This window comes from Populus trichocarpa, chromosome 5, assembly GCF_000002775.5.
Source record: "Populus trichocarpa isolate Nisqually-1 chromosome 5, P.trichocarpa_v4.1, whole genome shotgun sequence".
In the NCBI taxonomy this organism is placed as follows: domain Eukaryota; kingdom Viridiplantae; phylum Streptophyta; class Magnoliopsida; order Malpighiales; family Salicaceae; genus Populus; species Populus trichocarpa.
In genome coordinates, this window is record NC_037289.2 from 4,892,516 (window position 1) to 4,960,720 (window position 68,205).

The window sequence follows — 68,205 nt, forward strand, 5'->3', positions numbered from 1 at the left end:
AGAAGACAGATAACGAATCGTGTGTGTGAAATGGTAGCTCTGTTGCATGGTGCCAAATACCATCTCACATCTATTTTCTTTCCACTGCAAATCACCGCACCTTTGGAGGGCAGGTGGGGCGTCTCATGCATGTGCGAGGCTGCTAGGCTCTAGCATGGATTAGCCCACATAACATGGAGAGTCTTGTCCCTGTTCCTCCAATTATGTCACTTTCTAGCCCATTTCCCCAGCCAAATCTTGCCACCTGCATGGCTTGGAGAATCCCTCGTCGTCGTCATCGTTTTAAATTAATAGTAATTGATTCTGAGAACTAATTAATCACAAGAAGTAGGAGGCTTCAACATTTTTTGAAGAAATTATTGATCACGAGTTGATATGCAGCACGTGAAACCTCTTTGACTGGCTCCAAAAATAATGAAGGACCATCTCTATGATTGTTGGGTTCTGTAATTCTTCTTTAGATTGATTTGACTAGGTAACAACTTTTACAAGGAGATGCTCTCTTGGGGGTGTATCATTCATCAATAAGGAGAACAAGTGTGCAAAACAAAACCTGCCAAGCTGTTTTGAGGAGTTTTTCTTTTGAAAGATACAACACAGCTACTATAAATTGCTGGAAAATGACTCAACTTTCCAGTGTTTGAGCGCATTAACACTTTATCTTGTTTTTTAAACTATTTATATAATTTATAACACTTTATATATCAAGTCAAAATGTATATAAACTTAGTAAATGCAAAAATATCAATATTATAAATTTACAACTTCTTCACGAGACATTTTATCAAAGTGCATCAACTTCTCTCTAGGCCTTTCTTCTATCCCTGGCCACTCAGCTTCTACAAGCAGTGGCTTACTGAGATCAACAGGCCCTTCCTAAATCTCTACCTCTTCATCAACAATCTCATACTGCTGCAATGGAGGCTACATCATGTGGTAAACAAGAGTGTAAACAAGAATAACATAAACCCATTGAGAAAAGCATACATAAGCAATACCATTCCCGTAAAAATCGGGACCAAAAGGAGCGTCGGAACTGTGACACACTGATGCAACCACTGCAAGTGGAATATTGCCAGTGTTGCCAAATGCAGTCGTTGTGATTGTGAACCGAACAAACTCCCCTGGTGGTCGGCATATAATCACCGCCAAGCATCCCAATATGCAACCACTTGTAGCACTAATGATTACATTTACAGGAATGAACCACCACTGAACAATGTTCTTGAGAGTTGAGAGTAAAGGATGGACCAAGCTGAGTGAAAATTAAGCAAGGCAAAAACAAGCTTGCTAAGAAGCTTGAAAGTAGTTTTAGGGACAAATTAAACTTTTGCGTGAGCAAGGATTAAACCAAAGAGAGTGAGGACTATAAGTTTCAATAGAGGTACAATTGCAGCTTTCACACCCTGCCAATACTTTCAAGGTCCTGAATAGCAGAATGGTAATATGATATTCCAACATCGCCATCCTTTTTTATGCGAGTACTCTGCGCTATGGGAAAAATCGAAGAATAAGAAAATAGCATTGCTGCTGCCTGATTCTTGAAAAAACGAGATTACATCTTGTGGCATGAGTTCAAACTTCAAAAGATAAGAATACTCATGAAATTCTTATAAACAAATAAGAAAATTGAATACAAAATACAACTTAGAAATTACACAGGTATGAGCACCAAGAAAGAACAGCTTGCGTCTAACTTGTATAAAGATTTATTAGTCCTTTTTTCATTTTCCTTCACACTGCCGAGGTAGCAGATCCAGATCAAGAAACCAGGGATCTTGTCCTAGGTGGCCAACAGTCTAGTTATCGTGACATTTGGAGGAGAGTACAGAACCTTGTGCAGTGAGAAAAACAGAAAAATCTAGTGGTGAGTATTTACTACTATTTTTTATGGTCTGTTATTGTTGCTTCTCTTGCTTGTAACTGAAGGTTGAGCTTCATGGGATTCCAATTGGTTCACCCCCTCTGTTAAATCAGATGTTTTAATCAATTCTTGTTCTTCGACACGTTCCCGCCTGTTATCCCATGACTTCCCACTCTTTCCAATAGCAAGAATTAGCTCCAGTTGCTTTTGTTGCTGCTCCTGCAAAGATGACAACAAATTAAAGTCGAATTTGTAGCATTTGAAAACCATATCACTCCATTCACCAGAAGCCATGGAACTAATCACGAGAGATATATTATGTTCTCCCAGCACAGAATCACTATGTCAGTTTTTATCAGCGCAAATAGTTATTCTCCAACACGTAGTGTAAGAAGTTCTTTATTAAATTCAAGCCAGTAGTGTTAGAAAACATCATATTATCTTTTCATTTACTTTTTGGGCAACTATGCACAGCCTATTTCTTCGATTATGTTCAAATGACACCTGAATTGGTTTCAGACACATTTCATAGAACACCACAGAACCAATTTTGCAATCCATACCAGTCACTTGATACATAATATATAATTACAGGGATGTGCCTATTTAAAAGAAACTTTGAAACAGAAACAGATCACAACAAGCAACATGGCATAATTGTCTATAGATACAACTTTATGATGTTTTTTTTATTTGTCTGTTGGTGTCCCTATTCATTCGAAAAGCTTCGTGATTGCTGGTATCGCTCATATTTATATAAACTCTTTGGCATAATCAATCTATGTGGCTGAAGATACCTGCATTGCCAACAAAATCTTCTGCGTTTCACCAAGCTCCTTTTCCAGAATATTTTCTTGCAATGCTAATGCTCGAGTGGCCTCAGAATTCTTTTGAGCCAAAGCTGCAGTCTTCGATGCAGATTGAAAGAAGTTAATAGGAGAGAAATTAACACGAGGTACTTATGAAAAACTTCCAAACTTCTCCAATTATCAGCAGATATTAATTACTAAGCAATCTATTCAAGGTCAGAGGTATTAAACCTGCTGCATAACTATAAAACAGTACCTTCTTAATTGAAGCTCCAAACTATATAGCATGTTTTTACGGAACCAAATGCCAAATCAAAATAGGTTTCAAGATTCTAAGGATGCCAAAGAAAAGAAAACGCAATAATTTCTTCCGCAATGGGGACAGTTTAATTCAGCATATAGCAAAAGCACCATAAATGATGCTGCCCATTCAGCACTGTAAACTACGGTCATTTATTATCATCCATTCTTTTGATGTCAGCACTCAGCACACATACCAGAATTCTAAGTAGTGGAATCAATAAGACTTTTGCAAAACTCTTTCAAACAACAAAACATTGCAAGCAGCAAAAGCCACCAACCATTTCAGACAATCATCAGGAAACCCATGCACAAAATCCATGCATGAGGACTCACAACCAGAAAATTTAGACTCCCTATCTGTAAACAACTTCTGTGATTCCTTTGCCACTGAAAGTGCATAAATCTATCATGTTGCAGTTTTAGCTGTTATTCTTAAAATCCAAAATAACCCTACAAAATTCCAAAATCTTGAAGCAGCAGTTAGCATCTTTATCAGGATTGCTTGAAGCTTGTTATCAAAGCATTGCTCCAAGCTCATCCAGCCTAAGAACGCTCAAGTTAAGCCAGAACCTATGAGTCAAATTGTCTAGTTATTATAGCGCTTCTCCTAGTTTTATCATGAAGTCTCCCGGCACTCTACAAATTTTCTCCTTAACTTCAGTTACACCGCATACAATTGTTTGAGGTACAAAGCAGGAAACAAACGATCTTATAAAACACCATAAACAATGACTGGTGATTAAGTTAGTAAACCTTTAATTTAACTATAAAGTTCAAAAAATTCAATCCCCGGAGATGCCAAAATGGGCGGCAGATAGCAAGAAATAAAAGCATATAACAGCAAAGTTCAATATCAAGACAAAGATACTTGGTTAAGAAAGCAAGTAACCCTAACAACCAACCAAAAAGTAAGATGTTCAGCTCAACAATGGGTACCTCAACAATGGGCTCTTTCAAAGCTTTCCTAGTAACCCGAAACCGAATCCCCAACTTCTCAAGCTGCCTAGACAAAACCCTAATAATGGTCGCAGAACTCCTCATATCCTGTTCCAGTTTCTCAATCCTCCCCACCAAATTCAAACTCCCTTCCCTACCTGTCTCCCTACAAATCCGCCACCACTGCCGCCTCCTTATCCACGCACCAATTACAACTCCACTCACCATCACCACCATTCCCCACGCAAATCCCGTGTTGCTGCCTATGACCCCCAACGCTCCCGTTTTCGAAAAGGTACAGTTCAATGCGTAACTGATTGTGATAATTGACGATGAAATGATGCAGAGTAGTTCGGCAATCGAGAGAAATTGATCGAGATTGAATTGATTGGAAACTTGGGTTCGGATAGTGGGGTCTGATTGGTATGCTTTGAGGGTGAAACTGAAAGAATTCCTGGGAGTTTGGGGTTTGAAGTGGAAATTACTGGAATGTAAGGATGTAGTGACGTGGCGAGAAAGACTGAGGTTTCTGAGTGAGAGGCTGCTGCTGCTGAAGAGAAGGGTGATGCGAGGCGGCGAGTTAGTGAAGAGGTGGTGGTGATAGGTGGCGAGAGACATTGTTGTGTCGTCTTTTGTATTTCTGGTTCTGGTTATATTGGGGTTTTGTTCAGGTTGAAGAGACTCAGAGAGAGGATTGTAACGGCCTGGCGAAGAGTTCAACGACTGGCGCGCTACAGGCTAATGCAGCATTTTTAGCAAGGGTGACAATTTCGTCCTCCTTCATATCACATCAGCCCGAACCGATCTGCACAGGTAGAAAATCTTGGGGATACGTTCAGGTTTGGGTATATTTGAAGGGACAAAATCGATTTTTGGACTGGATATGAATATTATTATATTTAATTTGGAAAGTGATTCAATTTAAAATTTAAAATATCCTTAAAATACATAAACACAGTTGGGACACACTATGTCAAGGATTGGGATATTGATTATAATTTAAAGTTTTTTTATTTTTAAAAATTATTTTTAAAATCAGCGCATCAAAACGATCTAAAAATATATATAAAAAATAATTTTAAACAAAAAAAATAAATTTAAATTTTTTTAAAGAAATTCGATTTACACCGTGTTCTCAAACACGATCTAAATGAATAGAATTTTTAGTAAAATTATAAATAATATTTTTTAAATTATTTTAAAAATATATATTTTTTATTTATATCTGACAAAGGGTTTTTAAACAATTTTTATTCTGTATTTATAGTCTATTGTTAAAAAAATTTCATTTATAAAGTATAATTAACATTTTATTTATTCTTGACATCTTTTTATGAATTAGGTGTCTTATATGATTGCGCAAATTGTTCATATATCCTTGCCGCTATGTATATACATAGTTTGAATTTTGGTTTACTGTTCCTCCGACATTAGGGTTAGAACTCAAGAGCAAAGTTGCAAATTCATGGGAATTAGAAGAGAGCGAAAAATGAAAGTTTCTTGAGGAAAGTAACTGCATGTTTAGTATTTTTTATTTTTTAATTGAAAACATGATGATTTTTTTTAGATATTCTTTCAAGTAAACACATTAAAATTATTAAAAAATAAAAAAATATTAATTTATTGTTTTTTTATTTGAAAAATAATTTAAAATTACTTTTAAAAACAGCTCAGACCATTAAAACAAACATTGTTAAATAATTAATTAATTTACCTACTTCCTTCTTTTTTCTACTTCAATATGTCATTTTAAGAATCATTATACATTTTAAATTTTCTGCTTGTTTTTTCATTTTCTAGACAACCTCTCAAACCATAAAAGAAACTGTAATAACCTAAAATATTAAATTTTAATTTTAAAAGTTTAAAGAAATTTGAGATCCATAAAAAAAACTTAGATTACACAAACATTAAAAACCTTAAAAAATAGAGAGAAAAAATTAAACTTTGAACATGCCAAAAAATTGAAATAACCCAATATATATATATATAATATAAAAGTATGAAATTAATGAAAGAAATTCAATGTCTTGCAAAACTCATGTTATTGACAGACATATTTGTTTAAGGACAGTTCAATTTTTTTCTTTGAAATAGTGAAAACTGAAAACTGCAGTGTGATCCGTAATGTGACTTCAAACGGTGTCGTGCAGTTTTTTCTATATATCCCGGTAAGCTGAATTTCCACTTGAACATTCGCAGTCCCTTTCCATTTTCCCCAAATTGCAAAATATCTCTGGAGCGAGGAAGTGAGTGAAGCATGGAAGAGCTGAAGAAACTAGAAGAAGCTCAGAGAATGATAACACTGATGGAATCGCATGCCTTACTTTCTTCTCCTTCTTCTAATAACCACCACTCTAATCGCTTCCTCGCCAATCTCTTACTCCTCCTGATACAACAGTGCGGCGATCTAGATTTCAAGGACAAACTCACTCTCATCAACCAACACCTTCCAAAAGTGATTACTCTCTTACTCGATTTCAATTGCGACATCAACGTAAACATTTTATATGATACTGATTTTTTTTAATCGTTTTTTTTTGTGTGCAAGATTTCGGGTTCTTTTCTCGAAGAAGTGTCGCTCTTGTTTAATCGGGAAGAAGCGGTGCTGCAAACGGAAAGCAAGCTTATTGCTAATAGTAATAGTGATTTGGAAGATATGGCATTGGTTGGCTTGGATGCCATGCAACGCGCAAATTCTACTCTCGAGGATTTTGTAAGCAGAGTTATTTGTTTTTTTTAATTATTGTTATTATTAGTTATTTGTAAACTTATGCATTGACTGGCGGTTTTATTTATTTATTTTATTTTTGGGAATTAATAGTGCAGATCGTACTTTATGTTTCATGAAATGGACATAAATAAGCCGCAATCGATATTCAAATATTTACCTCTGCTTTCATTTACTGAAAGTTACATTTATCAGGTTAGGAATTGGAATTGCAGCTGTGGATTTTTTTTGTATCGTGCGGCTAGGGGTTTTTTTCCTCGAATTTTTTTCCTTAATAACTGTATTTTTTTTTATGTAGATGGATAGTTTAAATGAAAAGATAGTCAATATGCAAACCAATATAGTTGGAGCTGTAGAAAGAAAACCTCACATGGTAAGAACTGTGAGCTTTGGAAGAGATATGATGAAAATGTTGTGATTGTTTTATTGTTGATTTTCATTTGCTTCAATGCCTTTCAATTTGACATTCAGGAAGTGAGTGAAAGCTGGATTGGTAAGTTTATTGATATGTTAAAAAACGATCCATTTGGTCCCCTTGTGGGTCAGCTTCAACATCATGGCCTTTTGACAGAGAGGTATTGTTTCATATTATTTTTCTTATCATTGTCTTTGGCGTTGGGGTAATGAGGTGAAGCTTGAAATCTGAATATAAGCTATATTGTTTGTTTTTGCGTATTCGGTTAAGGATCAATGAAGAACTCAGGTTTGGAGAAGAGTATTGGGATTTGGAAAGAAAGCTATGCTCTGCACTCGTGAACCAAACTGAGGTACACACATTCATCTGGTTCATTTTTTCTTAAATTAATTCTATTCTTGCTGGCTTGTATTTCATCTACGGGTGTCATTTCCTAAAATATCCTCACTGTAGCACTGTAAGTAGTCAGAGAAACATGAATTATCAGTCTGACCTCAGCTGGTCCACCTTGAAAAAAATTTCATAGGATGGATCTATGAGCATTTAGATGTTTAAATACTGTACTGCAGAATTTTTCTTTTTTAAACATCAAATTATGTTTTAGCACCTCATAGATAGAGAAGAAATCAAGTCGATCAGTGCATAAACATCAGTAATATTAACGTTTGATGAATGACTCCAGGGCCAATTGTGGATTCATAAGTAGGATCCATGTTAAATTTGAGCATGGCTGATTTATTAGTTTTATATCAGATATTGTATATCACTGGATCCCACTGCTCACAATCAAGGTTCTTTTGACACATTCTCAAGTTCCATGCCTTTTGAATTAAATAGGAGGAAACTAGTACAAAAGGGTCACTAGTTCATTTGAAATAGCTTACTAAGATTCTTCCAGAGAGTTTGAGGGGTTTAATTTATTAGCAGTGAATCATAGGCTGACTCAAGGTTCATTTGTTTATGTCTGATCATAACCTTGCTTTTCAGATTTTAGTTGAAGATGTAATGAGGGCAATTCATTTGAAATCCTTTGACTATCGAGTTCTGAATCTTCTACTGTACCAGTTAAGAGGGGAAAAGGTACATATCTGTTGGTGATTTCACTCATTTTATTCTTCTTCTTTTTTTACATGTCAAATAATTTCCTTCTCTTCTTTTTAAAATACATCTTAAAAGAGTTTAACCTTTTTTCTTCAGGCATTGTCAAAGATCATAAAACAAATTTCTGTCACATTTTCATTTAGAGAATTCTGTCAAACTCTGATTAATTTGGCCCAGTCCTTTCTTTTCCACCTCTCAATCCTGCTAGTTACTGAGTAATATGTAGCCTGTTGTTTGGTTAGATGTATGTAATTAGGCTAAATGTATTTTCTTGAAGTTTTGCTGAAGGTAAATGATGTGCATATGGAATTCTTATCCATCTCAGAATTTCTAGTGGAAGTGTCTGATGATCTGTAAGTGCTTATTTTCTTTCTTTTATCAATTTATCCTTATTCTGTATAAAGTATGCCAACTCATTCACTATTTGAAAACGACAATTGTAGCAAAATAATCAGATACAAAATTGTATGGCGTGGAATTGACACAAAATCATATTTTATGCTATAGAAATGTTTCAGCTTAGCTTTTGGATGCATGTGCATGGCTAAGTGTAAATGTGTATTTGCCATCCCTCTCATGGGCTTGCCTGAGTGGTGCAGAGTGATCACTGTTTCTTGCTTTTGTGCTATCTTTCATTTATTATGTTATTACAGAGATAATGGTTTTTTTTGGTTGTTGCTATAATTTATGTGCCAAGCATGATCAGTTACCCAAAATGAAGATTTCATATGGCAATGTTGCAGGTTTGACTATGAGGTAAGTTCATATCCCATGGTAGGAATTTTTATTGCGGTTCCTTTTGATTTGCCCAACTCTAATTTTAAAAGCATGCGTTTTTTATGTAGGATGATGTGCTAGAGAATAATTTCAATATCTTGCGCATGTTTGTCAGAATATATGGACCGGCAATGGCCCCAGCCATGCTGGTGAGTGATCTGAGCATTTTATTTGTTAAATTTAATAGAAAGGTATTGCCTGCATAAATTTTCTCTTTGATTGAGAAAGCTTGTACTCTTTTGGAGTGGGAGCTTGAGAGTTTTGTAGTGGTGAGGGGTAGGAGTGTGAATGTTGTCTGTATGAGTTTCAGCTAAGGTAACTGAATAGATTTAAAAATTTAAGCGGTTGTCCTTACTACTTCAGTGACATAATTTTCTTGGTGTTCTCATCAGCACACAAACTTGATATGATCATGCCAGTTGATACCAAAGTACCATTTTTTTTTATTTGTGGCAATAATGATGATATTAGAAGCATGGACTGGTGAAACAGACGATTTATATTACTTTAATCTTTGGAAAGCCCTTGATGTCAATTCATTCATCTGTTGAATTTGATTAAAATATCAATCTATAAATACTCTATTACCTGGTAATTTTTAAGGGGAAAATGTTTTTTATTGATCCTTTACAGGCTAAATACATTGCTGAAGCGGAAGAGAAGTATGGCAGTTTATTGAAAACTCTGGACCCTCAACTGTCCACAAATTACCAGAGGAGATGTGAAGAAGCTACCAAAGAAGGTACTTTGTGTGCTTTGAAGTGAAAACTCCTATGAAGTTATGACTCTTTTTTCTGCTGATGTGATTTGTTCTCCATTCAATTAGGTGGGAAGATGTCTGGGTATCCTCTTGGAAGTTGGAACATACCGCCTGCGATTGTAGATGAAGAATTATATCGATCAAACTGGTTAAATTCTGAATCAGTGGTACCTCTTGGTTGACTTCGTGGGTTTAAATGCAAAACACGTAACATGCTGTCGCTGCCTAACCTACACCGCAATAGCATTAGAAGCCTTTGGTCCCAAGATGTTTTTACATGACGTGCTTCATTTGAATTTAGTGCCTGTGTATGCCTTCATTAAGACAATGCAATTTCTCTAGTCTTCACTAATTGTGTGTACCGAACTTTATATATATATACACACACATCAAAAAACTTTGGTTGAGTTTTTGTATTTTGATTCAAACCCTCAGATAGCCAAGAATTAGAATTTACAGGTGTTTGTTTGGCGTGCGTGAAGGTGCCCAGGGGCTGTATGGCTGTGGAGCTATTGCTGGCAGCAGATGAGGCACAACCGGGCCTAGCTTTAGCTGCCATGAGTTTTTACTTGAAGTCATAGTTATTAAATCCGGTCTGGTCTGGTAGATTGATCCAGGATCTTGGTTAAATTAGGCAAAACTGAGATCACTTATTTTTTTTTGACCAAAACAAGTGAGAATAATGTGTAAATCAACGAGTTGAAAGTTTGAAAGTTTGGTTTTGAACCGAGAGGCTCAGGTTGATAAGTCTATTCAAGTTTTTTTTGTCAAATTATATTAGTTTTAATATATTTTTAAATAAAAAATATTTTAAAAAATAATAACCTGCTACAGCGATACAAAACTTGCTCTTACCGAGCTGGGAGGTAGGGCCTTGGTTTGGGTGCACTTACGATCTATATGAGAAGAGACTTGGTTCAGGTGCTGGGCAGGGACATTCTAAAAAAAACGAATTGAAAACCTAAAAAAACCTATTAATTTAGTTTTTCAATGCGCATCACAACATGTAGGAGCTCGTGTTTCTTGATTTTATTCAGAAAAATTGAAATTTTTTAGAACTCAACATTTCAACAACTATTTTCATATCAATATATCTTCTAACCATATAGTAGTTAGTGTTCTTTTAAAATTCATAGTAAATATCCAACCTGCTGTCCTCACACTAAACTCTTTGAATATAAAAATACCATGAGTGTATTTGTTTTTATGTTTAAAACGTATTTTAAAAAAATTAAATTAATTTTTTTATAATTTTTAATTATTTTGATGAGTTGATGTTAAAAATATATTTTTTAAAAAAATATATTTTTAATATTTTTAAATAAAGAAATATTTTAAAAAGCAATGTCGTTAGCTTCTAAATAAGTGAGAATGATGTGTAAAGACGATGAAAAGATTAATGGCCAAAACACTGCTATTGCTGATGATGGTTACTAGTTACTACTGATGAGGGTCCCCCTTTTTGCCACCATAATGCTATAATTTTCATCTTACATGTTCCTTTTTTGTTTGAAAGTGCAGTACCTTTTATTTATATATATTTTTAAAATATATATATGTTTTAAAAAATATTAAATTAATGTTTTTTTAGTATTTTTTTGATAATTTTAATTTATATATAAAATTAAAAAATATATTTTTTAATATATTTTTATGTAAAAAAATACTTTTAAAATTAATCAAGTAACATAATACTAATTAATTATTTTAAAATTCACTCACCACTAGCGGCTCGACACTTGCTGCTATGAATCTGTGAAATCAGAGCAACAAATCAGGAAAAACATGGAAAAAAGTGAAAGCAGACACAGAATACCCGTCTAATTAATTAAAGTGTACCTTCACGAATTCTTTTTCTGCGTTCTTCGTGATGCAGCTGGTATGATTCACTCACTCTCTTTTATTTTATTTTATTTTATAGTTTTCATTTATTGGCAAGAGAATTTTAGCAAAGGGCCCATCACTTCTGACGTGGATTCTCCAGATTTATTTTTTTAAATAGCATGTATTAAAAAAATATTTGATAAACTATCATAAATAAATAAAATATTTAAGAGAATATCTCGGCTAAAAGTTGCCCTGTTGAGAATATCGCAACTCAATTTTATTTTATTTTTAAAATAAAGGTTATGTTGTCCAAACACTGTAATCTATTTATTACGCTGTTACTAATAATGTAAACTTCGCATTTAAAACGTACTATAGTCTTTGGTTTGAGGTTTGGGTCTGAGGTTTGTTACGTAATTTGCATCATCTAGTTCATAAATTTAAACATATCCTCAGTAAATTTAAATATATATTTTCCAGTCAAGGGGCTGTAGTACTGTTGGAAAAGCACATTAATCCATTAAATTGCACTGTGCTGCATGTGATAGCTATAAATCTTTCCTTTCACTGTTTGCCACACCCTCATCGTTGTCACCTAGTAGGTCTTGCTTTGGCATCTGCAATCCAATCATATTTTTATTTTTAAATTAATCTTTTGATACTTTTTATTGTTTTAATATATTCATGCAAAAAATAAATTTTAAAAAATTAAAAATATATAATACACTGAAGTTCAGTCCGTACTCTCCCTTTCTCTCAGTCACCACCCACCACTCAACTTCTCCTTTTAATTGACGCACTCTTGTCCTCTTGCTTCTCTTCTCTCTATATACAGGTCCATGAACGAAAATTAACCAGATTCTGTCCCTTCCTTTGTTTGTTTCTTGAGTTGCTCACTGTGATAGGGAGAGTTACAAGAAGCAAACCGCAAAGTGCCAACCTGGGCTTCAAACTACTCTGACCCCTTTCGTTTAACTTCTTTGCTGGGGATATATATAGCTAGTTGCTATGGCTTCTTCTTGGTCACGATGCATGAAAGGCTTTGTTTGATGACCATATACAATGGGTTCTTGTCGCCTGTTACCTGCCTCTAGATCACTAGTGCTAACTACTGCAATTTCCATATATTTTCTGCTCTATCCGGTCTCTTGTTTTGATCAACACTTACAACCTCCAACTTCTCCTCGCAAGGTAAGCCTCAACTCAACTCACCTCCCTACCTCCTCCTGGTTTTTGTTTTGATGCTACAAGTTATGATCTTTTGAGTAGGGTATAGCTTTTGAGGAGAAGGCAAGGCTAGGTTCGACCCCACCAAGTTGCCACAACAAATGCAATGGTTGCCACCCATGCATAGCAGTTCAAGTACCAGCTCTACCGAGTCAAAACGAACCAGTTCAAATGGGTTCAGCTAAAACTAGCAGTATTGATGAGTTCTTCGACTCGTATCCTGCAGGTAATAGGTTCCCAGATTATAGGCCACTTGGTTGGAAATGTCGCTGTGCTGACCATTTCTACAATCCCTTAACTTAATATGTATTCTCAGTAATTAATAAGAGTTGAATCAAAATGGTGATCATTATCATCGTAATTATTCTTCCTAATCTGTTTTGAAATTGTGATTAAAAGTAGGTTCCTCAGATTCTCTAGACATGTGAAGGTGTCAGCATTGACTGTAGACTTACATTGAAACTTCGGCACAGTAATGTTGGTTTTTCAAAGTTTTTTTATATTAAAATAATATTTTTTTATTTTTTAAAAATTATTCTTGATATTAATATAACTGAAATCCAAAAACATAAAAAAAAAAACTTAAATTAAATACATGTTAAGCTTTTCATATGTTTTCTTCTGTTTTGCAAGCTTCCAATCTCGGTTACTGAGGTCCATCCGAAGTCCGAACTCGAACATCGATTTATGTTTTAGCTTTTAAGAGGTTGGATTCTGAGGACGAGTTATAGGGTCTCGTTTTGACTTGACTGGTTCACTTTCGAGTGGGGAATGAACAGTTCCGCAGCTTTTTTTTCTTGAGCATTTTCTCGCTAAACTGTTTGCTACTCATGACTGCCTATTGCCTGCTACCTTTTCTTTTTCTGGGTTAATTCTAGCTACTAGTTACCGACTCCATGATTCATAGAGAAAAGCACAGATTAATTTAAGGAAATTGGAGTTTACACTCTGCGAGCAAGAGACAGGAGGGGTCTTTCTTAATGTTTTAGCACTGTTTCGTGTATTATGGATGGAGGAGCTTTTAGGAGTAAAAGAGAAAGAAAGGACAGCGGTTAACACTCTTAACACAGGCAATGAAGACACCCAGAATAAATGATATTAGGTAGGGCTCTTTTGAGGTATGGAATTGTCGGTTCGGTTGAAAGAGAAGAGAGAGAGAGAGGACCGGGAAGCATGGTTACAGCATAGGGAGTACAAATATCAGCCCCTGCTCCCGTTGCAGATCTAACAGTATTTTTGAGTTAAACCTCTTTTTATTGAATTTGTTTAGGTTTGTCATACGTTCACAACTTTATGAAAAAGGTTTTTATATATATATATATATATATATATATATATATATATTCTATTCATGAATAATGAATAATAAATAAGAAATACAACGTGAAACTTGTGTATAATAAACTTATTTTCCAAACTACTATAGTTAGTTACTTGGAGAAAATAATTCTCACTCGTACATGTGTACGTGCATAATGTATAGGTAATGTCTACGCGCACAACTTGTTAAAATTTACAAGTGCACATGTAACACATGCACAACTAATAAATTCTCATTCTTGCATTTTTTGTTGGGATAATTAGCCCATGTAAAAGTCAACATATATTTTTATAAAAATCCAATGACTTGAAGAAAATAAATCTAATAGCTAGGAAAAAAAAATAACATGGGAAAAAAATACTGTGTCAGAAATACATCGAAACTTTGGTAATAAAACTCTTATTATCACAGGAAAAATATTAATAAAACAAATATCGAAACTTTGGTGATAAAACTTTTATTATTATTGAAAAGATATCGATAAAATAAATTAATAGATATTATAGGAATCCAATTTTAAAGTTATTAATGAGTTATACAACAGTTTAAAGATAGCAAAATGCTCACAGCATCTCATCACCTGCTTCAATGTTAATTTTTTCATTGTATCTTCCAATCTGTCTCGTCAAAATTTCATTCAAATTAATCACTTTAACTAACAGTTTTTACATATATATATATATATTATAAATAAAAAAACAGTCTTAATTAGCAGTTTCTTGAACTTGGAAAGACAAAGCTCTCTATGTCTGCTGAAGTCAGCTATTCATTTCTAGATATTTTGTGTCTGGTTTGATAGAACCAGGATCCTATACACGTGACCCATTACTAGAAAAGGAAGTGCAATAACTAAATGGTGGTATATAATTTCTTGCGGCCATAGACCTCAAATTAAGTCTAATCCTCCACGAAAAGTAAGAAACTCTGAATATTTTGCTACAGCCCAAGATTAATAGTTCAGGGGAAAAAAAGACTTAAAAATCTAAATTTGTTTTTTTAAGGAAACCAAACATTGAAAAGATGATGAAATACTTTGGATAAATAAAAAGAATGAAGGAAACCACTAACATAAACCTGAAACTGAACCCTTTTTTCAAGCATTGAAGTGGCTCACCTAGAATAAAACGATATCGTATCAATATTATTTGATGATATAATTGATTTTTCTACATTATTATCAATCAGTAAACGAAGACGAATCGTATTCAGAACCAAAAAACTTACCCTCGTTCACTGCAGACGAAAGCCACCACCGTCGACGTCGCAGAGCCTAGAATTTATCCTCGTTCACCTTACCCCTCTCCTCCTCTAGAAGAAAGCCCCAAATTCAAACCCTCACTTACCTCAGGTGGTAAAAGAAGCAAAAAAAAAAACTTATTGAAGAAGAAAGAGGTGCAGATTTAGCTTGCTAGCAAATTTAGAGAAGAAATAATGAATTAGCCAGCAAATTTAGTTTTTTTGAAATGTAATGTATGACTAACTTCTTTTCTCTTTTAATTAATTGGCAAGCTGAGTGAAAGAGAGAGTTAATCTGTTCATTTTATTTTTTTGTTCATCAAAGAAAGAGAGTCTCAATTAGAAAGGAAAAAATTAATGGGGGATGAGAATAAATATGAAAGTAATTATTTGCATTGCAGTCTGGGTGTTTTTTAAATTTTTATAGTTTTAAATTAATTTTTTTATATTATTTTAATATTCTGATATTAAAAATAATTTTTTTAAAAATAATTTTTTATTATATTTTTATTTAAAAACCACCTTAAAATATAATCGGAACCAGTTAGTAAACAGTGAACGAAAAAAAAAAAATGCTTGAGGTGTGCTATTAAAGCTAATTATACCACACATGTGTAATGCTAAAGTCACGTGGAGGAAATCTAAAACAACACAACCTTGCAAGTTGCAACACGTTTAAAAAGAAAAAGGACCATGAGCTGAGGTGTAAAAAAGGAGAGAAAAGAAGAAGAACATAAGACGTTACGTGGAAGAAGCTTAAAACAACACAACCACCTTGTGACGTGTAAAAAGAACAAGAACGTAAGACGTGTTAACAAAATAAAATAAAATAAAAGACTAAGAGTTTAAGAAAATCACACAAACACCATTGCTACAATAAATGCAACATTTATAAAATAAAATAAAAACCCTTCGTGTCAATGAAAGAAGAGATCGGTAGAGTGTTTGAGAGTGTGATAGTGATTAATTTTTTTAAAAAAAATTATTTAAAAATATATCAAAATAATATATTATTTTAAAAAATAATTTTTGATATTAACACATCAAAATGATCTAAAGATATTAAAAAAATTAATTTGAAGTAAAGAAAAAAAAATATTTTTAATTTTTTAAAAAAACATTTTTGAAATGCAAAAAAAAAAAAGGTCCAAAGAGTTTGAAAAATTACACAAACACCATTTTGTTCTAGTTTATTTTTTAATTAATTTAATTTTAGTTCAAATTTAATGACAACTAATGTTAATAATCTTATGAAATCTAACTAACTAACAAGGGTATTTGTAACAATGATATTAATAGTTTTTTTAAGTAATTTTTACTTGAAAATATATTAAAATAATTTTTTTATTTTTAAAAATTTATTTTTAATATCAGTATATCAAAAAAAAATTTTAAAAAATTAAAATTATATTTTAAAAAAAAATTTAAAATTTCATATAACTCTAATTCAACGTTGCTCCAACTGTCACAAGGCAACAATTTCTAATTTTCTATACAAAACATTATTTTCTGTTGTTGTTGGGCCAAATTGGTTGCGGGCTTTTTGGGCCAAATTCGTACTTCTGACAACTCAACCCTAAACCACCCCTCTCTGGCTGACACCGTTCTTGTCTCTGTCTCTCAAGGTAACCAATCCACAAAATCTTTCTGTTTTTTATTATAAAAAATTGATCTTTTCGAGTATGGTGATCTGGGTTTTATCCGTAGTGATTAAAGAAAAGATGACGAGTCCCATTTTATTATCCCTTCAACCCCATTCACCTCCTTTACAACAAAACCAGGATTTGTCAGAGCCGAAGAACCCCACTTTCGTTTTGGGCTTTCATATGAAGTGGAGAATTTTTATGCAGGATATTTTTTATATGAAACAAAGGGAGCAACAATGGAGTGTGTGGCACAAGGAATTATAGAGACTCAGGTGTGTGTTTTACAAGGACCCTTTTTAGTATTTCTTTTTCCTGTCATGTTTTCATTAAGCTGTTAAAAAATGCCGATGGGAGTTCTGAAAAATTGAAAATTACTTGTGTGTTTTTGTGGATACGATTATGGTGTGATATAACGGTGTTTACTTAGATTTTGTTTCATAAAGGAGTGATTGGTTTCTGTGTAGGCTTTATTTTTTGTTGTGATGACAGTTAAAAAACCATTTTAATTCAAAAACTTAAGTTATTAGGTGAAGTTTCATGATATAATTTATATTATTCTCTAATACCCTCCTCAAGTGAAAGTCATTTGGGCTTGAAACTTGCATAAGCTCACATTACCTTGTGCTTAATTTTTATCAAATAAATGGGGGATGATGAGATTCAAACTCGTGACCGCTTTGTCATCAAGACTCTGATATCATGTCAAAGAACCATCTCAATCCAAAAATTTAAAATATTAGGTGAGGTTTAAGGATATATTTTATATTATTTTCTAACAATGACTACTGTTAAACACTAAAAAATAATAACTTAATAATAAGAGAGATTATGTTGTGAAATTTGTTGATGTAAGTGATGTTTTTCTCCACAAATGATCGAAGCAGAATAAACTGAGTGATGTAGTCTATGAATGCTAGAGATGGAAGTGACGATTATTTCCCCAAATGAGCGAAGCTGAATAAACTGAGTGATCTTTCTCTTTTTAGAGAATCCAAGCCAGAAATCTGATCCATTTTTTTGCATCTATTTAAGTTTGTCAAGTGTATGTTTTGTTTTTTTTTTTTTTGTTTAATTTTATGCATAAGTGGTTCATTTCAGTATTTGCTATATGTTCGCTTTTAATATCCATGATTATTGATGTGGAGCATATTACAACTATATTTATGAACTAGATGGGTAAGACCAAGCATAAAAAGAAGTCTATGAAGAAACTCGGAAACATCTAATATAAGCTTGAAGTTGTTGTTTTAATTGTTAATTTTGGATTTTAATTATTTGTTTTTAATTAAAACATTAGAATTTAGGAATCCTAATGCTAAATAAATTCTATTAATTAGGTAAGTTTTAATTAGAAATCCTTTTCTATAAAGGATTTTAGTTTTAATTAGGAATCTTTTCAAACAAAGGATTTTAAGACTAATATAAATAGAGGTGTTTATTTTATTTTGAAAAGAAAATTATTATTAAAATTTAATAAAACACCATAGAGTTTTTTCTAAATTTCTCTACAGCTTCGGCCTTTAACCTTAGGGCTTGAGAACCTTGACTTTTAACCACGCTATGCGCTGCGTCAATTACTCATCCCCCCGCATCAATTACAAAATTTTAGTAAAATTGATCATTAACTTAAAACAAAATATCCAATGACCTACCGGATATGCGAGAGCATATAAATCAAAATATATTTCAACAAATCATATTTACAAAACCTGCAAGAATAAAATTTAAAAAATATAGTTTAGGGGTATGTAAGAATATGAAAATTTCAAAGACCTAAAAATAATAATGGAGTGAACTGTTTAAAGTGAAAGGATAAAAAATAAAGCAACAATAATCATTTTTTTTAATGTTAGTTTGTAGGCTACAAATATAGTTGATGGGATTTTCAATTTGCCCTTTCCTTCAATCCTATGGTTCTCATCGTCTGTGCAGATCAAAAGAAATGGAGTTGTTGCTTCAAAAAGTAGTTTTTGCCAGCTAGGTGATGAAGTCAAGGTGAAAAAACCTTACACAAAAATGGCTTGTCATTGGCTGTGTTCTAGGCCTATGGTGGGGTGGTCTCGATCGGTGGCTCCTGTAAACCGGTCCCTGTTGAAATTCCCATGCTCAAATCAATAAATATATATGTCGTTTTCATTCCCTGTGTTCTAGGCCTATCGAGCTTGAACTTTTCTTCATGAAAAAAAGAGGTATGATGCCAGCACAAATTGGAGAAGAAGCTGGTGTGTGATGGAGTTCATTTGTTTGACGTCACGTAATAAAAATATAGCTATTGATAATAGAAATTAATACTTATCTATAAAAAATTTTATGCAAATTACATGTGTTATATTAAAATTGTTAGTACAGGAAGATAAAATAAATATATAAATGTTGAAGAAAAAGGCAAAGATAAAAAGAAATCATAAAGAGAGGAAGAAAATTAGTCCAATCATAAAAAATAACTATTCTGTCGCACAAAAAGAGAGCGACTACTTGGTTACCCAAAAAATATACGTGGTCTGATCCTCTCATAAACTAGCCTACTAGGATAGATTTGTATTTTCACATAATTTATTTGTCGTTTTACAATTATTGAGTGGTATCTTTGTTCTCTCTACAGTAAATTTATTTCAGTACCTTTGAAAATAAAATTCCACTTAAAGGGTATTTTTTGTTTTTAATTTTTTTTAAGAACAGTGCAATGACTCTATCATTCTTGAAATAAAAAATTTTAAAGCATCTTTGTAGGGACGAATTCATCATTTCCAGATAGTTTTTAGTAATAACTATTCGGTCCTAAGAATTATATTGTCTTTTGATACATAATAAAAAAATAAAAAGTTGTTGAAGCTTCAAGCTCATATAACAGGGGTCAGCCACTCCGTCACCTTCGATTGACGTGTGGCTAACTCCAGCAGCGGAGAAATTTGTTCGCAATGTCATCCAATGCATTTCAATGTTCTCTCTCTTTTTTAACAGCATAGTGATTATATATGGTTTGGTGACGGTTTGATTTTTTTCAGCCATCTAAGTTTAGTTTTAAGTCAATGTCTGAAATGGTTGAAAATAACACCTGACTTCAGTCAAGCTATTTTTTTTTTTTAGTTTAACGTGGGTGTCCGGGCTAGCTTGCGCGCACCTCGACTAATCTCACAGGCCCTGAAGTTAATGACCATGTAAGCATCCAGTGGCCATCATATGAGCAACCACAGGGCTTGAACCTGAGACCACAGAGAGAGCAAATCTCTTGATTCCAAACTCTTACTACTGTACCACCACCTAGATAGTTCAGTCAAGCTATTTTAATACAAAGCAAGAGTTATATGTTTTGGACATGCCACTTTTTTTGAAAAGCTTCTCCAACGGCAAAAGCCATTGAGAAAAGGCAAATTGTTTATAAGGCTTTTGAACAGTATAAATATGATTTATTTTCTTCTGTACACTCCACAGGAAAAAAAATCATTTCAACGACCCATGTGATTGTTAAAAAAAATTAATTGATAAAAGTAAATAACATATTTTAATGTTTCGATTATTTTAATAAATATATAAGAATGGTATTTTTTTTTATAAAAAAAAGCTATTCATTTAAGTTTCCGTTAAAGATGCTCTATCGCATCAACCTCATCTAATCATTGTCCTCGTTTTCTGCTGGCCATGCTCCAGTTGCTATCAGCTGGCCAATAATATTCATTGAATGATTGATATCTTACATTATTTTCTACGTCATTACATCATCGAATTCGACATTATTAATCATCCTCAAATGATTTCTATGCATGTGGTTGCTAAAGCACTCGTGAGTGAATCTTCCCATTTTTTAAGAATAAAAAAAATATTCGGAAAAGCTTCAGCATACCCACTCCAGAAGCCCCTTGCAGCTTGCGACATGAAGATTAATGTTATCGTCCCATCTAATTGGAATTCAGTGCCGAATGACAATCACGTTGTGATACATCAACTAGAAATTATAGGGGACCCAGTCTGATAATTTCATCATCAAAAGATGCTCGTGGACTAGTACATGATCTCTTTTGTTATTAGGCCAAGAAAAACCAGGAAAGCATTTCATTTCAGAGCCTCAGAGACAATATGAGGTCGACTGGAGCCAGAAAACCACATGCAGTATGTGTTCCCTTTCCAGCACAGGGCCATGTTACCCCTATGATGCATCTAGCCAAGCTTTTGCACTCAAGAGGCTTTCACATAACCTTCGTTAACACTGAGTTCAACCACAGGCGATTAATCCGGTCCAGAGGACCAGACTCTGTTGAAGGCCTGCCTGATTTCCGGTTTGAGACCATACCGGATGGTTTGCCTTTGCCACCATCTGATTTTGATGCAACACAAGACGTTCCGTCCTTGTGTGATTCAACAAGGACAAATTGTTTGGCCCCATTTAAAGAGCTCCTTACAAAGTTGAATTCATCTTCTGAAGTGCCTCCTGTTACTTGCGTAATCTCAGATGGAGCCATGAGCTTTGGCATAAAAGCTGCAGAAGAGTTTAGCATTCCCCAGGTTCAGTTTTGGACAGCGTCAGCTTGTAGCTTCATGGGATATTTGCATTTCAGTGAACTCACCAGAAGAGGCTTCGTTCCATACAAAGGTGTGTATTTCCTGCCTTTTCTTCGTTTATCTGTTTTGTACTATCCAAGAGGGCATGCAGCATGCTTTCCTGGATATTTCTCTGTGGTTTGAGAAAATGTTTATCAAGGACATAAAACTTTATCCTTCCGTTGTTTCAGAAGAAAATTTACTTCGAGATGGCGATACACCTATTGATTGGATCCCTGGTTTGAGTAACATCCGACTAAAAGACATGCCAACCTTTATCAGAACCACAAACGATGAAATAATGTTTGATTTTATGGGATCAGAAGCAGAGAACTGCTTGAACTCTCCTGCAATTATCTTCAACACATTCAACGAATTCGAAAATGAGGTGTTGGAGTCTATAATTGCTACCAAGTTCCCTAACATTTATACAATAGGTCCTCTTCCCTTGCTTGCAAAGCATATCGCAGCTGAAAGCGAATCCAGGTCACTTGGTTCAAGTTTATGGAAAGAAGACTCAAACTGTCTTGATTGGCTTGATAAAAGAGGACTAAATTCTGTCGTGTACATTAATTATGGAAGTGTGACCGTAATGACAGACACACACTTGAGAGAATTTGCTTGGGGCCTGGCAAATAGTAAACTACCGTTTTTATGGATAATTAGGCCTGATGTAGTGATGGGTGATTCTGCAATCTTGCCGGAAGAGTTTCTTGAGCAAATTGATGGTAGAGGATTATTAGCAAGTTGGTGTCCACAGGATCAAGTTCTTGCACATCCATCAGTTGGGGTTTTCCTGACACATTGTGGGTGGAATTCTATGATGGAAACTATATCCTGTGGCGTTCCAGTAATCTGCTGGCCTTTTTTTGCTGATCAACAACCGAACTGCCGGTATGCATGCACCAAATGGGGGATTGGAGTGGAGGTCAATCATGATGTTAAGAGAAACGAGATTGAAAGTCTTGTTAAGGAAATGATAGAAGGGGACAGTGGGAAGCAAATGAGGCAGAAGGCTTTGGAGTGGAAAGATATAGCAGAAGCAGCTACCAATATTGGAGGATCATCTTACAATGACTTCGAAAAATTCATCAAGGAGGCTCTTTTCTGTGTGTAGAAGACTGTAAGAGAATAAACGGTATTGTAAGGGTGTGATATCTTAATTTCTGTTTGTTTCTGTCATTTCACTTCTTGTATGCCTCACCATGTATTTTTCCATTTTATATGTATTGAAGACTGCTTGGGACTGTCAGGACTAATGTGGTATTCAGTCTCAAATATTTTCCGGCATTGACAAGCATGGCATCCCTTTTGTCCAAAGAATTTTTCCAGTTTGCAAATTCCTTGAACTGTTGGTCTGTCACCACTGTCATGATGCCATAATTCACATACAGAACTGAGTTGGGGTCTTGTTTATCATGAATGGTAGATCTATTTTCTTACGATATAACCAGGGGGTTTGTGATTATCCTCTTAAGTAGATTAGTGGACCAGATTCATCCTGCCATTATTTCTACTGATCATTCCTGGGATTTTGAGAAGGTTCAGACTATTTATCCGACTTTAATTGTAAAAAAATAGTTGAACTCCTTCAACCGCCATATGACTAATTTTGAAAGGAACTGTCCGAGGATAATAACTTAATACAGCTTTCAGTTATATGGCTGACTACAAGTAGAAAAGCACCTACTGCTTGGGACCCATACCAGGTGAAAGAGCATGATGTTAACCTCCAGGGCCCTCAAGGGGCACCAAAGTGTGTCAAATTGTCCATTTAGAAAAAAACATTTCGAAAGGGGTGCTCGTATGACTGTTACAGTGTCGTCTATATGTTTGGAAGTGTAATAGTTGTTAAAAATATTTTTTTAATACGATACAAAATATACAATATAAATTCAAATCGTAAACTCAAATTGTAAAATTGTAAAAATACAAGTAAAATATTTGAATTAAATTACATGTTATGTCGCAGATCATTAAATCAGTAATTCATGTCAATAACTCAATTTGATCTTATAATTTTTATTGATGTCGATTCAAAGTTTGTGACGATATCAATTAAATTTTTATAGTTATCTTTAAAAATGATATTTATATATTGTATTTACTAAGCATAATATAAAAATATAATATTTTATCATAATATTATTATGTAAAAATCTTTTAATTAAGGTGATAATTTATTTATTTTAAAAAAAACCTCACATTTAGTTCCCTTGCCAAACCGTGTCATGCCATTTAGGCATCGATTATATAGGAGCTTTATAATGAAAAATTATCTAGAGAGGAAGTGAAGCATGTGGCTCAGGATGCAAGTGACTCTGTGAAGCATGTGGCTCAGATCTCAAACGTGTTTTTTTTTCCCTTTGATCTAGTTTTTCCTTCAATATTCCATCAAAAGTGCATATCAATGCAAATATAAGAGCTATTTTTTAATCCAAGCGCCTCTCTCGCAGCGACGTACATGAAAATAATTTATTGCTGGTGAATTCTTTTTTTTTCTTTAAATCTAAAATACTTTTTGTGCTATGAAAATCACATAAAGCAAAAAATAAAAGTAATTCTAATATCTTTGTTTAATAAAAATTTGTCATGCATGAAAACAATAAGCATAACAACAAATATAGGAGACTTTTAAGGGGATGGGTCAGTAAGTGGAGTGTCAGGCGGCGGGGCAGTAGGGACTTATGAGAAAAGAAAAGTGCTGACTCAGCAGTCAGTAATAAGCATTTTTTATAATTTTCACGATTAAATTGTAAAATTAGTTTATTTTTAATAATTTTAACGAGTTGAACTGATTTTATGTAAATTTGACTAGATTTGATTAATTTTATTAGATTTTAAGTTTTTAATCTAATTTTATATGTTTTGGCTCATAAAATCATATAATTTTACAAGTTAAAATATGTTTTTAATAACATTGACTGTAACTACTCGTGTAACCCATTTAACCGAAACCTTGCTTGTTAACCCAACTAAGTTGTTGACTTTTGCTGTTATATAACCTTGTTTACTTAAAATTTACTATTTTTTACCAAGTTGACAACGTTGACCAAGGCTAGCCTGATTTTGATTCTGTTTTACATTTGGGCTGGGTTTGAGTCCAAATGATACGAGGATCTGATTGATACAGGTAGGGCAGCATTTGTATAAGGCTTGGTCATGGTAGCTCTTTAATTTAATATATATATATATATATATATATATATTGGTGTCGCACCCGACATCACGGCGGCTTTAAAAATAAAATGTGTAAAGAAAAAGAATGAATTTCTGGCATCCTATTCTTTGATGGAGAAGGGTTTTGTTTAAGGAGTCGTCACCTAGTATTATGGTCACTAGGAACCCTGAATAGTCAACAGAGATTTTATGGTACGGGACTGGTTACGTAAAAGGAAAGATATTATCACCCCTTAAACGTCCTGTCTGAGGCAGGCTGCATTGCTGATTTTGTCATAAATTGCTAACATTTTGTTGGTTTATGCTATGATAGTTTGCGTGTAATATTTAACTACGGATACTTCCAACTCTGACGTTGATAAATATTACGTAGCTATAAAAACAAAATAAATTTAAATCAATATTTTTTTATTCCCGACTCTAACGTCAGTGAATAAAAAAATAAAAATAAATTTATTTTTACGTATACACATATTTTTTATTTTTATATAGCTAAATAAAATTTTTAAAAAAATTAAATCAGTATTTTTAAATAAAATTTTTTAAAAAATTAAATCAGTATTTTTATTCCTAACTCTGGCATCATTGAATAAACTGAAAAAATAATTTTTTTTATGCATACTCATATTTTTTATTTTCATATTTTTTTATCTTTTATTTTTTTTATTTTTTTGGGGCTGGGCTAGACCCAGCCAGCCTGGCCCGGCCACTGGCCCAAGCCAGTGACCCGGCTGGGCAACATGAAGCACACGTGAACTAAATCACGCGTGCATGAGCAGATAAAGGAAGTGAATTAAAATGAAAAGTGGGGAAAGAGAAGCTTACTTACCTGGTTCTGGAAATACCGAAGACAGTAGCAACAATGGTTCTGGTCTCGGTGGCTTTCCTCTGCTTTTGTTTTTCTTTCTTTTGCTCTGCTTTTTTTGTTTCCCAGTGTTCTTCCCTCCTGTTCCTTCGTCTCCGTTTTCTTTTTTCCCCTTTTGAGATTGTGTTGGGGAAGAAAGCTTTTGGTCTGTGCTTTCGAATTCCCCTGCTCTGGACGAAGACTATGATGGTAAGGGTCCTGGAGCTGGGGGCTGGCTGGACCCAAGCTTTCTCTGGTTCTGTTTCTTCCCCGTCCTTTTTCGTCTGTATTTTTTTTTACTGATTTCGGGTTCTTCTTTTTCTGCAGGGACGAAGACAATACCAAGGCTAATTCTTGTCTCTGTGTTGCTCCTCCCTTTTCTCTCCTTCTCTCTGTGAATTTATGCTTTTTTTGCTCTATCTTTGCTCTGTTTTTCCTCTCCCCTTTTCCCCGGTTCAGCTCTCCTTTTTATAGAGCTCGAGAGCTTCAATAACAGTCCTGTCTTTGCAGGACTGTTATTCAAATCACGAACGGGATCGTGGGCAGGAGACGTGGTCCAAGATTTGCTGCAGATTTCCTGTTGAATCGGCTTTCTCCGTGCGGAACAAAAGGGATGATGAACAGTGCTTCCAAACGGCGCCGTTTGTGTCCTTGGGAATGGCTATTTTTCACTTTGGTCCCTAAACGTTTTAAACTCAACAATTTGGATCTTAATCAGTAATAATTAATATTTAATTGTGCCCTTACATTAAATTCAATTTGAATCCCTGAGTTATAGCGCCATTTACACAACAGTCATGGGTTTCTGGACTATTCAATTTGGTCTTTGGACTTTAATTTTCTAGCAATTTTTCCTTGAATCAACTTCAAAGTTTGGTATTTCTTCAATTAAACCCCTGAATCTTTTAATTAATTAAATCAAAGTTTAATTAAGTCTTCAAACTCATTAATTCTTCAATTAAACTCTTGATTTCATTAATTAAAATAATCTAAATTTTAATTAAATTCTCAAACTTATTAATTCTTTAATTTCTGACCAATTGACTCTCAAATTTGATAATTTCAACCCTAAATTTTGAAGTTGTGTTATCTTAACTGCATTCTCAACTATATTCATTTTTATTATTTATTTAAAAATTAAGTTATGACAATTGGTAATTGTGAGTATCCAAACTAGTTTACGAGGTGTTCGACTAATCCCTCAAGATCCTAAAGTTAATGACCATGAAAGTCTCCAGTGACCTTGAGGTTTGTGGGACTTGAACTGATGACCTTTGTAAAGTAAATATAAGACCTGACCAATTAAGTTACACCCCTTAAGATTAGTAGTTCTTTTGCTATAATGTGGCTTTCTAATTTGTTTCATTATAATTTTCATGATTTTAACACTATCTCATATTCATATTGCAGGTTTTGTAGAATAATCATTATTGGTCCGAGTTAATCCAGTGTGTTGTGTCTCATTATTTTTTCTTAAAAAATATATTGTGCAATGTGTTACCGTTTAAGTAAAAATATTTTGGCAAATATAAATCAAATTATTAGTTTTCTAATATTTTTTATATTTTTTTGTAGTTTGAAAAAAACAAAATTCAATCTGTGATATACATGAGTCAAAAAAAAAAAAAAAATGTGATCTAAGATATAGTTGTCAGACCATATAGTCTAACCTGGTGTAGAACTTATAATAAACTAAAATGATTCATTTTAGATAAATTAAAAAAAAAAAAAAACCCTTCAAATTAACTTGATTAGATATTACCTGATTTGACCGAGCAATCAAGTGATGATTTAACCTGCAAGCCACCTAAGTTTAGTTTGTCAATGTCTGAAACTGTTAAAAGTAAAATCTGTTAAAGATGCTCTAACGCATCTACCTCAACTAATCATTGTCTTCGTTTTTGGCTGGTCATGCTTCAGTTGCTAGCAGCTGGCCAATAGAAAAGCTCCAGCAGCCCCACCTCACACAAGCATACAAAAACGGACAAGGAATCAATTCCACAGCATCACACCTCTGCTCCTAGGAATTCATTGAATGATTGATATCTTACATTATTTTCTACGTCATTACATCATCGAATTCGACATTATTAATCATCCTCAAATGATTTCTATGCATGTGGTTGCTAAAGCACTCGTGAGTGAATCTTCCCATTTTTTAAGAATAAAAAAAATATTCGGAAAAGCTTCAGCATACCCACTCCAGAAGCCCCTTGCAGCTTGCGACATGAAGATTAATGTTATCGTCCCATCTAATTGGAATTCAGTGCCGAATGACAATCACGTTGTGATACATCAACTAGAAATTATAGGGGACCCAGTCTGATAATTTCATCATCAAAAGATGCTCGTGGACTAGTACATGATCTCTTTTGTTATTAGGCCAAGAAAAACCAGGAAAGCATTTCATTTCAGAGCCTCAGAGACAATATGAGGTCGACTGGAGCCAGAAAACCACATGCAGTATGTGTTCCCTTTCCAGCACAGGGCCATGTTACCCCTATGATGCATCTAGCCAAGCTTTTGCACTCAAGAGGCTTTCACATAACCTTCGTTAACACTGAGTTCAACCACAGGCGATTAATCCGGTCCAGAGGACCAGACTCTGTTGAAGGCCTGCCTGATTTCCGGTTTGAGACCATACCGGATGGTTTGCCTTTGCCACCATCTGATTTTGATGCAACACAAGACGTTCCGTCCTTGTGTGATTCAACAAGGACAAATTGTTTGGCCCCATTTAAAGAGCTCCTTACAAAGTTGAATTCATCTTCTGAAGTGCCTCCTGTTACTTGCGTAATCTCAGATGGAGCCATGAGCTTTGGCATAAAAGCTGCAGAAGAGTTTAGCATTCCCCAGGTTCAGTTTTGGACAGCGTCAGCTTGTAGCTTCATGGGATATTTGCATTTCAGTGAACTCACCAGAAGAGGCTTCGTTCCATACAAAGGTGTGTATTTCCTGCCTTTTCTTCGTTTATCTGTTTTGTACTATCCAAGAGGGCATGCAGCATGCTTTCCTGGATATTTCTCTGTGGTTTGAGAAAATGTTTATCAAGGACATAAAACTTTATCCTTCCGTTGTTTCAGAAGAAAATTTACTTCGAGATGGCGATACACCTATTGATTGGATCCCTGGTTTGAGTAACATCCGACTAAAAGACATGCCAACCTTTATCAGAACCACAAACGATGAAATAATGTTTGATTTTATGGGATCAGAAGCAGAGAACTGCTTGAACTCTCCTGCAATTATCTTCAACACATTCAACGAATTCGAAAATGAGGTGTTGGAGTCTATAATTGCTACCAAGTTCCCTAACATTTATACAATAGGTCCTCTTCCCTTGCTTGCAAAGCATATCGCAGCTGAAAGCGAATCCAGGTCACTTGGTTCAAGTTTATGGAAAGAAGACTCAAACTGTCTTGATTGGCTTGATAAAAGAGGACTAAATTCTGTCGTGTACATTAATTATGGAAGTGTGACCGTAATGACAGACACACACTTGAGAGAATTTGCTTGGGGCCTGGCAAATAGTAAACTACCGTTTTTATGGATAATTAGGCCTGATGTAGTGATGGGTGATTCTGCAATCTTGCCGGAAGAGTTTCTTGAGCAAATTGATGGTAGAGGATTATTAGCAAGTTGGTGTCCACAGGATCAAGTTCTTGCACATCCATCAGTTGGGGTTTTCCTGACACATTGTGGGTGGAATTCTATGATGGAAACTATATCCTGTGGCGTTCCAGTAATCTGCTGGCCTTTTTTTGCTGATCAACAACCGAACTGCCGGTATGCATGCACCAAATGGGGGATTGGAGTGGAGGTCAATCATGATGTTAAGAGAAACGAGATTGAAAGTCTTGTTAAGGAAATGATAGAAGGGGACAGTGGGAAACAAATGAGGCAGAAGGCTTTGGAGTGGAAAGATATAGCAGAAGCAGCTACCAATATTGGAGGATCATCTTACAATGACTTCGAAAAATTCATCAAGGAGGCTCTTTTCTGTGTGTAGAAGACTGTAAGAGAATAAACGGTATTGTAAGGGTGTGATATCTTAATTTCTGTTTGTTTCTGTCATTTCACTTCTTGTATGCCTCACCATGTATTTTTCCATTTTATATGTATTGAAGACTGCTTGGGACTGTCAGGACTAATGTGGTATTCAGTCTCAATTTTCCGGCATTGACAAGCATGGCATCCCTTTTGTCCAAAGAATTTTTCCAGTTTGCAAATTCCTTGAACTGTTGGTCTGTCACCACTGTCATGGTGCCATAATTCACATACAGAACTGAGTTGGGGTCTTGTTTATCATGCATGGTAGATCTATTTTCTTACGATAGAACCAGGGGGTTTGTGATTATCCTCTTAAGTAGATTGGTGGATCAGATTGATCCTGCCATTATTTCTACTGATCATTCCTGGGATTTTGAGAAGGTTCAGACTATTTATCCGACTTTATTTGCTGATTTGATTAGAGATATTCCCCTTGTTAAATGGGCCGCAGTTCATGATTGATTAAAACTGGAAGGTTCCATGTTTTGTTTCATTAGCTCCTTTATTTTTATTTTTGAAAGGAACGAAGTAATTATGGAGTCGTCTTTCCGTGCACAAGGAAACCTGTATGTATTGTGACATTGCCAACAACATACAGAAACGACTCTGTACATTGTGTAGAAAAACAGCCCTGAAAATTGAGCCTGAGCTTCTGACACAAGTTTGGATCTTCGTTTTGTACTTTTGGAGTTTAGAACTGTTTAGCAGGTAGGAATCAAGAAAGGGGTGGTGGCGCAGTTGGCTAGCGCGTAGGTCTCATAGCTTCTGAGTTATCCTGAGGTCGAGAGTTCGAGCCTCTCTCACCCCAATATTTTGTTTTTCTTTTTTAACAATAACCAAGCACTATAATAACACGTGTGAGTCCATCTGTGGCAAATTAAGCTCTTGAAATGGTTCGAGAACCATGAGATTGATACGCATAGTTATGGAAGAATTTCTGCAAAATTTATGGGAACATCATTTTACAGCCTGTGAATATGCAATACAGAGATACAAACAATTTCATCTCACAAGGAAAAGATCTTCGGTCTCCTAACTCAGTGTTTGAGTTCAAGCCCTACCAGACCACCACAAGTAAGGTGGATGCAGCAACACGAACACCTACTCAATGCTGACGTATCAAATCTTTCTTCTATACCAACCCCCCCCATCCCTGTCTCTCTTCCTTTCTTTTGTTTCTGTTTGTTTTGGTTTTTTCAAGATTTCTTGGCCTTTCTTTGAAATCCCACAGAACTTTCATTCGTTTTCTATGTCACCTATTATTCCTATGATTAACTATGATGTTAGCGAATACTAAAAGATATTTCTAACTCTGGTATTAGTGTATATATAAATATTTTTTATTTTGATTTTAATGAATAAATCAGTAAAATTTAAATTGAAAACAAAACATATATTTTTATTATTATTTTAAATAGAAAAAAAATATAGATATATATTGCATATTAAATTCACATTTCACAATATAAATTTACATCTCAGTACTAAGTCATAAAAAATACATGTGAGCAACCAATAAATAAATCCAAAAAAGTCTTTAAATTTTTTCTGAACTTTTTAATATTTTAAAAGGCCTGATTGATTTAGATATTAAACAAAAAAAAAAAGACCATGATGGGACACATGCGATGTCGATGGCAACTCCATATTTATATTACCATATCAGCGGAGACATCCCAAAATACAAATGAGTGGATATGCCGATTTGCCTGGAGGTTATGAAAACAAATGTAACTTGCCAAGAAAGCTTACATGCCTTCATTTCATGCAAGAAAACAAAGGCGCAAGGGGATTAAACAGACAGTAATCCGTGCATTGACTGACCATATGCACCATCTATCAAATGCTAAACGAGTTACAGTAACAAAACTAATGGAAAAAAGAAGAGTGAATTCTTTTCTTGTTTGAAAGGCTTATCATGAGGTTGTTCAAACCTCACAGCTCAAAATATAAGCACAAAAGGTATGGTTGTTGCACATATTTTAGCTATTATCCCAAAGAATAATTAATAAGCAAGTGAACTACCTGTTCAACAAAAAAAAAAAGACATTAATAGGTAAAAAATCGAATAACAGGAAGTCTACATGTTTCATCTCCTATTTTATCCGCTCCTTCTTTTGAAGCTATAATTTATACGAGACAAGATTATCACAATGACTTTACCTACCACTACCAACACCTGTTTACTCCTTTCACAGTTCAAATGATGGAGAACTGCTCCCCCCTCCCCAAACATCTAGCATTGTTATCAAAATTTTGCACCAGCAAAAAGGCAACATGTTTTGAAACAGAGAACAATGTCTAGGCAACTATCTTCTGCTGGTTGCTGTTTTGCCCTTGCTTAGGTCTGCAAGCTCCTCGATAAGCTTTTTTTCTTCACTGCTCAATCTTTTTGGAATTTCAACTTGTACCCGGACCAACTGATCACCCCTCATGTTGCTTTTGCTTAGCACAGGGACTCCCTTCTTGGCCATTACAAGAGTTGTGTTCGGCTGAGTTCCAGCTGGGATCTTCAAATCAACCATGCCATCCACTGTTGGAACCTTAATCGCGGTACCCAAAATTGCATCTATGTATGATACCTTGCACGTGTATAAGATGTTGGTGTCATCACGTTTTAGCACACGGTCGGGCATGACTTCAATAGAGACAAAGAGGTCGCCAGGTGATCCACCTCTCCTTCCAGCATTACCTTCAGATCGGACCCTCAAACGGCTACCAGAGTCCACACCAGCCGGAACTTTCAAACTGATACGCTTTGTCCGCCTTACCCGTCCATCCCCAGAACAGGTGTTGCAAGGGCTAAATGTTTCCCCGGTCCCACCACATGAAGAGCAGGTCATAACCTGCTGGAAAACACCTAAAGGAGTCCTTGTTGATGAAACAACTTGGCCTTGTCCGCCACATGTACTACATTTAGATGGCTTTGTGCCAGGTTTGGCACCTGAACCATCACAAGTCCCACAGCTCTCTAGTCGGGTTATCTCAATTTCTTTTTCAACCCCAAAAACTGCTTCCTTAAAAGTTAAGACAAGATTGTAATATTCATCCTGGCCATCAACTGCTCTATTTCGGGAAGCTCTGCCTCCCATGCCACCCATGCCTCCCATGCCCCCCATGCCCTCAAATAGTGACTCAAACAAATCGAAAGGATTGCTGAAGTCCTGTTATGAGAAAATAGTGGGTGAGGCAAAAAATATGGACGGGATAATACCTTTAAGTCCTTTAAAACAAGTGACTTTTTCATAATTTTCATTAGAAACTTACTCCCATGTCCATGCCAGCACCTTTAAGTCCAGCCTCTCCGTACCTGTCATATAAAGATCGCTTTTCGTCGTCTGATAATACCTGCAAGACAAGTTTATGATCAAATCAACTACTTAAGAACATGGAATACAAAATCACCACAACTCAAATCATAGACAACAAAACTGCGCTTTTACCTCATACGCATTGCTAATTTCCTTAAACTTCTGCTCTGCATCAGGTTTTCTGCAGCACAGAAATTCAATATTATCAAACAGGTCTGGAAATTAAATTTGTTCACGTGAAGATGAAACTTAATATAAATAATTACTAGACCCCAAAATTGGTTGCTTCCGTATTAAATTAGGATGGAACACAGCACTATCTTCCTATTCTTTGATAGCAACATTGATCATTGATGGTGAAGATCCTCTATTTAGAATTTATAGAATGTTAGAGTTTGAAATTAACCTCCATCTTTGATATTTAAATCCTCTAAGCAGGAAATTGGTCTTTGGAGCCAGCTCCTACCACTCACCAAATCAAAATCCTTGAGTTCTCAAGCATAATTGATATGAAACGCCAATAACCAAATTTCATCCAAAGTCATACAAATTCTCGATCAAAACACATTGATAACTGTCCATATTGACCTCATCATATCAGGAGAGAACTTAAAAGGCAACATGAAATAGGAAATAAGAGAAAACGCTGCTGCCTTAAGATGGCATTCAAGTTTCAAATGGGTGAAGGCTTTCTATATTAGTAGCTACAAAATGATGGAAGGAGCATAACAAATGATTGCCGGTGTTCTAAGTTGACAAAAAATTCATTTGCTGCCCTCATTTCTCAGTATTAAATGGAACTGAAAGATGGAAGCTATAGCTTTCTTCATGCAGGTGGGGGTGCTTGACTTTACACTGAAGAGCACAATTGATTTCTCCAATTTTCAAGTGCGTTTGTGCTAATTCTAAAACATGGCTTGACCAATAGAACACTTGGAACATTAAATTACCGTTTACCCAATTTCTTAAAATCAATGGATTTTACAGCCTTTATTAGTCCAATACAAAGTGCTTCTCCTGATCATGTAGCGGGCATGACCTAACAATTAAGCACATGTTAACTCACACATTCCAAGAAGTCTGTTCATGCCTCCACTGAAGGCTTCCCCATATCACCATACATTACCATACAAATTACAAACATATGGGGCAGTCTCTAAAAGAAGGAAAAGGAAACCACCTAGAACTAGTCCAAAAGCTTAACAAGCAGAACATATGATACATAGTTCCCATAAATCAAAGTCGTAAATAAAAAAGCAACTTACTTGTTCACATCTGGATGGTAACTCCTAGCAAGCTTCCGATAAGCTGAAACGCATTAGGAATAAAAAAGGTCAGAACTTATTTTATAAAAGAAGAATGGTAGCTATGCTAAAAGCATTAATAAACTGAATAAATTTGATCTGTGGCAAGTATACAAGTGCATTCCTGAAATAACTCGAAGAATTGCCCTATCAAGACAAGTGACCTTATCAATTAATGTAGATAAACCCAGCCTTTGCAGAAATTCCAGAAGTAGATATTCCTACTCAACAAGATCTCTTATTTATTTATTTATTCTGTAGATAAAAAATCAGTCCATTACAGTGCTTGATTTCATGACTTCATCCAGATCAAGACTTTTTTCAAGATAAACCAAAGTCTAAGTTTCAACCTATTCGGTTATGCATGATGGATATAGCAGTTCCACTAATCATGACAGAAAAACAGTACAACATACCAACCCCAATCAAGATACCAATAAATCCACCACAAAAAATTCAGTGAGCACAAAAACACATATGCAAACTTATTTCATAGGCAACATGGACAGGAACGGGCAATAATGGTTCTCTGCGTAAAGGCTTTGAGAATGGAAATGAAACACATAAGGTTGCAAGAGCAGTTTTTGTTCCTCCAGTGCACAGACAGGTAATTAAGGTTATCAAGTTCTCCAAAAAGCACCAAAATGTATCTAAACAAGAAGGAAAGCTGAAACATCAGACTTGAAGAACGAATAAGTGTATGATTGGATCATCATAACATAAATTTGAAACTGGGTGTTTGTGGCATAATCTTTTCTAGTTAATGTTGAGCTTTCTTTTTATCATTGTTCAGATTAACATATCTATTCCAAAGATGAGAGTACTTTGGCAGTTCAATTTTTTTAGGTCATAGATTGTAGTACTGATGCATATGTTATTCAAGGATTGTGCCACCACCTTATATGTGATTGCTCGTATTTTCAGGCTTATATCCCTAAAATTTGTCTTTGTTTCTCAACTATTTCCAGCCAATTTCATCATTTTTTAAAAAAATAATTCTTGCCACCTTGCAATTGGCTGGCAGTACATAGAAACAATTATTTACCACCTTTTGAGGCATGCTTTAAACCTAAAAACATATTACCCATGAAAAACCAAAATCCTTATTAAAAGCCTGGCTACTGATCTCAAGTACTTGTCCCACTTATTGCTGCCCTTATTTAGACAAATTAGCAACAGTCAACATGCACAGATGACAAGCTCAGTGCATGGTGCAGTGTTTCTTGCCTAATCACAACCTCCCACTACACTATTTTCTAAGAAATTAACCACCTAATAACCCCAATTGGAACAACCCCAATTCCTCTAGCTCCAGCCACAGTTCAAAAATTCATGAACCCAAGTTCTCAATTTGTAACAATGAATCAGCCACAAGAGCTGGATTTTTTACACCAATTTGAAGACCCCAGATTCCTCCATTCACCTAAAAGATCCTTAAAATCAGAATCTAGCACTAGCATTAGCCCTCCACTTGACAATTTGAAGCAGCAACAGCAAACCTTGTTCTAGTTATTGGAAGTCAGACATGAATTTTATCTTAATAGCACCTAATACTCTCTTTTAACAGCTTTCATTGAAATACACAAATACTTCCTCCAGTAATGTAAGGCTTCATGAAGAAGCCCACAGCAGTATTAAGATTGGTACTTTTCAGTGTACATTATGTGATCCAAAAAAGGCAATATTTTATGAAATTCTACAAAATTTCCTGGGCTACTGTATCCTCAGCCTTAGATTGTCATAGCAGATTAACACTTGTACACTTAAGATATACCATACCAACATTAATCAAAGAATAGTAATTCTGCCAATTGCCAGATAGACAGGATGAATTTTATCCTCTATTGGACACCAACAGGCATGAGTATTAGGATGTGGTACAACCATTCAAGCATATTGCTCAAGAACATAAATTGAGATAAGTAGAATGGCAGAGGCAATATTAATAAAGTTCTGAAGATGGGGCAAGCAAAACATTACTTTTCAGTGCCATTAGGCCTCCTACACAAAAAAGTCATTGCTAAAATGAGATTAGGCTTCAATAAATGAAGGATAGTGGTGCACCATGTACATACCGCTTTTAATTTCAGATTTACTTGCATTTTTTGACACTCCAAGAACAGAATAGTAATCCTGCAAATGAGAAAATGTTATAGTTCTAAGTCAAGCAAACATTTAAGGACCGAATAAGCAAAAAAAGAGACAGTCAATACTGCCACCAATGTCATCATTGAGAAAAAAATAAAACTATAGTTTAGACTCACACTATCCGCTCTCACTACAAACCGTGTTCCCCTACGCTGATTTGAAGTTTGAGAAGTCCCTGTATAAGATAACACAGGGAAGGAATCCCGTGAGAATAAGCTTGAGCTTGGTGCCGCCAAGTAGCTCATCATGGTGTCAATGCTGCAAGATGGTTTTAAATAGAGTCAATTATCCGTCTATCTATACAAAATAATTATGAGAACTCTTTATAGCACATGATCAGATGAAAATGTCATGCTACAAAATGCTAATAAATCATGTGGCAACACATGACACAAAAATTATGATACCAATAATAATAAACCGTTGTTATACAATGCTAATGCCCAAAAAAATAATTGAACTCCTTCAACCGCTATATAACTAATTTTGAAAGGAACTGTCCTAGGATAATAACTTAATACAGCTTTCAGTTATATGGCTGACTACAAGTAGAAAAGCACCTAATGCTTGGACCCATACCAGGTGAAAGAGCATCAAATTTCATCTTTAGATAAAAGAAATGTTAACCTCCAAGGCCCTCAAGGAGCACCAAAGTGTGTCAAATTGTCCATTTAAAAAAACACATCAGGGTTGATCTCATAAGCAAACAGAAGAAGGATATTCATTTGATTCCAGCTTCAGAAGAGGGACAAACAAAACCACGCGAGGGGACCCATTCTTCATAGTAAACATGTGCTTTCCTCCTCGACTTGTAAAAGGACCTTCATGTCCTACCCTTCTTTTCGTCTTGGTAAATACTAGTATTTTCTACACAATCATTTTCAAAGCAGCATTCTAAAAAAAATCACTGATAAATTCACTTTATTTGGACACGAATTCTGTTTGCATTTGTAGAAGACTTACGGACTTGAAGAACCATTCATGATCTTAGACTATCAGGACCCTCGAGTGCCCTCAAGTGAAGAAGAGATCATGATCTTTGTCAGTCCAAAAAGGTAAAAATCTCACTACAGAGCATGTCAACAGAATTTGCTTTCTGCAATCAAGGACCTGCTACAGTGCTTACTATTATGGCCTGACCACTGGCAAATTCAATACTATTACTTTTAGTTATCTGCATGTGTCTATGTAAAACAAAGTGGGCTCTTGCTGATCCAAGAGTAAGCATGAGCTGGCATGGCTAGTTCGAAGCAGTTAGGAACAAGTTGTGGTGGCCCAAAGGGACCGACAGATGTATATGTATAATCTAGTGTATGTGTTTTTTTTTTGTGTGTGTGTGTGTGTGCGTGTGCGCGCGTGTGTGTGTGTGTGTGTGAGAGAGAGAGAGAGAGGTTAAATAGATATGCTCACCCATGTCGAGCTTTCATTGTCCTTTTTGGCATATAGGATCTTATCATAAACTGAGGGCGAATACCCCATTGAGCAATTGATGTGCTTCCACAAGGCATAATTGCCATCTAAATAGATTTCAGCAATAGAAAAGACCTTATCAGCTAGTTTACGCCCGATGCCCTTCTTCAAGCTGAAAAAAGTATAAAGCTTTGAGGTTTAGTTTACCATGTATAATAAAATCCAGAGTGAATTGAACAAATTACTGCATACAATGTACACAATGGACAGGGTTTTGCTCATATTTTCCCAAAAAACAAATGACCAACTGATATATATAAGGCAAGAGATGCCATGTGTAGATTTAATAGGAACAAAAACATAATCAGAAACCCATTGCTAGCAGTGAAACCAATCCCTGGTCATAGGTTTCTACGTCATCAGCATAGAACCTTGCTGGGAACCTAATGACAAATGCTTGAATCAAAACCACTGAGACATAACAGAAAACCACCAGAAGTTTCAATCAACAACAGGAAGGGTTTCACACGACTTGTGGTCGACACTCCTGCCAAAACTTTAATGATTAACACTTCCATCAAGGGTAACAATGCAGGACATCAAGACAACAGGCAATTAGCAAAAGAAAATTAACTTTTTTTTAACACATCTGTTTATGGGATCTATTCCATACCTTATAAGTAACTCCTTTTGTGTTTGGCAACATTTTAGAAGAACTTCTCTTTGTTTCTCAGAACCAAGAATGGAACTTTTAGCTTTCAAATTCAGTAAAAACATTCAAAATGCCAACCAAACAACACAAAATTACATGTACAGCTAGGGTTCCAATCCCAACAACAACAGTAAAAACACCTCAAAATAGGAGACCAAAAGAGAAGCAATTTGCAATTTGGTATTCATGTGAAATAACAAAGTTTCCAGTGACCCAATACAAAAGAAAAGGACCCTATATTCAATAACAGCATCACCTAAATGATAAAACGTAACCATTAATAAAAAAAACAAAAAAAATGTATCTTTCTAGCTATATATAAGAAGTCCTACAAAAGTAGGGCAGTCAAAGAGAAAGCAAAGCACCCTATATAAAAGGAACCTGCTCTGTGTGTTCTTTTTCTTCTTTTCTCTTTTAAAGTCTCAGTAGCTTGCCTGCTTAGCTGCTTCTCTCTCACGCTCATACAGCGGGAGGGAGAGGGAAAGGTGTTGGTGGCAGGCAGGAGTAGAAGGAAGCAAGTGAAAGGAGGATGAGGCTAGAGGTTTCTCATTGGAGAAAAGGAAAATCTAATTTAAATCGGCTTATTATTAGGTGATTTGGCCTCACTAATGTCTATTTGTACCCTACTTCTCTGCCGTTCAATATTATTCGTTTCATCTTATGCCTTAGATTCCTTTTCTTTGATACTGTCTAAAACCCAAGTTTCTTCGGTCATGTGCTACACTGTACTCTTCCTATTATAAAAATAAATAAATGGAGTTTTTACTTTTTATTTCTTTTATTCCAAACTTTTTGGAGTTTGCACTTGCGAAGTTGTTGCATATCGGGAAACATTTTTATTTAAATTAATTCTAACTTAAATCTTAATTTTTCCATGGTTTAATTAAGATTTAAGTTAGAATTAATTTAATCTCTGGTATAAGGATACCTAATCAATAATCATGTTATGATTAATTAGCATTTCACAACTCAAGAAATAAATATAAAAAATACATATTTAGTTAAAAAATATAAATATATAACAGCTTTAAAATAATTTTTATGCTTTTACAAGAAAAAAATATAGAAATGCACGTAGGTCCATTTATAAAATCATTTTAAGAGATTTGGAATTGAATTAGTTGTAGTTATAACATGAGAATTTTTTTAAAAAAATATTATCAATTTTTAATCTAGATAATGTTTTCAATATGTCTAAGATATGGGACCAGTTTTAGGCAATAAAAGGAGAGTGTGACTATGAGGTTTGTTATGTTTCATCGATGTATGTTATGGTGTTTCTCCTATCTAATAATATTAATTGCTTTATAAACATAGATAAATTGTTAAACCATGCTAAAATGTTGTGCTTAGTGTTTAGGCAAAGATCAATGATCTTATATGATCCCAGCAAGTGGGATTAGAGTTATGGTTGTAGAAAAACCATAGGTGTTTGATTTTTGTAGAAAATAAAAGTTATCTAAATTGTTTTTTAGACATACCACTTTGAAAAAGAGAGAAGCGCAATGATGAAAATTTTGTGCAAATTGGAGCTAAAACGAAGCTATACATGCTAATGAAAGTTTGCTTAGAAAAGTCAACCTAAATGTAATGTCACGTCATCATTTCATGTAAGCAACTAGTCATCGCCATATCAACATGGTCATGTCATTGAGTTGTAAATCATCAAGTTGCATATGAGTCGAGCCTCAAGCAAGGGTAGGGATTGAGTTTAGTCAATCCTATGTACAACCGGATATGTAGATCAATATGGGTCATTCATTAGCAAGAACTTTGTTGATCAAATTCGAGCCGTTTAAAATGTGATTTGGTTGATTTCATACTTGTTTCTCAATAATTTAATTGTTCTGGATGCATCAGTATGATCTATTTGTTGATATTTGGATTGAAAGTGATGGTGATAATATAATGAGATGAATTGCCTAGGAAATATGGCATCTGGTGATCATCTTGGTAGGTGATGGTGATGAAGAAGAAGAAGTTGCACATGTTGGCCCAATACATATGTTGAATTGCTAAGTGATAAGCCAACCTTATTAAAAGGAGTTTGGCACGACTTGAAGCCTTGAGAAAGAGGCAAAATTAGGATACTCTATACACCCAGTTATATGGAATATGGAAGATCAGGGTGTAAAGTGAAAAATTATTAAAGACCAATCCTAATGAATTGGTAGTGCTAGTAGTCTCGTCAGGTGTAAAGAAATCATACTAGAGATAACCCAGGATGTTCAAATTATTTGTGATAGAGTAAAAAATGAGACTTCATGACCAAGTATGCAATGGAAGAATTATCGAGAATAGTCGTAGCACATCTAGCAAATTAAATTTATTTTTGAACAATGATATTGTTCATATAAATGGTATTGGTTACATGTTAATGTTTGGAAAGACAATATGATGAATGAATATGGTATATGAAACTCTGTTTGAGGAGATTAGATTTTAAATGGGACCATTTATGACCCCTCCAATCTTTTATACTAGCTTACTTAGTGAAAGTATTATTCACATGATATTATTATTGTATATGCTATAGTTTGTGGTGAAACGGTGGTAGTTTATAAAGTTGATGACAAATGGATGATCAAGTTCTTCATGTTCAATGATCTGATAGAAATGTGATTTCTCTAGAGATGTTAGATTAATTACAGCGAAATACAGTAAAGAAAAAGAAGATCGACACCCTATTTTGACTCAAAGATATGTGATAAATAGAGCTACTGTAAAAAATAGATGAGCAATAGGGGAAAATGACCAGTAGAGCAGCCATCATAAAGAGCTTAGAAGATGATGAAATAGATGATTTCATACTTTAGCACATGCGTTTAGGCCATGTTGGTAAAGAGGCTTTGCAAGGGTTAATCAAACAAGGTCTAATAAAAAGCGTTAAAACTAGAAAGCATGGGTTCTGTAGGTATTGCGTTCTTAGAAATTAGACAAGGATCAAGTTTGGCACCGCTGTACACAGCACAAAATGGATTCTAGACTATGTTCACACAAATGTATATAGGACCTTCAAATAATGAATCTCTTAGAGGTAATTAGTGGTTTGTTACTTTTATTAATGATTTCTCATGACGAGTATGGGTGTACATGATGAAATATAAAGAGGGGTCCTTGGTATCTTTTTGAAATGGAAGAAAATGGTGGAGACTCAAACTGGAAGGAAGGTTTTTCGAACAGACAATGGTGGTGAGTGCACTTCAGATCTTTTCTTTAAAGTTTTCAAGAATAAAGGGATCAAACGATATTTAATTGTTCACAAAACACCTTAACAAAATGAAGTAGCAGAACGCATAAATTGCATATTGATGGAGAAAGTTTGACGTATACTATCACATTTAGGACTAAGAAAAGCATTTTAAGGCGAGGCATTAAGCTATGCTTGTCATATTTCCAATCAATTACCTTCAACGACATTAAATGGAAGAACTCCCTTGGAGGTATGGTCAAACTCTTTTGTTACTAATTATGAATCAATACGTGTATTTAGATGCTCCATATATTATCATGTTACTGAGTTTAAGCTAGATTCTAGAGCCAAGAAAGCTATATTCTTGGGTTTTATTGGACGATAAAAGGTTATAGATTTTAGTGTTTTGAATAAAAAAAAAATAATGATGAGTAGAGATGTCACTTTTGACGAGTCTAGCATGCTGCAACAAGAGAAATCATAGGAGAATGAGAAACAACCAAGTGACGCATAACATGTGGAGTTTGAGATTTTACTCATTCCTATAAAGATTATTCAAACAGTCAATTTCCCTATAGAAGGAAATCCAGATAAAAGTTTACATGAAAAGGATGTTATAACTCTAGTAACCACATAACAACAAGAATTCATTACAACAAGTAAACTAAAAAGGGTTGTAGAGAAACTTGCCTAGTATTGTAATATGGTAGCCTATGCATTTTTGATGATTGATGATGAAATCCTCTATACCTACAAAAAAGTAGTACAAAGTACAGAAAATACAAAATGAAAAAAAGGCAATGGATAAAGAGATGAAATATCTTAACAAGAATCAGACTTGGAATTTAATATAACTTCCTTAAGGAAAGAAGGTAGTTGGTTACAGATAGGTCTATTCCAAGAAGAAAGGTAATCTTTGAAAAAACAACATCTGATTCAAGGTAAGATTTGTTGTAAAATGCTATCATAAAAAAGAGAGGATAAATTATAACAAGGTATTCTCCCCGATTGTTAATCGTTCATCAATCTATATTATATTAACTTTGGTTGCACAATTTGATCTTAAGTTTAGCCCAACTTGATCTGAAAATCGCCTTCTTACATAGAGATTTGGAAGAAGAAATTTTTATGTCCCAGCCATATGGTTTCAAAGTCACCAAGAAAAAGAATCGGCCTTGTAAACTGAAAAGGTCATTGTATGGATTTAAACAATCTTTGTGCTAGTGGCACAAATGTTTGACAAGTTTATGGCAGAATACGGATACATATAAAGTTAGTTTGACCATTGTGTATATTTTTGTAAGCCCCTTATTTTTTCATCTATTTGCTCTTATATATGAATGATATGTTGATTGTATCTAAGAGAAAGGTGAAGATTAATAAACTAAAAGCTCAATTAAATAATGGGTTTGTGAAGTACCTTGAAGAAGCTAAGAAGATTCTTGGCATGAAGATTCAAAGAGATAGAAGGAAAGGCATCATTTGCACGGACCCAATACTTGAAGAAAATTCTACAGAGATTTGGTGTAAATGGCAAGACCAAACCTGCAAGCACACATTTAGCCCCTCATTTTAAGCTCATTCCTTCATTATCTCTACACGCGAAGGATGAGCATAAACATATTGCTCAAATTTTATATACAAATGCAGTTGGTGCATTAATGTATGCAATGGTTTGTCTAAGACCAAAATTTCACATGCTTTCAATATGGTGAGTAGGTATATACATGATCTGAGAAAGGGTTACTGACAGGCAATAAATTCATAGCACAATTGATTGAGTGAAATTAGAGGTCAACGTTAAAGTTTAAAAGACAGAATCATACATATTTAGTTAGTTTTATGGACTCAGACTATACTAGTGGTTTGGACAAGGGTTGTTCCACTATAGGCTATGTATTTACACTTGCTAGAGGACATGTGAGTTAGAGGTCAACGTTACAATCAACAATATCTTTGTCAACTACTAAGACGTAGTACATGGTAGTGACAGAAGCCTTTAAGAAAGCTATCTGGTTACATGGGTTGATTAAAAGACTTGAGAATTGTTCAAAAGCACGAGGATGTTCATTGTGATAGGCAAAGTACGATTTATCTTGCAAAGAACCAGGTTCATCATTCATGCACCAAGCACATCAATTTTCAATTTCATTTTGCTCAAGAAATTATGGATGAAAGGGATATTTTACCACAAAAGATTGGTGCTACAAATAATATGGCTGACATGCTCACAAAAGTTGTCTTAGGAATCAAGTTTCAACACTGCTTGAACTAGTCAATATATATCACTCAGTGTTAAGTACCTTCGAGGTGCATGGCATCATTGAGTGATCACTAGGATTGGATGGAAAAATCTCACAAGGTTAGAGATTTATGGCAGTTTGTCTAGATTTCCCCCCTCCTCTGTCTCCATAACTATGCCGACCTCTAACCAACAACTTCCACTCTCCAACTATCTCTTTAACTCTCCAGCTCCAAACCTCCAACTTCACACGTAATGACACCATTTAGTCCCTATAAATAGGAGGCTCCCTCCATTGTTGAAAAAATCAAGTGAGAGTGAGATTAATTGAGTGTGTGAGAAGTGAGCAACTTACAAGAGAAAAAAGAGATAGAGAGCTTAGTCTTGATTTTGTATTGAGGTTTTGGCGAGTGATTGTATCATTCCTCCAATATAGTGAAATTTACTGCTCCATGGATATACCACGTTAACAAACAGACGGGCTTGTTTGTTTTTGCTTCAAATTAATATTTTTTGGTGTTTTCAGATTATTTTGATGTGTTGATATCAAAAATGATTTTTTAAAAAAAAACATTATTTTAATATATTTCCGAATAAAAAATACTTTGAAAAATAATCTCAACCACACTCTCAAACACGACATGATTCCTCAATCAGGTTGGTCCACGGAGCAGCAGATTTTGCCATTTTTTACCGTTGAAATCTGGGAGAAAATGTACCCGAAGTGTTTGCCAATGTGATGCTTGTGAAGAAAGCAAATGGGAAGTGGAGAAAACGTGTAGACTTTACCACCCTAAATAAAGCTTGTCTGAATGATAGTTACCCCTCATGAGAATTAATCAACTTGTGGATTCAACGCTCGACCATCATATGTTGAGTTTTTTAGATTCGTTTTCCAGGTATCACCAAATTAAGATGAAAGATGAAGTTAAAGAGAGAACGTATTTCATCACATATTGTTATAAAGTGATGCCTTTTGGATTAAAAAAATGCTAAAACAACTTGTAAAAAATTGGTTGCTAAAGTCTTTTGGATTAAAAATTGGTCACTGGTCGGAAGGTAGAGGCCAACATTGATGATACGGTGGTTAGAAGTGTGAGATCAGTTGAATGATACATGGGATAGCGAACTCAGTCGCATCATACCCTTGCAAACTCAAAGCATCATGGCGAACTTCATTTTTTGGTGAACTGGCCCAAATTTTTAATCAGATAATTAAGTAAATGCCGATAAGGGTTTTTTTTTTTTTAATCGAATTCACAATAAGTAATTGCGAATAAAAGATGCAGAAAATAGCAAAAACGCTATAGTAATGAAGTGTCAAACCTTTCTCATAAATAGCACCTAGTAGTGGATTCCTATAATAGCAAGAAAACATCTTTCATGAGATTAAAGCATGATTGTCATTGACTTGGAGAAACCAACAGAGTGCATGCACAATATATTCTGACAAATTAGACCATCTAATTATATCATGACTAAAGAAAAGCTTACGTTATTTATTACACAACACTAACTCCAGATGGCGAATGAACATACTGAATGGTAACTCTCACAGGCTAGCACAAGATGCCTTCCCTCCACAATACCATGCTACTGTCACCATCGCTCTCCTTCAAGTACCACTGCAATATCAATTACAAATTGAAAATCATATCAAGCGTAAAATTTGCACGTGGAGAAAGAAGAATTAAGGCATAGAGCTGCAAGACTAGTTGAAAACCTGTCAGTGACAACATCTTCCAGAAGATAGCAGCACATACTCCAGGACTAGAACGTAAAAGATGGCACCTATTCCAAAGCAATCTGACAAAGCCTCCTCACAGAAACCTCTAGGATTTAAAATCCATGGATTTCTGAATGTTGATAGAGTTCGTAAGTTTCAACATTATCAAACTGGCTCCTCGAAGCTTCAAATATATTCTTATTGTCACTTATTGCAGCCCCAGTTTTGTTTTTCAGAAACCTCAGGCAGTGTTTGAACTAGTCAAACTGACAATTATTGCCCCAATAAGTGTTCAATAGGTTTTTATGATGATGAGTCTGCTTAAGTACGTCGTATTGACAACACCCAAACACCATGGAAAATGATACAAGGCTGCAACCCACTGTGATGAACAAGATTACCTGGAAGATGCGTTCTTGCAATTCTAGTTATGACCATCAATTCTTGGCCCTAACAAGCTGTATACAGAGCTCTTTTCAGGTCAGAAAATGTCACATTTAAGGTAGCCTGCAAAACTCCTCGTATACTTAAATGAGTTTAAGGTTCAATGGAGATATGCCAACAATAACAAATGACATTCCCTCTAAGCTACACTGCACTCCAACCAGCTCTCTTCCCTATTCCCCTTTCCTTCATCAGTTCCCTTGCTCTTTCAGCCTCATCCCATTTTCCCATAGAACCATACATGTTGGAAAGCATTATATAGTACCCATCATTTTCTGGGTCAGATTCAATAGCACATTTTGCCACCCTTATTCCTATCTCAATTTCATTATGAATTTTACAAGCACTTAACAAAGTTCCCCAAACACCTCCATCAGGACAAATTGGCATTGACTGAACCAGATCTTCAGCTTCTTGTAGGTTACCTGATCTTCCAAGAAGATCTGCCATACAAGCAAAATGCTTTAGATTGGGTTTTATAGAATAATATTGCATTCTATCGAACAGTTGCTTCCCTTCATCAACATATCCTGCATGAGTGCAAGCTGAGAGAAGTGATAGAAAGGTAATTGCATTCGGTTTAACATTTGATTGCTCCATTTGTTGGAAAACCTCCATTGCAGAATTTGCATCTCCATGCAGTCCATAACCTGAGATCATTACATTCCAAGAAATGACATCTTTCTCCTTCATTGAGTTGAACAATTCTCTTGATTGTTCAAGTTGACCACATTTTGCATACATATCAACCAATGCAGTACCAAGAGAAACATTGAGCTCAAATCCTCCTTCCTTAATATATTGGTGAACCATTTTTCCTTTCTCTAAGGATGGGAGATGACAGCAAGCTGAAAGAACTATAACCAATGTTGCTGAATTAGGGTTTAATTTTTCTGAAATCATTTCATCGAATAATGTGATAGCCTCTGCGTAGTGCCCACTGTGAGTATATGATGAGATCAAGGTGTTCCATGTGACAACATCTCTCTGCGTCCTACAAAACATTTTCCATGCAATGGACAAATTACCACCTTTTCCGTACATGTCTATAAGTGAATTGGCGATTGAGACATCTTCATCCACTGAATTCTTAATTATGTAACAATGAACTGATCGACATAGATTAATCAGTCCCAATTTAGAGCACGAAGAAATTACAGAGACCAGGCTGTTTGAATCAGCTTCAATGCCTAGATCTCTCATCTCCCTAAATAATTCTATACACTTCCCTTCTATTCCCATCTTACCATATCCAAAAACCATAGTGTTCCATGACTCTTTACTCCATTCATGTACACCATCAAAAAGCTTCTCTGCGGGGTTTAAAGTTCCAAACTTGCAATACATGGATAACAAAGCATTGTTAACCGTATCGTCCAAAACATAGTTTCTCCTTACAATCAGTCCATGAAAGGCTTTTCCCTCTCTCACCATCATGGAATTACCAAAACCCAAAAGGATGCAACTTACAACAATCCCATCTGGATACACATCATCAACCTGCATATCCCAAAACAGGTTTAAGCACTCATTCATAAACCCAAATCTTGCACAAACACCAATTACTGATGTCCATGAGAAAACATCTTTATCCACAACTTGACAAAAAGAATTATGAGCCTCTTCAACATTCCCACACTTGGAATACATTGACAAAAGAGAAGATTGAACAACTTGAGAGCACCCAAGTCCAGTTTTCACAGCTAAACCATGCAGACACCTTCCTGCAATCATAGCACCCAAATTCCCACAAGCTTGAAACCCACCTTCTAGTGTCCTAGAATTAACCTTCTCACCATCCCCGCCAATCCTACGCATCTCACAAAGACACTCCAAACCCTTCTCACTGTCATCATTATGCACATACCCGATTACAAGTGCAGTCCAAGACACCACATCTCTAACAACAATTTCATCAAACATAAGAGATGCATCCTCCATAACCCCACATTTAGCGTACATGTAAACAAAAGATGACCCAACCGCAGAATTTTCCGCAAAAAGGCCAGATTTTGAGACCAGCCCATGAATGTATTTCCCCTCTTCAAGCCACAAGAGCTCGGCACAAGTGGCTACAATCATGGGAATTGTAAATTGGTTTGGTGGGGTATTATCATACCGCATTTGGATGTAAAAGTCAAAAGCTTTGAAGTAATTCCCATTGGAAAAGTGAGATTTGATGATTGAATTCCAAAGAAAGGTGTCTTTTTGATTTGTTGAGTCAAAAACATAGGTGGATGAATGGGGTTTTCTGAAAGATGCATAGAGAGAGATAAGTTTTGATGATATAAAAACATTGTTTGCATTGCCAGTAGTGATTATGAGAGCATGGGATTTGTGTAGAGATTGGAGAGTTTGGGTCTGGTTAGAGAGAAAAGAGTCTATGTGACAGTTAAGGTAGTTAGAAGATGAATGGTAAGAAATTTGAAAAGGAGAGGGAAAAAGGCGTCTAAAGAGATGGTGGGCGGGTTTAAGGATTACCATGTCTCTGTCTCGGATCGCAGATAGAGGGGATGACCGTATAAATTATTGTGCTGTAGTTGTAGTATTAGTCCTTTTTCTAAATTTTAATTGCAGGAGAGACACTAATGTCTCCCTTGGTCTTCGGATTTTCTAATAAATTAGTTTAAGTTATCCCAATTTATACATAGAATTCTTTGAGAAATAACACAATTGGTTTTGAGAAAGATTCAAGTACCATTTCGGAAAGAGAGCAAATCCCATTAACTTAGTGGCGCTGTTTTTCCTCCTTGTTTTTACATTTATAAACACAAACATATAGACTTAACTATGGATTTACATATTCATATAGTTGTTCCTCTTATTTAGCCTCTTCAAAAAACATTTTTACTTGACCCTGCCGGGAGGTGGCCTTTTGTGGGGGAGTCTTGTTGTGAGCTTCCACTCACCTGCCTTTGTGAGCTTCCACACCTGTCTCTGTGAAGGTCCATGAGGTTTAATATGGTTACTTCCTCATGGACAGAGGAGGAACCTGACCTTGGTTGAGTGGTAACTGCTAAACACAGCTCTTTCCTCTTGCGGTGACAAAAATAAACTCTTAATGTCAACTATGCAGTGCTATGGATAGCAAAAGGATTTTAGAGATTGACCCCAAAAGTCTTTATACGAGCTGCTGCCTTGAAGAGCACTAGGACATCCAACTGGGTTTGGAATATTGGATGGGCTTCAGGACACAAAAGTAACCATGGCAAGGACCACTCTTTACATCACATGCAAGGATACAGCCCAGGTGTTTACTGTTTAGCTCAAGAACAAAGCATACAAAATAAAAATCCTCGAAAGCATACAACGATCGCTTAATTTCCTCCTTCCTCTTTACTCTGCCCTTTTCCTTCGCCAACCGACACATCAAACTCTCCATGGAAAATATTCTATCGTTCAACATCATCGTCCTTTTGTTTGTGCAGTCAAAAAATCAATACCACTACGGAGTGCGCTACCTACAGCCTGCAGAATTTATTACCTGCAGCCTGCAGAATCTATTTAATATGAGAGGGAGTAATGATATTATTATATTTATGTGAATATATATTTATTATTAATAAATATTTAATTTATTTTTAATATTTATATAATATTAGATTAATAAATATTTATGGATTTAAAGGAAAGACAAAGTTTATGGAATAAAAATGTTTTGTAAAGATAATTATAAAGTTGTTATAATTATGAGATTTTTATTGTATCAAAGCATTGTTCCTAAAATATTTATGATGGATGCTCTCTTGCATACTGAACATTTATTAAAATTGTAAAGACTGGTACATGTTATGTTTTTTTATTTATGAAAGGAAGCAATTGTTCTCGTAAATTGAGATATAAGAGATTTCTAGAACTAATATGTAGGTATTTGTCATGAGACATATATACTGAACTGATCCGCTTGAAAATTTTATATAAAGAAATCATATACATCTATGGAAAGGCTCATGTGACAGTTGCGTAAATGATCTTTAGACTTGAGATCATTAAGTTATTTTATATAAAAAATATTATATTTTGATTTTATTACTTGTTATCTTAATCAAGATAAAAAAGAGGTAAACATTAGATATAGCATAAACTATATAAAAATACTTAAGTGATCAAGAGAGAGTTCATCACTCTAAGTAAATTAAAAAATATATATTTTATTTATTCTTAAATAGTATTTATAGAGAAATCCTTGATCAAGAAGGAATAAAATTTAAAAAAAGTTCTAAATCTTATTTAATATTATGTAAAGAAAAAAATGATTTAATATAATAAATATATTTTATGTTTTAATATTAAATCAAAACGCTATTAATAAAAATATATTAATTATATTGAAAAATTAATCACTCAAATTAAATTAAGTCAATAAAAACTTTTCTAATATATATCTATATCACCATCGACCAACTATACAAGGAATAAAGTAGTTAAGCCTGGAATATAATTCATTCATGAGGACAACACTCTCCCTCCATATGCATTAGACTGATGGAAAGAACACAAAAAAGACCTGAACTTAAGTGATCATAGCGATGAATGTGGTTTCCAAATACTTCTTCAAGTAGTTCCATTTACCATGTTTTCTTCTAATAAAAACTGTTTAATCACTCTTCAGCTTTGACTCCCTTTTCAACTCCCTCAAATTCCTAGTTAGTAGTTACATAATTCCTCACCATTCAAACAACTTCCAAAAGGCTTTGATTTGAGGTAGAGCAAAGGACTGTGAGTTCTACATCCATGCCTATGATGGTGTAGAAAAAGGGCAGTTCAGCTTTCATTCAGTAACATACGAATAAGCAATTTTTGGATAAGCCCATAATTAATATAGAATATAATAAATAAATTAAAACTAAATGTGCATATACATACAGAGATACAGAGGAGCATCCAAAACTCTGTCAGCAACAAAAGGAATGCAACAATCACAGAAAAATTTCTCCAGTTTTTGCAGTGCAAACTTTTCAAAATAGGAGATTGCAAGTGTTACCTAACCAGTTTCCTCAGAGATGAGGGGATTGAATTGATCTACTTTCTCGTCTCTCAATAATTAAATGAGTACATTTATAAGCTTCGAATTGTCTTCAGTGCACGCAAGTTGCAATCTAAATAGAGAAATCAGAAACTCCTGAGTTCTCCTCATCATTCTAGGTAGGTATTTCAATCTGACTTAGTACCGTTTCCGTGGCTTGCTTGCTTTGATAAAGGATGACTGTCAATGAAGAAAGACTTTAAGTGCTTATACAGCTCCTTAGGCCTCTCTGCATTGAGTGCATGACCGACATTCTTTATTATCACTAATTCTGCATTATCTCCGATATGCCTGCACAGGTCAATGAAGAAAAATCATTAACTTATTATTGCATCAACTAGCACAGTTACTAACCACAAAAGTCCCAGTTGATTGCTGAATAGATGACCGTATCAGGAAGGGGAGTAGGTAGAGCAGGTTCCAAGATTGTTCAAAAGTGGATGCTTTTATGTTCTTTCCTATTAGATAGATATGAAAGCTTGAAAAGTACACTGAGCTGAACAGGTACTCAAGAATTGATTACCTTTCTAATCTGTGTGCCAATTCCAGGGGGAAAACCTGGTCATGTTCTCCCCAGATTATTAGTGTAGGCTGCATAGAGGAAAAATACTCCTTTTAGAAGGTGCTCAAGAAGATCAACAGCAGCTAAATTTGAACCAGAAAATATTCACACATATATGTATTGGAATTGAAAGAGGTGTTAATATTACAGTACCTGAGTTATCTTAGGAAGATCTGACATCTTTCTATCTTTGTGTAATGCCTGGATTAATTCTTCCTTCTCTTGACGGAAATCAGTGCACATTACCTGTTCACAAAACAAAAATGATGACAAAACTTCCAAACACGACTCATTCTACTTCAGAACAACTTACATGCAACATAAACGAATAGTGTGCAAATTTGAGACGAAAAAAAAGATGAAAATGAAATAGCACTAGATGTGACAGAATTCCACTTTCTGCAGCAACGAGATGTTTTTTGAGTCACATGCACTCGGTCAATGAACTACAGTCAACACACATCAAGGGCCTCTTTGAAGGCCTTTGACATGATGCCGAAGATGAGAATGGCGAGGCCAGGTGAAAAATCGAAAAACAAAAATGTAGCAACCTCTAGAAAAGACTAGCTACATTAATGAGAAATGTGCCAAGACATATGCAATTCATATTAACTTCTCAATCTTCAGGCCAAGTAGCATGGAATTTCAAAGCCCTCGCTATTCTTTCTAATTAACTTGAAATTCTCTTGCAGGAATGTCTTAGTACTACTCTTCAAGACCATTACCTCTTCAGGTGTAAACTAATTAAGTGCACATTTTAGCTTTTCTCACATTAAAGAAAAAAGATGCAAACTTTTTTTCTTCTTTTTTCTTAGTTTTAAAGCAAGAGATGTCATCTATCCAACTTTGAAGTGTGCACCGAAGTCATGAAAGCTTGAAACTAACCTCGATAAAATCTTGAAGAAAACAAGAGGGCATACTTGATGGTGGTTTATAAAAAGACAACCTCACCAACTGTCTAGCTTTTTCAGGTGTTTGTGGAATCAAGACCTCAGCAGCTTCCTCAATACTTGTCACCACCTTAAACACTCCTCCACCACCCACATCCTTCTCTTCAAAACATACCCCGGCACATCCTAGAGCCACGCGCCCCACGCGCTCTTTAAACTGTGCCGCCATGCTATACGCCACGAACCCGCCATAGCTCAGCCCAAACACGTCCATCTTGGTTACTTTTTGGGCTTCCATTAGGCTCATAACGCATTGCGCTTGGAACGACTCGGACCTTTCTGCTCTTGTTGTGTAGGATTCTCCGAAGAATAGGAGGTCCGGTACATAAACGTTGAATCTGGGCATGAACTGCGGGATTAGACCGTTGAATTGCCACATTGCGTTGGCACCGAAGCCGTGGATTAATAGTAACGTAGGTTTTGATGGTTTGTGTCTCTTTGGGATCCAACAGTGCATGATCGTGCCGTCGCCGAGGTCGGTTGTGGATGATTTTAGGCCTGCTCGAGTGAAGGAGTAACGGTAGCATGAGTCCTGTGTTGCAGCAAAACTAAAGCACTTTGCCATCGGGGTAAGTTTCTTTAGGGGAGGAGATTAGCGAGGGATAGGGGGTTCTTGTGCGGTTTTAGTTTCAGAAATATTTTGTGATCAGCTTGGTGAAAAATAAAAGATTGTGAAAGAATTATACGGATTCTATTATGATGAGAATATATGAAAAAACGTGACCGAAAGAGAAAGATGATCGATGGTGGTGGTGGTGGTGGTGGTGGTGGTGGGGATGGGGGGATAAAACATTTTAAGTTACTCCAGAGGTGGTTCTCTAATTTCTTGTTTTGTAGATTTTTCTTCTTCTTTTTTTCTCTTGTAGAGGTGTTTTTATTTTTAGGCTTCTTAATAAGATAAGTAAAACTCTCTTCTTTTTAGTTTTTACAATTACAGAACCTGGTTTTGCGGATCTGGTCCTTGTCTGGAACCATTTTTTAAAAACAAATCAACACAAAGTTAACTAAATTTAACCCAATTAATTGAACCGGTCAATTTACAATATAGTTAAAATTTAGTTTAATTTTTTATAAAAAATAAATGAATTAACTGGGATTAATTTGTTCAACCTGAATCTTAAACCCGAACATGATTCTTTTTGGATTTTATAACTTTGTATTTTTTAGTAATATTATCTTGAATGTTAAAGGATTTTTTTATTTCATGCTTGTTAAAAAAATATCATTTTTCAGTTTTTTCATCTAAATTGTACCTTTTTGTGTTATATTAATTAATTTGGGTTAATATGTTTTTTTTCTTCTATTCAAGTTGAAAGCAATTTTTCTTGTCAACTTGTAAAAAAAAGGTATTTATTGCTTTTTTACCTGAATTAGGAAAGTCTTTCGATTTGATTTTTTTTTTTTTTTTTTTGAGTTGAATGAAGATATATAGAATGAATTTTGGTTTCAATCATAAAGGGATTGTCTTATTCTTTTTTCTCTCATTTGTTAATTTCAATTTAGCATATGTAATAATATAATAGTTTTAGGTCCAAGAGTTGATTGGTCGTGCAAAATTAAAATAACAATTTAAAAAAATTATAATTTTTTTTATATCATTATATTTTTTTAAAATTTTTATATGAACTTCTAGAGGTTATTTTCAAAAAAAAATATCTTTAGATTTTAAAATTTTTATCACGGGACCTTAATTTTGAAAATCTTGATAATTTTATGATTTTTTTTATGAAATAATAGAACAATTAATCTTAAATTTAAATAAATATTACAATTAAAAACCGTGATATCAATGAAAAAAATTTCACGATTCTCAATGCATTCACGAATATACTATCTTGCCAAAACTTTTGACTTAAATGTTATTTCACTATTTATTTATTTGCATTTTACATGCGAATTGCACAATTTATCCATTTATTTTATGAACCAATGAATGTGACCGGTGGAATTGTTCATGTTTTTGGCTTTTCTTGTTGTTTTTTCCAATGCTGACAGGGATTCATTGGATGATATTAACTTGTTGACGAGGAGAGGGCAATAAAGACCAGACGTGGAGGGAGCTTTACAAGATGACATTTGATCTAACTCTATACATGTCCTAATATCATTGCCAAACCAAGGAAAATTAGGGACGAATGTTTGAAACACCTTGCTCCATAGTTGAATATTCGAAACATTTGACTTGAAAGCTAGATCTCGTGTTTCAAGCATTCAATCTATTATTCTCCCTCTTGATTCTTTTGGGGGAAAAAAACAGTCTGCGATGAAACTAGTCACATGTTCATCAGAAAAAATTAATTTTCCTATTATTAAGCGTATCAGCAGCAATGTAAGGAATAATTTATAATCAAGCACTGTATTCTCTGGAATCAATATCGATGGATAAGATGTTATGTTATAGAACACACGATCGATGACTAACCTCAATGAAGTCCCAGAGAAAACAAGAAGGCATGCTAGGTGGTGGTTTATAAAATGACAACCTCACCATCTCCCTGGCTTTCTCTGGTGTTTGCGGCAGCAAAATACTGACAGCCTCCTCCGCCGTTGTCACCTTAAACACCTCCATGCTCCCCGCGTCCTTCTCTTCAAAACAAACCCCGGCACATCCTAGAGCCACGCGCCCCACGCGCTCTTTAAACTGTGCCGCCATGCTATACGCCACGAACCCGCCGTAGCTCAGCCCAAACACGTCCATCTTGGCTACGTTTTGGGCCTCCATGAGGCTCATAACGCATTGTGCTTGGAACGACTCGGACCTTTCTGCCCGTGTTGTGTAGGATTCTCCGAAGAATAGGAGGTCCGGCACATAAACGTTGAATGTGGACATGAAATGAGGGATTAGACCGTTGAATTGCCACATGGCGTTGGCACCAAAACCGTGGATTAATAGTAGCGTAGGTATTGATGGGTTGTGCATCTTTGGAATCCAGCAGTGCATGATCGTGCCGTCGCCGAGATTGGTTGTGGATGATTTCAGGCCGGCTCGTTTAAAGCAGTACCTATAGTATGAGTCTTGTGCTGCAACGAAACTGAAACACCTTGTCATCGTGGGTTGCAGTTTGTGCCTGTTTTTGGATTTTGGCTTCACATATACTTAGATAATTCAGGGGAAAAAACGTTTTGTCATGATTGGTTAGTGAAAAGAGTGAGAGTGAGAGACAGAGTGATAAAGGAATTTTATTTTTATTTTTATTTTTATTTTTCGGTGCTTAAAGAAGCAACGAGATTGCTTTTAGTGGATGAAATTTGGGGTGATGCAGTTGGACCTCTAATTTGTTCTCACAGAGGTTTCTTCTTCTTCTTCTTAGGTTCTTAGAACACAAATGAAACAAGTATTTTCTCTCCAATGTGGCATGAACTTCATTGTGCCAATATTTCATTTTACATACAACCTGAATTATAATATCAAGATAAATAGATAAAAAAACAAGTAAAAAAATCACTTCAAATAGACTTAAAATTAAATATTGAAATTAAGAAAAAAAAACTAAATTTATACGATCAATAAATAATTTAATAGAAAAAAATCATAAAATATTACAAAACATAGTTTCTAAAACAACTAATACTGAATAATAAAATTGAAAAACAAACTAAATAATAAAAAAAGTTGTTAAATAATAAAATTGAAATTAAAAAAAAAACTGAACAAAATAAATCAAAATGTTCTTCAAGTTAATAGTTTAGCCACACATTTTAATGTTACGTTAATAATATATTTAAATCATTGTCCGTATTATGCTGCAGGTCGAATCAAATTTATTTTGAACATAAAAAATATATTTAAATGTTATTAATATATTTTTTAATAAAATAAATAAATTATGTAGGAATTGACTTGATGTGATCCAATTGACTAAACAAATTTAAAGAGAATTTGGGTTAGAAAATCAGAATAACTTCCTGAAAAGCAAATAATAAAAATTATAAACTTTAAGTCTCGATCAAATTAATATTGAAATATAAAATTAAAAAAAAATATTTAATTAAAAAAATAAAAAAAAAAGAATCAATCTAGTTAACATTCAAAATTCATGAGATAGGTACTTCAAAAAAAAAATTATAAAATTTATTATTTAATAAATTTAATATTAAAAAATGATATTAGAAAAAAATTAAAAAATTCCCCCAAAAAAAGTTGATGATTACGGTGAAAAATAGCTAGGCATATTGGTATTTAGTCGTAAAGTAAAATGTTTTGGTATATTAATAATAAAGTAGATGTTAATGATGAAGAAAAGCACGTAAAAAAGAGAGGGACGGTGAAAATGACAAGTAAAGGACTGTTTGGCAGTGCGCATAGAAAAGGGAAAATGTCATTGTCAGGAGTAGATGCCATTTTGAGTAGTGTGTTTGCATTTGATTTGTTAATTTCGAGTTTTGTCAAAGAGTGGTCGCTGGTCAACAAGCTTTTTATTAATTTAATTTATCTTCTCATGTGAAGGGCCAAACCTGGATACCTACGAGCATGCCGTCAATGCCAGTCGCCGTCACAAGTCTCGGTCTTAACGTTTTACTATTTATTTAATTAATTGTTTGATTAATCAACGAAACTGTGCGTTTCTCATGTGATTTCTCGAAGACGGCCATGAATGATTCAGTGGACTCGCACGTGTTTTCAACAGATGAGGTGTTCACAGCCCACCAATGAAATGGTCCTTCCTCCGCTGATATATTAACATTATATCCTACCCTCCATTATTGAATCCAAACATAGCAACTTAAAGAGAAAATCAAAGGCAATGCTTCGAAAATCTTTTTTTTTTTTGTTAATAATAAATAAGAATTCACCTCGAAAGAGATAGGTTGGACAGTATGAAAATGATTTATTGTTGCGTTCGGTATGGTATTAAGAATTTAAAAGTGAAAAACACGGTTGTTTTTAAAAATATTTTTTATTTGAAAATATATTAAAATAATATTATTTTTATTTTAAAAATATTATTTTTGATATTAGCGTATCAAAATATTAATTTGAAGAAAATTTTTTTAAAAAATAAATATTTTTAAAATATATTTTTTAAAAAAAAAAAGCAAGCAAAAAATGTTAAGAAAAGTAAGATTTAAAGGTAAAGTATCAGGGATGTAAAAAATTGTAAAAAGCGTCACAGGGTATAAATTAAATCAATATTTAAATTAAATAATATTATTAAAAAATTAAATAATATTATACTTACAATCCAAAATAAAAAGCGTAAAAAAAACCCCTACAAATGGTGTCAAACACGCGTGAAAGAGATGAAAAGTTGCCCTTTTAATCCCTCCCTGTCCCCGTACGAAACATAGCCTAAGATTTTGGGTTTGGTTTCGTCACTTATTCTGCATGTGATTTTTAAATTAAAAATATATTAGTTAGACTATAATTTTTTTAAAAAAAAATAGTGAAAGTGCTGTTAACAGCAATAAAAAAATAGTTTTTTTATATTTATTTGGAGAATCAAAACAATGAAAGATTCTAAAAGTTATATTTTTTTAATATACGAGTTTAACTATGAATTATCTATTTAAGAATATGTATGGAAACAAGGTATAAATTATGTTCTTAAAAAATTTAAATTTTTTTTTATTTTTACTAAAATTTAATATGGTTTGTACGTTTTGAATCATTTTGATGTGCTGATGTCAAAAATAATTTTTAAAAAATAAAAAAAATCAATGGCATGCATTTCAGCATAAAATAATTATTTGAAACGCAACCGCTAAAACACTACCAATCACCCTTTAAGACGCAATAAAAAAAGAAAAGAATTTAATAATATAGGGATCATTCTGGTTGGGCAACGATCACTGGGCTGGACCTGATATTAATAATGTCTGAGCTGGAGCTCAACTCTACCTCTCTGAGCCTGTTGGCCGGCCCATCTCCAAATCCCTGCCTCCCAGCTTGTTATTCAATTTTGACGTTTTATATATCTTCTCTCTTCTTTTCTTCTTCTCCGGTGAGATTCTACCAACCCCATGAGTTATGCATGATTCATGCTCTCATTAAAGAGAGTTCTTTAATGCTATGGGGGAAAAAAGAAAGAAAAAACACCATGAAGATCTGCCACTCATTAGTAAAGTGTATGGAAGGACCCATCAAGTGAGTAATTGGAGGTGGAAACACACTCTCACCTGTCTCTTTGACTTGGACTCGAGCTCAATGATTTTAACGAAAAGGTGGCTTGAAAGGCATTAAGTCTTTCTAAAAGATCCGAAAGTTACTATAGTTCTTCTGTAATTTGTACGTAACAAAGAGAAAAAGGCTATGGCCGCTGTGTCTATATATCTTGAGTGAGAGAGTTTTGGCTGGATGGCTTTCTTTTCTCCGATATTGCCTGACAGGTCTTAATTTTAATAAAATTCCAGTTTTCCAGTACCAGTCACATTCATACCGTGGAGCACGACGGTGCAGTCATCAGAAATGGGGACACATGTCTCTGATCAAAGATACATGATCTTTAATTGCCTTGACTGCATAACTCGGTTTTGTATTGACCTAGAAGGATGACTCGAGAGTAACCCAGTGAGTCAGTGACCATTCAAGCAAATAAGCTCGAGCCAGGTCTACCATACGAGGCCTCCGAGCGAGCGGTAAAGATAGCTCGGAAGATTTCTATCACGTGAAGGTCTATCCTTGATTTGCTATCGTGAGAGAGACTTTCAGGAGTATTATTATGGTTATTTTAAAAATTGTTTTTTATTTAAAAATATATTAAAATAATATTTTTTTATTTTTAAAAATTATTTTTATATTAAAATAATATAAAAATATTAATTTAAAATAAAAAATTTAAAATTTTTTAAAATACACAAACAATAAAGTAGTCAGTCAATGCTCCCTTCATTTTCAATGTATTAACAACCCGTGGACCAAGCTATTATGATGTTTTGACTTGTAGAATTCTCTTAACGTACGCTACTATGTTTTTATTAAAAAAAAAACAAAAAAGAAAAGAAAAGGTAATGGTGAGCCTTTATTTTTATATATTTTAATGAATAATTGACGTCGTGGTGAGTTTTTTTATTAGCAAAGAAATGCTTGCTTATTTATTTGTTTATTGTTTCTCTCCATCTATGGAAAGCAACGATAAAGGTGCTTAACTGTTATTTAATTTTTTTTAGTTTAATGTGGGTGTCCGGACCAGCTTGCACGTATCTCGACTAATCCCACGGGCCCTGAAGTTAACGACCATGTAAGCCTCCAGTGGCCATCATATGAGCAACCACAGGGAGCAAATCTCTTGATTCCAAGTTCTTACCACTGGACCACCACCTAGATGGTTACTGTTATTTAACTTTACTTGGCATGGTAGGTTGATTCAGGAGGAATGAGTATAAAAAACTGTTATTAATAACGTTATTTTTTATTTTAAATTTTTTTTGTTTAATATTTCTTAAAATTTAATTATTTAAAATTTAATTCATGATTTTCAACCTGTGCTTTCAGTATAATGACATGGGTTACGAGAAAGCTAATACAACTTAATATTTTTATTTATTTTTTATTTTTTTACTTCATCATTTTATATTGGATTTTTTAAAAAATTAAGCTTTGTAATTTTATTTTTTTTTTTATTGAATTATTTCAATATTATGATTTAAACCGTATTTTTTAATTAAAAAGAATTTCAATTTTTTTTAACATTATTTTTACGAAAAGATAAAAACCCAGTAAGTTATAACTCTAGACTGAATGAGTGTATCTCGTGTACCACTAACCCAGATTAAAGAGAGTGTCGTTGATGTTTACCAACTGAAATTGACAATTGCCTAAATGTTAGGCACTAGGCGGCCCCTTTATTCCACGGTTGCTGGTTTTGCTCTATAAAATTTTAGGGGGTGTTTGGTTTGGATATTAGTTTATATTAAGTCTTTAAATTAATAATGGTATAATAACTTTAGTTATAAAATCTGAATCATTCCGACAAGCCAGTTCAGGACCTAACTGGCCCAGAGCATGAATCAATCCAAGTTTAAAAAATAGAGAAAGGTTTGACCTAGTCTAACCTGAAAAAACTTGAGTTGATTCGTGTCCAAAGTAAAAAACCTGTTGATTTGTTTTTTTGTTAAAAAGATGTTTTAATCATTTAAAAAACAAAAATAAGACTAATCTCTTCTCACTCATGACTCGGGTTTTGTCCCGAGTCAACCTTTTGGTTGAGTCTTAAAACTATGATAATAACTATTTTTATCTTTATATGTTTTAGTTTATCATTTTTAAAATAAAAGGTTTTTTTACATTGATATTTCAGGAATAAAAAATAAAATATATAATTTTTAGAGATATGTGCTATCTTTAATTTTATGTTTAAAAGTATAACAATTCACTTTAAATTTATTAAAAAAACATTTTTATTTTTCCTTTTGAACTCTTTTGAAAGTTGAAATTGACTATGAAAGGAGAAGTATTATATTTTTGCTACAAGATCTACAACGATTTGGCTGAGACTACATCCACTAACTAACCTTTCTTGTTGATAGCCAAATATCACTTTCCACTTTACAATGATCTCACTAGGTAAGGATCATTATTTGGAATATAGGGGTAATTTTTTTTATAATTTTTTCTAAACAAATATTTTCTTAAATGAATTATTTTTTTATTTTTTAAACATGTTAAAAATTATATTTCTATTAAATATTTTTGTTGTTGATGATGATAAGATATAAAAAGTTATAAGATTTATAATAAAAACAATGATGATGAATACAAATAATTACGATGAAAAGATATATAATGATAGCTGTGATAGTTGTAATATTAATTATAACAATGATGGTTGTACAATAAAAATTATTTTGTTACTAATAAAGTTATTAATAATGATTATTGTTGTGGTGGTGGTGATATTATATTATCATAATGGAATAATAATTATGTTGGTAATATAATAATACTAATAATAATGTTAATAGTAGTAGTTGAATTAGTTAAATAATAATATGTTGTGAGTTGGTAGTATAAAATAAAACATTTTTTTTTATCTCTAATGCGAAGATAAATATATTTTTCTTCAAATTAACACGATTACAAATTAACTAAAAAATAATTTTTATTAATATTTTTTTTCAGTATTTGCTTCATACTAGGAAATGGTAGAAAACATTTCCTAGATTTTTTTTTTCAAATACAAACATACCCTTAATTTTAATGAAAAACTTAAACTAAATGATAAGTAACACCAAGTATTGGGACTCTCATATGGCCTCGAATAGGAGCCAATACTTAATTGATACATTATTGCTTTGGATAGACATGTTACAACAGGTTAATGCTATTAGTTTAAATTATATTAGAAAACAATTGCAAATTTTAAATGAGTAATTTAATAACTTACTAATAACCAGGTAACTTTTAATTTAATAACCTTTTGGAATAAGTTTTAAAATTTAATTTATAAATCGGGACCATGGTTTCACCTCAAGTATGTTTTTTTTTTTAAATATAGTCTCTGTATCTCGTCAATAACATGTTTTTATTTTTTAATTGTATACACACCATCCACTGATATATTTAAGAGAAATTATTTTAAATTCAAAGTCTTTATATGCACATTTGCAAATTATTATTTTTATTACCGTGAGTGTCCGGACCAGCTTGCGTTTACCTCGACTAATCCCACAAACCCTGAAGTTAACGACCATGCAAGCCTCCAGTGGCCCTGAGGTCTGTGAGACTTAAATTAGTGACCTCTAAAAAGTAAATATAGAATCTGACCAGTTAAACTAATTCATGGTTAAATTTTAAATTTTGGAGAGCATGGCCCCCATATTTATTGTTTTATGGAAGTATTTATTAGAACAATAAAAAAAAGTTGGTGTACCAAAAAAAAACAAATAAAGATCATATACTCGAATGAGAGGAATTAAAAGCTCGTGTACCAACATTGCAATTTGCGTTTAGTAAAAGTCAAAGTACATTGATAAAAACGTAGAGCAATTAATGGAGTTTGGATGAAGAAAGTACTTGATTAAAAACTAAAAAAAAGCAATTCATTTAAACAAAAAAGTTAAAATTTATATAATTAGTTTTAAAAAAGATGTTTAATGTAGTAATAATGCAAGTATCCTGTGTCGAATAGTAGTCAAATTTATAATACCATTCCAGGAGACCACAACTCTCTCTAATGATCTTCACTAAAGAAGTACTAATAATTGCAAAAGCTTGCTTCTTGTTAAGCTAAGCTAATGACAAAATTACACATCTGGAAACAAAATAACCCACAAAGAGATAGCAAAAAGACTCAACTTTCTTTCTAGATTTTAGCTGTTAAAAACAGAAAACAAACATCTGTAAGCGGAACAAGCACACAGACCCACTTTGATAGTTTGGCTAAAGCAGATAGAAGACAGCTCAATCACTGACACTCACAAAAAGCCCCAACTATGATTCGCCCTCTCAAACCCCATTAAGTACTTTACCTTTCTTGATAATTCCTCCGCTTAAAGTTTGGTTTTTCTCTCTCTTAAAGGAGGTAAGTTTGTGTTTTTTCAAGTTCACGGTTTCTGTGCTCATTTCATGAATCTGGTATGTTTTTTTTTTTCTTTTTTGGGTTTGTTTTTCTGGGTCTAGATTCTTTTGTTTTGGTTCCTAAGCTTGAAGCTTTGTTTGGTTCATGAGAATATGTCAGCACATATAAAAATTGTGATTTTGAATTCAATAGAATGGTTAGGCTTAATTTGAAAGACCCAAGAGTGTCTTGTATTATGTCATGTTCATGCTTCTCTTTTTATTGTTTTCTTTTCTGTTTAATTGTCTTGTATTAAGTGCTAAAATCCTTAGTTAATTGATTTAGAGTTCTATTTGGATGATTCTTTGCATCTTCTTCTGGAGTTTGAGATAGTTTTCATCAGAAATGGAAATTATACTTTGCTTGATTTTCTCTGGCACTAGTTATATTCCATCAATACTATGTTATGACATGAGAGAAGAATCGTTGGCTTAATTGTAATCTTGAGTTCTTACGTGAAAAATGATTTCTTAAATTAGTCAACTCCTGTTTATTTCTAGATAGATATTACTTGAAGTCATAAGCCCCCCAACCCTGTTGTGATTGCCTCCTTGTTTTTGTTTTGACTGAATGACACTTTTCTCTCTCCTGGCAATGGCTTCAAAAAATTCCGTCTAACAATTAGAATGATTGCGTGGAAATATTACTGTTACATACACCTAGTTTTTGGTGACAATTTAAGTGTAAACATCTGTTTATGGAAGGACCAAGGCAGTTAAGCTCATTCATTATCATCTTATGAACTCGAGGACCTCTCCTTGTTAGCAAAAGATCTGCCCATGCTAGTGTGTATGCTGCTTGATCTGCTTAATTTTTTCCTTGTGTATGAATGAACTTTCCCCCCAGTGCATTCACTATCTTGTAATCCAAACATTTATGACTCAAACCGATGCCATTTTTTCACAGATGGAATTTACTTCTATCTTCACTTGGGTTCGTGTGTTTCAATGGATCGAGCACCTGGGTTGATGTCATTGAAGATGGAAATGATCTTTGCAGCCTTAATATTGGCTTTCTTGCAATCCTTTGTATTGTCTGACCCACAAGGTATTGTGTCCCTTCTCTGATAAGCTAACTTGCTGTTTTTACTTGGACGTGGCCATTTTAACATCATTAAGACAATGATAGATGAAGCAAACCACAATCTGTTCAATCTCTCTCCAAATTGATCTGACACTTAAGTAATTCTACAAACATCTGGACTGATGTCATTCCAGTTATCTGTATTTGTTGTTTTTTAGAATATCTTTATATGCTGAATTTATGTGGGAAGGATGAAAGGGCTACACTAATATTTAAAATCCTTATGTGGTTGAAAGGGCGAGCTCAATACATGACCACTTTGTCTGATAATATGACCTCTCTCTGAGTGCACGCACATGTTTTAGATGTAAATAGATGTGAACTCGATGATTAGATGGATATAATGAACATTCAATGAAAATTGAGAATGCTGCCATTCATCCTCTTCTATGATTTAATTTCTGCACTCAGCTATTGCAAGTTTCCTTTTTCAGCACTGATTGAACAGGCTAAGATGATAAACTTACTACATGGTAAATAATACTTTTGGTTACAGGAGATGCCCTATATGCATTGAAGCTTTCGATGAATATTCCAAACAATCAATTGACAGATTGGAACCAGAATCAAGTTAATCCATGCACTTGGACGAATGTTATCTGTGACAAAAGCAATAATGTCGTTTCTGTGTATGTTTTCTTCAATGTGGTTTTACCTCTTCTTTCAGCTGTTTCCAGATGATAAATATGTATAAAATAATTTAGTGTTCCTGCAATATTATGTCCTTTAGTTGAATTACATGTTATCTTACACATTGGGTATACTTATATCTTACCTGTTTGCAGAACGCTATCCGACATCAACTGTTCTGGGATCTTGTCTCCTATGATAGGAGCTCTAAGGACTCTCACTACACTGTACGTATGGTGTATGTTGTATTGAACACAGAATTTTGCTTTCTTGATGAATTTGGTTTTTGTGAGGGCAATTGTTTCATTCCTTTTTTCTTTCCAAAGTAGGCGCACTTCATTCTCAAAAGCAATTTTATGGATCTTAATCAGCAGTGATAAAAACTTGAATCACACATGAGATGCTAACCCCCTGCGTGCACACTTGCAAAAGAAAATTTCCAATAACACGGGATATCTAATGGAGTTACATAAACTATTGATAGTGCTACTTAAGTTTGATTTCTTAACAATAAGAAATTGTTAGTGTCAAAGATCCAGCCTTTCTTTCCCCTTCTCCTGACCTTTAAGTTCTTATATTAAAAATGGTCACAGAAACTAACCTTCAATTGTCTGCGCAGATATTACTTTGATGCAAGGTTATTAAACCTGGCCCAACCCATGACCTGGCCTAACCACTGGGTCACGACTTGGGTTAACTCGGGTCAATTATTTAAAAAATAATAATTAAAACGACGTGGTTTTGAAGAATTTTTTTTTTTTAAGTCAAATTGGGTTTTGACCATTGCTGGTTGACCTGCCGGGTTGACTTTTTTTTAAACCCAGCCAGGGGACGGATTGGCTGTGTCCCGGGCTGGGTTGGGTATAATAACTGTGCTCTGATGCAGGAACATGAACCTGTCTTGTAAACAGCTTTGTGACTTTAGTTATCATATATTTTGCTATCTGAAAGCTGAAACTACGTGTTCTCTTTGATATGTATTACTATATGTTCTCTATCATAAGCATTGACTTTGCCTCACCAAACACACTAAGATTGCCAGAAGGATGAGATGTCAAAAGTGATGATTTGGTTGGATCAGTTTGGGACCTTCGGAATTTTCTGGGAAATTGACAAGCTAAGTATATGATAGAAACAACTTAGGGTGGTTCAGGATAGTTATTATTGTGGATAGTTCTAATTGTATAAGGCCGTATGATTAGAGAGCATATACTACTTCACTAGTAATTGTGGGAAAGAGTTAGTTCAACCTTTTAGACTTTGATGGTCAGTCAATTTGGCATTTTATTTCTTCGGAGTGGTGGGAGAGAAATCTTCCTAGTTCAGAATTTCCATCTATGGTAATCACTTCATTTGGGTCATGGCATTACAGCTGTTGGTTTGACTCTTTCCCCTATCACATGTGCATGCTGACATACTCACACACTGCATATAGATCACCAATGGACATGAACATGCCCATGACATAATACACTCAGACTCTTTAATAGATATATACATGTAGAAAATGTTTTCACGTTAACCTTTGGATGCTTTCAAGGTAACATTGATTTTGTTGACGAGAAATTTTTATTTGTGTTTCATAAAGCTTCAAGTTACCTCCCTTTGAATGGCTTTTTAGGGTGTTGATTGTAAATATTCAAATTGGATAATAATATATACTAGATTGCATTCATCATGCAGAACACTGAAAGGGAATGGCATAACTGGTGGGATACCAAAAGAGTTCGGAAATTTGTCAAGTTTGACCAGCTTAGATTTGGAAAATAATCGTTTAAGTGGTGAAATACCATCTTCCCTGGGTGATCTTAAAAAACTACAATTTTTGTAAGTGATACCCTTTGTTCCCCTTGTCCTTAGAGGTATATGAGATATATCTCTACATGTTTCCAAACTTCATCATGATTGATATGATTTTCTTATCATGCAAGCAGGACATTGAGTCAAAACAATCTCAGTGGAGCTATCCCTGAATCACTTGCTAGTCTTGAAAGCTTAATCAATATGTAAGTGATGGTGTCCTGTTCAATACCTAGATGATACAGGATAACTGAGCTGTCTGTTGACTCCAGATTGGGATATTCCTAAATTGTTCTTACAGTCCCACTCGAATCATATAGCTTTATATCCCTTAGAAGTATTTCAAGATTTTGATGACATGGGTGAAATTTTCTTTGCAGTCTGCTCGATTCAAATAATCTCAGTGGTCAAGTTCCTAATCATTTATTCCAAATTCCTAAATACAAGTATGAACGAATATTGAATTAGTGCTATTTCAACTCCTAATTTTTTCATTTAGACTTATTCTTTTTTGTTTCTTTCATGGGTGTGCGCACACACGTGTGGTCTATGTCATGTAACTGTCAAAATTTAACTTAATTTGAATTTCTGTCAATTATTTCAGTTTTACAGGAAACCACTTAAATTGTGGTGGGCTGAATTTGCATCTCTGTGAATCTTATAGTGGTGATTCAGGTAATTCAGTAATTGTACTTCTTGTTTTGATTTATTGGAGATGTTTTTTGAACAGCACTCGTTAAAGTTATGTTTTCTTGAAGCTTATTGCTAATCCTTTCATCTGTTGGCAGGTGGTTCACATAAGTCAAAGATTGGAATTATAGTTGGAGTTGTGGGAGGATTTGTAATTCTTTTTCTGCTTGGAGGCTTGCTATTTTTTGTTTGCAAGGGTAGACGCAAAGGCTACAGACGTGAAATATTTGTAGATGTTGCAGGTTTGAGTTGCCTTTAAGCACATAGCAAATAATTGCATTGCTGCTACTAGCACAGAAATAAATAGAAATAATAGATCATGTCACAAGTTTGGCCGGTCCTGTTTTGCTTTTTTTCTCTGACAATCTTTGCTTGTCTTGGCCAAATTATTGTCTTTGATGTGATAAAATTCCTTTCATTAAAGCTTCAATTTATGGCTCAACTAAGCTGACTTCATTTACACCAGTATGGAATTTGAAATTTAGTTTACACTTGTTTTTGCAAAAAATTTAATTGTAGTAACAAATAACCTTTTTTTTAACTCTTTACAAAGCTAATTTTTAATGATCATAATAATGTGATAAAAGGTTACAATGACAGGCTTTATACTTTATGTTATGTATCCATACTTCAGGTAACATATACAATTTACTGAACGACAAACAAGGATTAGTGAAAAATACTGTCTAACATTGGCACTTATTTTTCCTTTAACTGAAGTGTATTATTGGAATATATTTTCCATTTAGCAGTTAGTGTTTGATGAGTGGATGTAACATGCATGTCTTCTAGCCACTTGCTATGGGTTCATATTTGTTCCTAATGCAACTGCATCCACTCAGCTTAACTAGAGCCAGTCATTGAACATGTTATGAGAAGAAAAAAAATGAGCTTCCTTCTATTTAAATAAAAATC

The 68,205-nt window shown here is 34.3% G+C and overlaps 9 protein-coding genes, 2 long non-coding RNA genes and 2 other non-coding genes across 23 annotated transcripts in view; 9 read left to right on the forward strand and 4 right to left on the reverse strand.

Moving 5' to 3' along the window:
• Positions 1–1,511: 1,511 nt before the first annotated feature.
• Positions 1,512–4,730, reverse strand: LOC7479185 (uncharacterized). The gene is made up of 3 exons (XM_002307038.4): positions 3,913–4,730; positions 2,662–2,772; positions 1,512–2,083 (listed from the first exon to the last, which is right to left on the reverse strand). The coding sequence occupies exons 1-3, from the start codon at positions 4,528–4,530 to the stop codon at positions 1,889–1,891; spliced, it is 924 nt and encodes a 307-aa protein (XP_002307074.3). The 5' UTR covers positions 4,531–4,730; the 3' UTR covers positions 1,512–1,888.
• Positions 4,731–6,079: 1,349 nt separating this feature from the next.
• Positions 6,080–10,103, forward strand: LOC7479186 (uncharacterized). 2 transcript variants are annotated; one of them, XM_002306265.4, is made up of 12 exons: positions 6,081–6,370; positions 6,464–6,628; positions 6,737–6,838; positions 6,942–7,016; positions 7,115–7,218; positions 7,329–7,410; positions 8,046–8,138; positions 8,448–8,512; positions 8,903–8,915; positions 9,005–9,085; positions 9,570–9,678; positions 9,763–10,103. In XM_002306265.4, the coding sequence occupies exons 1-12, from the start codon at positions 6,173–6,175 to the stop codon at positions 9,876–9,878; spliced, it is 1,203 nt and encodes a 400-aa protein (XP_002306301.4). In that variant the 5' UTR covers positions 6,081–6,172; the 3' UTR covers positions 9,879–10,103. The 2 variants fall into 2 exon arrangements, with proteins under 2 accessions (XP_024456505.2, XP_002306301.4); XM_024600737.2 differs by lacking the exon at positions 6,737–6,838 and having other exon boundaries at positions 6,080–6,370.
• Positions 10,104–12,295: 2,192 nt separating this feature from the next.
• Positions 12,296–13,151, forward strand: LOC7455198 (EPIDERMAL PATTERNING FACTOR-like protein 1). The gene is made up of 2 exons (XM_024600376.2): positions 12,296–12,714; positions 12,793–13,151. Exons 1-2 carry the CDS (start codon positions 12,586–12,588, stop codon positions 13,051–13,053), a joined length of 390 nt encoding a protein of 129 aa, XP_024456144.1. The 5' UTR covers positions 12,296–12,585; the 3' UTR covers positions 13,054–13,151.
• A 3,761-nt stretch (positions 13,152–16,912) lies between these two features.
• Positions 16,913–19,089, forward strand: LOC127905388 (uncharacterized). The gene is made up of 2 exons (XR_008059355.1): positions 16,913–17,225; positions 18,886–19,089. It is a non-coding gene; the product is annotated as an uncharacterized LOC127905388 (long non-coding RNA).
• Positions 17,873–17,966, forward strand: LOC112327670 (small nucleolar RNA Z103). Its single transcript, XR_002982094.1, has one exon. It is a non-coding gene; the product is annotated as a small nucleolar RNA Z103 (small nucleolar RNA).
• A 1,632-nt stretch (positions 19,090–20,721) lies between the features above and the next one.
• LOC7455199 (linamarin synthase 2) lies at positions 20,722–22,748 on the forward strand. 2 transcript variants are annotated; one of them, XM_002306267.4, is made up of 2 exons: positions 20,722–21,541; positions 21,681–22,748. In XM_002306267.4, exons 1-2 carry the CDS (start codon positions 21,028–21,030, stop codon positions 22,604–22,606), a joined length of 1,440 nt encoding a protein of 479 aa, XP_002306303.4. In that variant the 5' UTR covers positions 20,722–21,027; the 3' UTR covers positions 22,607–22,748. The 2 variants fall into 2 exon arrangements, with proteins under 2 accessions (XP_002306303.4, XP_024456385.2); XM_024600617.2 differs by having other exon boundaries at positions 21,684–22,748.
• Positions 22,749–25,474: 2,726 nt separating this feature from the next.
• Positions 25,475–26,307, forward strand: LOC127905356 (uncharacterized). The gene is made up of 2 exons (XR_008059289.1): positions 25,475–25,723; positions 25,841–26,307. It is a non-coding gene; the product is annotated as an uncharacterized LOC127905356 (long non-coding RNA).
• A 1,330-nt stretch (positions 26,308–27,637) lies between these two features.
• LOC127905355 (linamarin synthase 2-like) lies at positions 27,638–29,742 on the forward strand. Of its 2 annotated transcripts, none has more exons than XM_052453146.1 (2): positions 27,638–28,457; positions 28,597–29,742. In XM_052453146.1, the coding sequence occupies exons 1-2, from the start codon at positions 27,944–27,946 to the stop codon at positions 29,520–29,522; spliced, it is 1,440 nt and encodes a 479-aa protein (XP_052309106.1). In that variant the 5' UTR covers positions 27,638–27,943; the 3' UTR covers positions 29,523–29,742. The 2 variants fall into 2 exon arrangements, with proteins under 2 accessions (XP_052309106.1, XP_052309107.1); XM_052453147.1 differs by having other exon boundaries at positions 28,600–29,742.
• A 544-nt stretch (positions 29,743–30,286) lies between these two features.
• TRNAM-CAU (transfer RNA methionine (anticodon CAU)) lies at positions 30,287–30,371 on the forward strand. Its single transcript is given in 2 exon segments — positions 30,287–30,324; positions 30,336–30,371. It is a non-coding gene; the product is annotated as a tRNA-Met (tRNA).
• Positions 30,372–31,591: 1,220 nt separating this feature from the next.
• LOC7455200 (chaperone protein dnaJ A6, chloroplastic) lies at positions 31,592–39,024 on the reverse strand. 3 transcript variants are annotated; one of them, XM_024602147.2, is made up of 8 exons: positions 38,883–39,024; positions 37,737–37,908; positions 36,443–36,584; positions 36,254–36,311; positions 34,140–34,182; positions 33,007–33,055; positions 32,831–32,911; positions 31,592–32,727 (listed from the first exon to the last, which is right to left on the reverse strand). In XM_024602147.2, exons 2-8 carry the CDS (start codon positions 37,841–37,843, stop codon positions 31,873–31,875), a joined length of 1,335 nt encoding a protein of 444 aa, XP_024457915.2. In that variant the 5' UTR covers positions 37,844–37,908; positions 38,883–39,024; the 3' UTR covers positions 31,592–31,872. The 3 variants fall into 3 exon arrangements, with proteins under 3 accessions (XP_024457915.2, XP_024457914.2, XP_024457913.2); XM_024602146.2 differs by having other exon boundaries at positions 38,830–39,004; XM_024602145.2 differs by having other exon boundaries at positions 38,814–39,004.
• A 6,225-nt stretch (positions 39,025–45,249) lies between these two features.
• Positions 45,250–48,644, reverse strand: LOC7479187 (pentatricopeptide repeat-containing protein At4g39952, mitochondrial). The gene is made up of 2 exons (XM_024601085.2): positions 45,607–48,644; positions 45,250–45,508 (listed from the first exon to the last, which is right to left on the reverse strand). Exon 1 carries the CDS (start codon positions 48,535–48,537, stop codon positions 46,198–46,200), a length of 2,340 nt encoding a protein of 779 aa, XP_024456853.1. The 5' UTR covers positions 48,538–48,644; the 3' UTR covers positions 45,250–45,508; positions 45,607–46,197.
• Positions 48,645–50,869: 2,225 nt separating this feature from the next.
• LOC7479188 (uncharacterized) lies at positions 50,870–55,925 on the reverse strand. Of its 2 annotated transcripts, none has more exons than XM_006382835.3 (4): positions 55,014–55,925; positions 51,795–51,887; positions 51,603–51,670; positions 50,870–51,370 (listed from the first exon to the last, which is right to left on the reverse strand). In XM_006382835.3, the coding sequence occupies exons 1-4, from the start codon at positions 55,638–55,640 to the stop codon at positions 51,208–51,210; spliced, it is 951 nt and encodes a 316-aa protein (XP_006382897.2). In that variant the 5' UTR covers positions 55,641–55,925; the 3' UTR covers positions 50,870–51,207. The 2 variants fall into 2 exon arrangements, with proteins under 2 accessions (XP_006382897.2, XP_002307077.1); XM_002307041.4 differs by lacking the exon at positions 55,014–55,925 and adding an exon at positions 52,527–53,613.
• A 6,768-nt stretch (positions 55,926–62,693) lies between these two features.
• The window catches only part of LOC7479190 (probable LRR receptor-like serine/threonine-protein kinase At5g10290), an 8,975-nt gene continuing 3,463 nt past the window's right edge, over positions 62,694–68,205 (forward strand). For 2 of the 5 annotated variants that reach the window (XM_052453059.1, XM_052453060.1), the window contains exons 1-9: positions 62,694–63,104; positions 63,994–64,134; positions 64,667–64,799; positions 64,956–65,027; positions 66,484–66,627; positions 66,732–66,806; positions 66,981–67,046; positions 67,205–67,275; positions 67,389–67,532. In XM_052453059.1, the coding sequence (XP_052309019.1) occupies positions 64,035–64,134; positions 64,667–64,799; positions 64,956–65,027; positions 66,484–66,627; positions 66,732–66,806; positions 66,981–67,046; positions 67,205–67,275; positions 67,389–67,532 (805 nt within the window). In that variant the 5' untranslated portion in view covers positions 62,694–63,104; positions 63,994–64,034. The remainder of the gene's footprint in view (positions 63,105–63,993; positions 64,135–64,666; positions 64,800–64,955; positions 65,028–66,483; positions 66,628–66,731; positions 66,807–66,980; positions 67,047–67,204; positions 67,276–67,388; positions 67,533–68,205) is intronic. The other 3 variants (XM_052453058.1, XM_024600330.2, XM_052453061.1) reach the window with 3 other exon arrangements.

What these genes read in the sequence shown, in the direction of transcription:
- LOC7479185 (XM_002307038.4), bottom strand. Translation starts at nt 4,530, where the DNA reads ATGTCTCTCGCCACCTATCACCACCACCTCTTCACTAACTCGCCGCCT. An exon ending in TGAAAGAGCCCATTGTTGAG is followed by an intron (nt 2,773 to 3,912) that starts GTACCCATTGTT and finishes TCTGCATCGAAG; the next exon opens with ACTGCAGCTTTGGCTCAAAA. An exon ending in AGATTTTGTTGGCAATGCAG is followed by an intron (nt 2,084 to 2,661) that starts GTATCTTCAGCC and finishes TCATCTTTGCAG; the next exon opens with GAGCAGCAACAAAAGCAACT.
- LOC7479186 (XM_002306265.4), top strand. Translation starts at nt 6,173, where the DNA reads ATGGAAGAGCTGAAGAAACTAGAAGAAGCTCAGAGAATGATAACACTG. An exon ending in CACTCGTGAACCAAACTGAG is followed by an intron (nt 7,411 to 8,045) that starts GTACACACATTC and finishes CTTGCTTTTCAG; the next exon opens with ATTTTAGTTGAAGATGTAAT. An exon ending in ACCAGTTAAGAGGGGAAAAG is followed by an intron (nt 8,139 to 8,447) that starts GTACATATCTGT and finishes GTTTTGCTGAAG; the next exon opens with GTAAATGATGTGCATATGGA.
- LOC7455198 (XM_024600376.2), top strand. Translation starts at nt 12,586, where the DNA reads ATGGGTTCTTGTCGCCTGTTACCTGCCTCTAGATCACTAGTGCTAACT. An exon ending in CTCCAACTTCTCCTCGCAAG is followed by an intron (nt 12,715 to 12,792) that starts GTAAGCCTCAAC and finishes TCTTTTGAGTAG; the next exon opens with GGTATAGCTTTTGAGGAGAA.
- LOC7455199 (XM_002306267.4), top strand. Translation starts at nt 21,028, where the DNA reads ATGAGGTCGACTGGAGCCAGAAAACCACATGCAGTATGTGTTCCCTTT. An exon ending in AGGCTTCGTTCCATACAAAG is followed by an intron (nt 21,542 to 21,680) that starts GTGTGTATTTCC and finishes CCGTTGTTTCAG; the next exon opens with AAGAAAATTTACTTCGAGAT.
- LOC127905355 (XM_052453146.1), top strand. Translation starts at nt 27,944, where the DNA reads ATGAGGTCGACTGGAGCCAGAAAACCACATGCAGTATGTGTTCCCTTT. An exon ending in AGGCTTCGTTCCATACAAAG is followed by an intron (nt 28,458 to 28,596) that starts GTGTGTATTTCC and finishes CCGTTGTTTCAG; the next exon opens with AAGAAAATTTACTTCGAGAT.
- LOC7455200 (XM_024602147.2), bottom strand. Translation starts at nt 37,843, where the DNA reads ATGGCAATTATGCCTTGTGGAAGCACATCAATTGCTCAATGGGGTATT. An exon ending in TAAATCTGAAATTAAAAGCG is followed by an intron (nt 34,183 to 36,253) that starts GTATGTACATGG and finishes AATGCGTTTCAG; the next exon opens with CTTATCGGAAGCTTGCTAGG. An exon ending in TACCATCCAGATGTGAACAA is followed by an intron (nt 33,056 to 34,139) that starts GTAAGTTGCTTT and finishes TCTGTGCTGCAG; the next exon opens with AAAACCTGATGCAGAGCAGA.
- LOC7479187 (XM_024601085.2), bottom strand. Translation starts at nt 48,537, where the DNA reads ATGGTAATCCTTAAACCCGCCCACCATCTCTTTAGACGCCTTTTTCCC.
- LOC7479188 (XM_002307041.4), bottom strand. Translation starts at nt 53,156, where the DNA reads ATGGCAAAGTGCTTTAGTTTTGCTGCAACACAGGACTCATGCTACCGT. An exon ending in TTCTTCAAGATTTTATCGAG is followed by an intron (nt 51,888 to 52,526) that starts GTTAGTTTCAAG and finishes TTTTGTGAACAG; the next exon opens with GTAATGTGCACTGATTTCCG. An exon ending in TTGGCACACAGATTAGAAAG is followed by an intron (nt 51,371 to 51,602) that starts GTAATCAATTCT and finishes TGACCTGTGCAG; the next exon opens with GCATATCGGAGATAATGCAG.